Source organism: Plectropomus leopardus, chromosome 3 (assembly GCF_008729295.1).
Source record: "Plectropomus leopardus isolate mb chromosome 3, YSFRI_Pleo_2.0, whole genome shotgun sequence".
In the NCBI taxonomy this organism is placed as follows: domain Eukaryota; kingdom Metazoa; phylum Chordata; class Actinopteri; order Perciformes; family Serranidae; genus Plectropomus; species Plectropomus leopardus.
Genome location: NC_056465.1, coordinates 36,672,814 through 36,735,663, shown reverse-complemented (window position 1 = coordinate 36,735,663; position 62,850 = coordinate 36,672,814). Strand labels below are relative to the sequence as shown.

Below are 62,850 nucleotides of genomic sequence, written 5' to 3'. Positions count from 1 at the left end.
GTATGTCTTTTTGGTGCTATTTTGGAAAACATACTATACTATGACTTTTTTTATGACAATTTTGACCGTAAGATATACTACGATTTTTATATGCCTGTCCCACACCTATTGTGCTACCGTTAAGGGAGGCAATAAGACAACATTATAATTTGGCATACATTGCCATTTATTGCTTTTTAGACATATTAAACAGATTACAACGACACTCAAACAACATCAGAACCTGGGAGGAGTCAGTGAGGTGGACCGAATTACTACAGCTGAACAGCTGGATATACAAAACAAAAACCTAAGGAAACTATGTATGGCGCAATTTAACATTTATCAAAAACCACCAAAAAGGCAGACTTATAGCAAAGAAAACGTTAACAATCACAAGAGGAAAGGTGAGGGGGAGCTCAAGCCACAAATAACAGCAGCAACTAGTCTACAACAGACTGGCTCCACGTTGATGGATTGGCATTTCTCAATCAGCGTCTTTTGATTGGTGGTTGAAATGTAAGCCAACAAAACAGGAGGGAACACCCAGGGTGTGACCACGTGTAGGTGGTCTGGAGGTGGTGCACACGGACTTTCCTATCAGGAGATGAGATGACCTGCATGATTGAGAGGGAGAAAAGACTTCACATAAGTAACATAGTGACACAAGCACAGCAGACAACTGAATCAGAAGAGAGAATCAGAATCAGAATGCTCTTTACTGTCATTATACAGTGTATAAGGAGATTGGAGAGCTTCTCCATTCCTTCAGTGCAAAGTACAAAAGCTTTTTACAGAATTAAGTACGAAATAGGTAAAAAAAATAGCAATAGGAATAAGAATAAAAAAGATAGAAATAAAAATAAAAATAGACTTATATACAGCTATGTACATGGGTGTGGAGGTATAAGTTAAATAATAAATATGAGTAGAGCGACTCGGTATATTGCATGACATATTGCACAGTATGTGAAGTATATTGCACAGATAGAAATATATTGCACAGGAAATATATTGCACATGGGTAGATAATTAGGGTGTGCACCAGGTGGATTGAGGTAGGGATGTGATGTACAATGTCTATTGTCTGTTGTGATGTCCGGGGTGGTTATTTGTGAGAGTTCACGGTGGTGATGGCTCTCGGAAAGAAACTGTTTCTCAGTCTGACAACCATATCTATAATACTCTGAGTGACATGCCACGGTGTGACTTTTACATTCCACTTTGGACAACGTGCTGTAGTGTGACTTTTGGTGGAATTTTGGATGATATGCTATTGTATGACATTTGGTGCCCAAAATGGCACAAAATCATCACGATAAAGTATGGCATCAAAATTAGCCCAAAATGGCGTCAAAAGCATCATAGTATAGTATGGCGTCCAAAACGTTGCAGTATACTTTGTAGTCAAAAATGACCCAAAAACACTGTAGTTTTAAATGGTGTCAAAAATGAACCATTTTCATGCCATACTATACCTTTTTGGCATTTTCGGAGACATTCTATAATATAACGTTTTGGGGTCATTATTGACAACATACTACACTATGTCGTTTTGGGTAATTTTTTACAACATATTATACCATAACATTTTTGTGCCATTTTTGACGACATACTATAGTAATAGATTTTGGTGCCATTTTTGCTCATATTTGAAGACATATTACACTATGACGTTTTTGGGTCATTTTTGACAATATACTTTACTATGACGTTTTCAGGTCATCTTTGATATCATACTATACTATACGTTTTTTGGTAATTTTTGACAACATACAACGCTGTAACAATTTTTTGCAATTTTTTTTTAACATTTTTGCACCATACTATACAATGATGTTTTCGGATCATTTTTGATGCCATGCTATATTATGATGTTTTGGTGCCAGGTTGAGTTTCTGCCTCAAAATAATTTGATCTAAAATTACAAGATCTTGTTAATAAATCATTCAGCCATCAGAGCAACTTCCTTATAATAAAGTGAAAACACTTTATGCCTAGTTTTTGTGTTTCAGAGGACCTATGTGCAGTCTTTGAATCTCCACTGTAGCCAAGTGCATGCTCATTGTAGGAACTGTTGGGTTTCTCTGAATCATATTGTAAGGTCCTTTTAGTGACAAGAGGAGTGATTACAATTAGTCAAATAAACCACCTAATAATTAAATCTGGTCATTTTTAGGCAGAAACAACCTTTCAGTAACAAGATAGCAGCTGCAATCACCTTCCAGCAAGTAAGAAATTGCATTTTATGCATTACATTTGTCTTTAAAGTTATTTACTCAGGTAAAAATTACTGGAGTGATTACAATTAGTCAAATACAACCTCTATGAATTAAATCTAGTCATTTTGAGGCAGAAACAACCTTTCAGTAGCAAGATACCAGCTGTAATCACTATCTAGCAAGTTGAAAATGTCATTGCATTGGTCTTTTAAAGGTATTTACACAGGTAAAGGAGGACTGGGTGAGCTATAACCTGTCAAGTATATCACTATGACTGAAATCGAGTCACTTTGAGGCAGTTCAACCTTGTAGTGACAAGTTAGGAGCTGCAATCACTTTTTGGCAGGTTTTTAGGTGTTGTTTTGGCTCTTCGAAGGTAAAAGGAGGTAAAAAGGACTGGAGTGGTTATAATGTAATGCAGGCTCATAAGGATAATAGCAGATAATACCTTTATTTTTACGTTACCCGTCCGTAAAGTATGATAGACTACTTTCCAAATCTAAACAAGATTTTAGACAAATTAAACAAACAACGGGAGCAATAATGTTGTCTATAATCGCGTAAATGTCATGGCTGGTCAAACTATAAATCACAAAGACATACCTGTGCTCTCACCATGGACATAAAAGAGTGAGTGTGTGTGTGTGTGTGTGTGTGTGTGTGTGTGTGTTTACATGCTACGACTGTTGGATCCGTGAGAGCGGCTTTAACGGCAGACCGGAACACCGGAACTGCTCTGAAACAGGTAGATACCTTGGGCAGGTTTGTTAAAACTCCCGTTTTTCTCCCTCTTCTTGTTTCCCTGTGAGCCGCGCTCGTAGCTTCGCTTCGCGGTTTATCTCCAATATTTTCTCTGTAGTTTCGTGTTTACATGAATTGATTCTTAGCGCGCTGGAATCACTTCCGCATAAGCGCTGCGCAGTACGGTGCTGCGCATCATGGAATAGTCCATGTACTGCCGACTGAAGGGGTGGGGTGGGCAGACAGACTCCGACAAGACATGAGTCAGTGATGAATTAGGCTTTCCGATGCTATTTTTGCGAAGGGATTTTTTTTTTAAAAACTTAATAAATGGACAAAAATAAATAAATAAATAAAGGGAGGGCATTTTATGGGGCCCCAAAGGGCATTTCATGGGGCTGGGGGCTCCAGGCGAATGCCAGTTTCGCCCTATGGTAAAGTCCGCATATGTTTGACGCCATGCTATACTATGACGTTTTTGGGTCATTTTTGATAACATACTTTACTGTGACGTTTTTGGGTCAGTTTTGATAACATAATGTACTATGACGTTTTTGTGGCATTTTTGGTCATTTTTGACGACGTACTATACTTTGATGTTTTCAGGTCATTTTTGACAACATGCTATCCTATGACATTTTTGTGCTACTTTTTGACATTTTTTAAGACAAAGTAAACTATGATGGACATTTTTAGCAGTAAACTATATTTTGACATTTTTGTGCAATTTTGGGTCATTTTTATCGAAATACCATACTATGATGTTTTGCAACATTTTGAGGCATTTTTGACGACTTACAACTCTATGATGTTTTGTGTCATTTTTGATTACATACTATACTGTGACATTTTTTTGTCCAATTTGGGTCATTTTTGACAACATACTATACTATGACGTTTTTGTGCCATTTTTGCAGAATTTTGAATTTCATTTTGCAGAAACGAGATAACTAGGTTTGAAACACATAATTAAAATGAGTTTAAGTTGAGGTGAATGGGAAGAAACAACATCCAAGGCAGACAGCAGGAATTCAAAAGTCTGAACTACTGTCGGAGAATGAGCACTAGATAACTGTCCTCTGCATAAAAATTGAAAGCAGCATGTGATCAGTTTTCACAATCAGTACGTTTAGATGAAAAAGTGGAATTATTGTGTTAGTCTGACTTTTAAAATACATTTAAACATGTTAGTCTGATTGGAATAGTACTAAACTGGAATACTTGAAGTTGGACTAACACATCAAAATAAAGCGGTTGAGAATGAAGCTACTCTTTCATATACATGCCTCAACTGGACTTGAACTTACCTAAGCGTTCTGCACATGCTCCTGGTCACCGTGCTGGGCTTTTACCCGTAAGTTGAACTGCATAACTTCGGAGGAGAAAGCCTGGAAAAAACAAAAGAAGAAGAAGAATGTCAGAAAACAAAACAAGATCAAGGTAAAAAGTAAAGGGCAGAGCTCATACATATGTACAAAGCCGAAACGTTATCCATGTTTTTACCGTTCAACATGCAATACATGTGATGTAAAAGGTCAACCAGAAGAACGTCTAGTGGCAACTAGCTGGACGGGGGCACATCTTCACCTTCAACAACGTAGAAGAAGGTAGATACGTTAGTCCTTGATCCTGCTACATCTCTGGAGTTGAAGGATGAGTTGATTAAAATCATCAGCTGCTACGAAAATTTCATCCGGTTGCTCGAACATGTTGCTGCTGGTGGCATCATTCAGTTCCTGCAGTGCATTTTTTGAATTCACATCAGAGTCTCATCAGGTTCGCCCGTCCAGTGCAAGAGCTTGATCTGGGATGTTAGAGGTTAACCATGTCTCCGTGACGATGTGCACAGGGCAGTCGTTGCTGAGTGAACCTCGATCGCATCTCATCCACTTCATTCTCCTGCGAATGGACATTTGCCAGAAGAAGGCTTAAAAGAGCAATAGCTCTCGGTCCAAGTCGAGTCCGAGTCACTCTGACGTCAGCTCTCCTCTCTTCTCTCCTCCCTCTCTTTGTCCAGCGCTTTAGGTTTTGTTTCTCCCCTCTGGTCTGACTGGCCACTCCGCACACACTGCCGGTGGGGATCCTCTCGTGGTCTGCTGTATTCAGTCCAAACTCCACATAACTTTTCTCAATGTTGATAAATGCTTCTCTATTTTAGAAAAGTCGTGCTTCAGCAGAAGGGGCCATGGAGTTAAAAAACAGAAAAATATGGCAAAACAGTAGCAAGGATTTGAGAAGCTTCTGGCTGTTGCATCTACATGGGCTGCCATCTACTATGTCTCCTAGTCGGACATACTTCTATCAATAAATCGATTCTCCCCCGGTGCTTTTATACTGGGACAAAGACAGTAGTCCAATTTAATGGCATAATCGAGTAATAACTGTAGCTCTGCTTAACCGTGCAACGACACATACTGAGTGATTATTTACATATATATAAAGCAACAGTAGACCTTGTATGGAGCCCTGGGGGACACCCTTTGCTACGTGAATAAAGAGGAAGACTCAGTAAACTGGACAAAAGTATTACGTGAAATACAAATGTAAATATGCTGGAGTTAGCAGGACTGCTAATTAACATCCATAGCCCCTTGGCAGGTAATCGACAATAGAAGTAAAGAAAGAAAAGGGAAAGAAAAAGAAAGAAAACGATACAACAATTCATATAGAGGACAAAATGCAGTAACAATTGCAGTGTAAACTATATGGCATAAATTACATGGTACAAAGTGTCTTATCTATTTGCAAAGTGCAAAATTCAATACAGGTGTTGGTTGCGCTGCAGCCTGGAGTGGATCTAGACTTTGGAGACTCAACCAAACATCAGGTGATTCATGTACGCCCAACACATGCATACAAGAAAAGTAGCGTCACATTCATTCAGCAACAAACAACAATCAGTCAATAACATGTGAGCAGCAAAGCAGACAGGTACAGTGCATTCATACATGCATATATATATAAACATGCACCGTACAGCAGCAGTGAGGCAGTATAAAGACATAAAACAACAGAGAGCAACGACAGAAAGGTTCAGCACACACACATACGCCCTCAAAGATTCTCAGAAATGGCTTCAATCTCGTGCATGAGGGTCTGTCTCTGTTCTTGCTATTATTTGAACATTGAAGTTTTTGCCTTTTTACTTGCAAATCATCCATTAGTGTCAGTAGTTTTAATCATGCAACTTTGTCTCTTCATGTAGAGGGAAAGCCATTGTTTTCTTGCCTTACATCTATTTGTGTGTGTGTGTGTGTGTGTGTGTGTGTGTGTGTGTGTTTGTGTGTATGTGTGTGTGCACGTGCGCATTTGTGAGACCAGCTCAAACGTCTTGGAAAAAAATCCCCAAACACACAAGATGTTTTTCTTCCACTCATTGATTTTTCTTAGAAGCATTAATCTTGCCTCACTTATCCCCCCCATCAGAAATCACACAGAAAATAGAATCCTCTCTCGCTGACTAATTGCACTTTCTGACACATCGTCTGATTTTCCTACAAATCCAATGGAGCGTTCAGTTCTGATGTGACACAAAAAATAATAGTCCAAAGCCCCCAGAGGATGTTTTCCCTGCATCTGAAGAGAGAGGTGGAAGGGTGAATGTAAACTGTTATCTGCCTTTCATCACAAGCAACCTAAGCGGCTATAAATGAGGCAGGGCAGTAGAGCTTTGCGATGGTAAATAGGGTGTCTGATTGAAAGATTGGCCCACCTGGCCGTGACTGTCAGGAGGCCTCATCCAAACGCAGGCAACCACAAAGCTCCGCCGGTGTCCTCCAGCACCCACTTCCCACTCTGTGTCACCCAAATAGCCTGGGACGGGACCCGTGTCTGAGGAGATTGCTTTCGCAGCGCTGTGACTGGACCCTGATAGAGGAACACTTATCTCTGGGTAATTACCCTCTGTGCACAATGAATAAAATGAGAGACAGCTCCATAATCTAAGGTCTGGCAAGCTCGGAGATTACACAGCCACTCATATTATTCGCCAAGACTAATATGCAAAGATGATAAACAAGTGAGGTTATCTTTGGCTCGTCTTGATATGGAGTGGGAGCTGTTCGGATTTATTTTACACTGAAATATATTTCATTTTAATTAGTCGGACACATATTTTGAAAACTGTATTACTGGATCTTTAGTGTTCCCTTGGAAACATAAAATGATGTGTATACCACAGGAAACTGAACTTGCAGGCTTAGTCTAAGTCAGTGACAGCCAATTTACAGCCAAATCTTGCCGCTGATAGGGTGCTCATTGGCTTCCAACTATTTTGTAATTCACAATAAAATTAAATTGATTCACACTGGGAATTCTTTTGATACTTTTAGTATACATGAGGTGCCAGAATGCATAAAACAGCATCAAAATAGAGCTTGTCTAACAAGAAAACATTCCAGTGGAGGATCCCCCGCACCCAAGACAGAGGTTTAAGCTAAGCCCCTAATGTCCTAAAATCCTAATTCCTATTCCCATTTCTTAAAATCCTTAAAACTTCAATGTCCTAAAATGTCCTAAAATCTGGGAAATGTCCTTAAATCTCAGAAATGTCCTAAAATCCAAGAAACGTGCTAAAATCCAAGAAACGTGCTAAAATCCAAGAAACGTTGTATAATCCAACAAATGTCCTAAAATCCTTTGTCCTAAAATCCTAGAGATGTCCTTAAATCCTAGAAACATCCTAAAATCTGAGAAATGTCCTAAAATATGAGCAATGTCCTAAAATCTTAGAAATGTCCCAAAATCTGAGAAACATCCTAAATTCATAGAAACGTCCCACAATCTGAGAAATGTCCTAAAATGTCCCAGAAACATCCTAGGAATGGCCTATAATGCTAGACCTATCCTAAAATTGGATAATTTCGCTAAAATCGGAGAAATGTCTGAAAATCAGAGAAAGTCTAAAATCCTAGAAACGTCCTAAAATCTGAGAAAGGTTCTAAAATCTTGGAAACATGTATGCTGTGACTTGTTCTGGGCCTATCATGCTGCAAAAGTGGCCCCCAAGAAAAGCAAGTTGAGTATTGCTGGCCAAAGTCCACAAAACCAAAAAGCATATTTGATTTCACTTTATAGGAAGGTGAGCGTGTTTTCACAAAGTCACTTCATGCTTATGGATATTTTGAGATCTCTGCAGTCTCTTGTCTTTGCGGAGGGTATAAGACTCCGCCGCTCTATTGTTGAGCTTTGTAATTGGCTGTGTGTTCATGACAAAAGAGGCTCATGGAGGGACCCTGATGAGAAACTGCCCCAATCCAGCCCCTCTGTTTCTGGATGGGCTTAATTAGAATTGCTGCAAAGACCCTAAGGACCGGAGAGAGGGCCTATTTCATTTTCCTGTTGTCTTTTGTCATCCTCACGTCGTCTTCCCTAATTATTTCAGAGCCAAGGAAATCTGCTCGAAGGATTGGGTAAGTGTGTGAAGAGGTCAATCTGTTAGATTACCCAGAAATGTATCATTATAACTGGGAGAGAAAGAAAGTTTTAGGAGAAAAGACATGAATTTAAATATGGTGCTGCTAAGAAATAATTATCTGGCAAGCATAATCATACAACATGTGTATGCATGGCTTTATCCAATGCCATTCATAGGCAAATATATTTATTTTCGGTTAAAGAAATGGTTAAACATTTTGGGTAATCATCTTTTTTTGCTTAATTGTCGAGTGTTAGAGGAGAAGATTGATGTCATTCTCAAACTCCAATAAGTAAATGTTGGCATTGTACGGTCCTGCAAACCACAGATATGTCACATTTGAAATTTTTATGTAGCAGATGTGTCAAAACTTTACATTTCTGCACATTTCAAGATCACCGTGGTAAAAGTGTTTACATTTAGGTTCACAATCACTTTATGGTTCATGAAATATCATGTCTTGGCTTAAAATAGCCTGTTTTGATCACACAATCACAGCTGGAAATCCAACTGATGTCTCGCAAAGAAACAACTGTTTTGGTGGCTCAGTTGGAGCTTGAAATGAAACTGATGGCTTAACAAACACTCCCTTTTGGTGGCACATTGCCACTGGAAATGCCACCGGTGTCTCACTAAAAAACAGCTGGTTTTCTTAACATAATCGCCACTGGAAATTCTGTCAATGATTTGCTAAAAAACAGGTGGATTTGGTGGCACAATAGGCACTGGAAATGCTGTAGATGTCTCACTAAGAAAGACTAAAACAGTTTTGTTGCCACAATCGTTGCTGAAAAATGCCACCAATGTGTCACTAAAAACAGTCTGTTTTGGTGGAAATGCCACCAATATCTTGTCAGACAGCGTATGTGGCACACCAGCGGATGATTTTGGTGGCACCACTGTGCTGGAAATGCTGCCAATGTCTCACTAAAGCACAGCTAGTTTTGGAGGCACATTGCCTCTGAAAATGCCACCAATGTGTCACTAAAACACAGCCGGTTTTGGTGGCACACCGTGTGGAAATGCTGCTGATGTGTCGCTAAATTAACAGCCAGTTGGTGGCACAGTAGCAGTCCTGTTAAAAAGGCACAGTCAGTGTCACCAAAAACCAGCCCATTGGTGTCACATCACCATTGGAAATGGCACTGATGTGTCCAGTTTTAGTGGCACAGTTGCCACTAGAAATGCCAAAGATGTCTTGCAAGAAAACAGCCAGATTTGGTGGCACAATCGCAGGTCAAATTCTGTTAACTGTTAAAAAAAGAGATTTTTGTGGCATTGTACCCTTGAAAACACAGCAAGATGCTAAAAAACACAGACGTCTGGTGCCTGAAATGTAACAGAAATACAGCGATGAGTCATTCAAAAACAAATGGTTTTGTTGTTTGTTGTTTCAGAAATATACAATGCCAACACTTTCTTCCGGCGACTGGGCTGGAAAACAGAAGCAGCTATCCTGGCTCTTTCCAAAGTTAAAAGATCTATCAACTTGCACTTCTAAAGCTCATAATTCAAATGTTATATCTCAAAAAATAACTACTTTTGATTAGAGGTGATTTAGATGTTTCATAGCCATCAATGTACCCATTATTAGCCGTACTTACTAAGACATTCCCAAACCCTTAAGACCCACTTTAGTATAACACATGCTCGTATCGCTCTGCACATAACATGCACTTTAATCAAGCTTTAAAAAATATTATACATTAATATTATTTTCTACTTTCATTGAGTTATTTTTTTAACCAACATCAGTCCTAATCAGAAATATCAAATATGCATTAATTTTCAGAATTTTAACCATTTAAATGACAGATTTTTGTTAATTAAAATTAATAAATAAATGAATGAATAAAAAAAAAACACAAAAAATGAATAATTTTCAATATACTACATGCTGAGTAGATTCTTTTTTCATTATCACAGCTTGGGATATGTCAATGATTAGCAGCAACATTGATTTTTATACATTAATATTTTTTTGTGTGGTGTCAAACACACTCATATCGCTCTGCACATAAAATGCACTTTTCATATCAGGCTATAGAAAATTTTACATATTTTCTACTTTCACTCAGTAATATTTTAAACCAAAATTAGTCCTAATCATGAATATCAAATATGCATTAATTTTCAGAATTTTAACCCTTTAAATACCAGGTTTCTGTATGGTGCCACTATGATTCTAGATTTTAAAAAATGAATTATTTTCAATATATTACATGGAAAGTAGATTTTTTTAATAACAGCCTGAAAGATGTCAATGATTTGCAGCAAAATTGATTGTGACAGTGCAGCTAGTGGAAATAGCATGTGCATGTGCACGTATGCATTTTTTGCACTTAACAGTATGAATTTAACAGTTTTGTTTCCATCGTGTATTTGAGACTTATTTGAGAAGCTGAGCTGAAATTCTGCCAAAATTATCAAAAAATGAAGAATGAAAAGTACGTAAAATGCGTCAAAAGCTATAGAAGTTAATCAGATTGAGTCAGTCATCACTTCAATGATTACTATGACCTTAAGAAGGACTTAACACATAAACTAATGGATTTAACATTAATGCCACAACACGATCATTTTATTAAAATTATTGTAGAATTCTACACAGAGCTCACTGAGGTGAAACCGTATAGTGGAAGACAGAGCAGCAGGCACTAATCTAGTCACATACATGCTACATCTGCACACATGAGGTGAAAAAATGCATGCTGGTATAAATTGCCCCTGACTGTGCCATTTGGATCACAGAGTTTCACATTTAATGAAAGGTGTGAAAGAGGCCGCAGTGCTATTACTGTACACATTATGACTCATTCAGAGAAACCGCTAGTTGGAGCAGTTAATCACTTGACATAAATAGCCTTAAGAGTAACAATTTACCTGTCAAGTTTTACATGTAAAGTCAATCACTGCTGCACATACTGCCTGCACTGTAGCAGAAAGCTATTTAGCGGGGATGCTGCGCTGTATGAGGGTGATAGGAGTAATCAAGGAGGGGAGGGGGCTTCTCCATAGGAAGTTCCTGCAAACAGAGTGCACCCACTTTTTAAACCCCATTTGTCTTGTTAATGCTCCCCTCTGATTACCTGATTGCACTGGATGACTGTGGAGAAATCTGATTGCGTAAAATTATATAGAGCAAACTTTTGATTGGGGAGGGATCTGGCGAGCTTGCTGCCACCATTGACAGGCTTTGTGAAATTTGGCCTCGCTGATTTGAAATCAGCTAAGTGTCACGTCCCATAATTGTAATCAGAACTTAATTTTTTATCCTTGTTCTCTTTCACGGCACAACTTTTCTCACGCAAACTTTTGAAGCTTGAACAATAGTGCAGCTAGGAGCTACATACAATAACCAAAAATACACTCAGCCGTTTTTCAAAGTGACTTTGCTTCTACACGGGTCAAAGACAGTGGATACTCACTAAGTTCAGTGTGTGCATAGCTCTGTCTTAGCACATCATGAATTAATTAGCTTCTTCTCTGATGTTCAAATATAAAGCTTTAACCATACATACTGTAGATTAGCAATGCTGAATTTACAGTCCGCTGGCCAGATCTGGCCCCCTGATAGGGTGCCGGGTGGCCCCCCAACCATTTTCTAATTCACAATAAAATCAAAGTGATTCACACTGAGAATGGTTTTGTACCTTTAGTACACATAAGCTGCCAGAGTGCATAAAACAGCATTAAAAAAGAGCTTGCTTATTGAAAAAACAGGACAGTGGAGGATCCCCCACACCCCTGACAGAGGTCGTAGCTAAGACCCTAATGTCCCAAGAGCCTATGTCCAGACATACTAAACACCTCCTAAAATCCTCAAAATATCCTCAGATCCTAGAAAAATCCTAAAACCCTAAAAATGTTCTAATTTCCTAGAAACATCCTAAAAATGTCCTAAAATCCTTGAACCGTCCTGAAATCCTAAAAATGTTTTTAAGTCCTAGATATGTCCTAAAACCCTGTAAACATTCAAAGATCCCTGAAATGTCTTAAAATCATAGAAATGTCCTAAAATCCTAGAAACAGTCTAAAACCCTAAAAATGTTCTAAAGTCGTAGAAGCATCCCAGAATCTTCCAAATATCCTAAAATCCTGGAAATGTCCTAAAGTCCTAAAGATATCATAAAATCCTGGAAACAGCCTAAAAATCTCCAAAATGTTCTAAAATCCTCCAAAACTTGCATAGGGCTGCTTTGACTGGCCCCTGGCCTCCTGTCATTTTGCCAAAGTGTCCCCAAAGCAAAGCAATCTGATTATCTCTGCTCTACAGACGATCCATTCTCACTTCATTTTGCACCTAATGCATTTATGAAACCCTGAACCTCTTTTATCATCGGTATCAAAGCTGTTTAAATGTCAGGAAAATCTTTATTCATAGCTGGCAGTTAAATCATATCTTTGAATACAATTTTGTAAATAAATGTATTCAAAACTGTAAGTATGAAGCTGAAAATTATGTCTTTGGAGGATTAATTAATGTTATCAGCCCTCAATCCTCAACAAATTTTAGTCATGACATGTTGCAAGTTCATCGGTTTACTCACAAACCAAGTAAAAAAATGTACTGAGTGTGAGTGGTTGGCAAACTTGATATTTTCCTTTATTAGATTATAAATTGAAGGTAAATTAAAGGTAGATTTTTTTTTTTTCAGATGTAACGCTGGTGACATTTCAATGATTGGAGCACAATCATAAACGTTCGGAAATCCATACTTCACAACACTGCATACTCCTCATTAATTAACTTCCTATTGATCGCTGACCTCGCCACTTCAACTTATTTCCACTTCACACTTCAGCTTATGATTCAGTCAATTCGTGTTCCAGTAACATACAGCGCACAGGGAAGTGGTGAGGGCAAGTGGAAGTGAATTTAATGTCATTACGTGCAGAATAATATAAGTTTAGCCAGTTCTATCTCTAATTCTTGCTTTCATTAAAACAGTTGTTGATAAAGGGGTTTTCAGAAAATTAAAGTGGTTTTAGACTTAAGATCAAGGACTGACCCAGCAGCAGGCTCAAGAGGCTGGAGGACACTGTCTGTGTTTTTCACTCACGATCAACGCTCAGTTTTCAAGCTAAAATTATTCCACTCTATTAAAGCAGTAATACAGAGATTTGCAGGTGGTGCCACAGGGATACGGTATAAAGAAACATCATTCAAAGGTTCAGCCTTAGTCTCAATTTTTGTCTTTTTTAGGGAGGATCTTTAGGGAGAGAGATCAGGTCAGCGGTACGTGCCACATAAATCCATCTACATACATCTAAAAACTGGAACCTATAGACATAATTTGAGATGCAAAATGTTGGAGATATCGGCCACAGAGATGAACGACATGACACTCAGCCTGTGAGGCGAAATTCACTTTTGCTCAAAAGGTAGAAAACCTGTAACTACTATAATGCACTGCTCACTCCGAAACAAAATGTCCCAAAATCCCAGAAACACCTTGAAATCCTGAAAATGTCCTAAAGTCCTGCAAATGTCCCCAAATCATAGGAACATCCAAAAATCCTACAAATGTCCTGAAATCCGAGAAATGTGCTGAAATCTAAGAAACGTCCTAAAATCATAAATATTTCCTAAAATCCTAAAAATGTCCAAAAATCCAAAAAACATCCTAAAATCATAAACATGTCCTAAAATCCTAAAAATGTTCTAAAATCCTAAAAATATTCTAAAATCCTAGAAATGTCCTAAAAATCCCCAAAATTTCCTAAAATCTTAAAAATGTCCAAAAATCCAAAAAAACACTCTAAATCATAAACATGTCCTAAAATCCTAAAAATGTCCTAAAACCCTAAAAATGTTCTAAAATCCTAAAAATGTCATAAGATCCTAGAAATGTGTAAAATCTGATTTTGGTCCAAGTTTGAGAGACAGAAACAGAGACAGGCATGTCTCTTGATCTGCGGAGAAGTCACAGTTGGTGGACAATTTGAACATGCAGAAATACGGCCTGTAGTTTGAACAACAGCCTGAGAGGCAGCGAAACTTCACCAGACAATAAATTTTACGTCATCAGGCGTAGTTTCGCTGTGGTGAGGAGGGATATCTTTGCACTGGTTAGACCGGTTAGTTTACCGCAGTTCATTCAACATACTACCCACATTGTTTTGATACAAAGCTGGTTGAAAATCAGCAAAGTTTCCATGTAAGTAATTATAAAAGAAAAAACAATAAAACAATAGTGTGAATTTTCTACCAAATCCTTAAATGAGTGCAGGTTGTGGATGTTTTGCAGAAATTCCTGAGATGCTGAAAAGGTGATAAAGCTGCTCGCTGTGAAACTACACTGCGGATACTGTGGCAGCATGTGCAATTTCCTGTATTTAGGCTGGAGTTAGCTCGGGCTTACTCTAAATCGCCTCCGAGCCTTTAATCTGAATTTGTTCACACCTTAAAGTCAAACATCTTAGATTGCAGCGTAGTGGGAGGCAAACTGCAGACTGTTTTCCCCAGCGTGCCTTTTCAGGTATTGATAATATGTTAGTTATAGATAATATAGTGGCAGTCACACTGCAAGGAGGAAATTATAAACTCACCAGCTCCCCGACATTTTGGACCATCTCCATGCTGCATTCTTTTTGGCTCCTGAGCCTCCAGCCACCTGCACAACTTGTAATAAAACTGTCACAAATGAATGAAAGTCGGGAGGAGGAGGAGGAGGAGGAGGGGGGGGGGGGGGGGGGCGAGGGGGTTAACACAGATGTCCAAATAAAGTGTGAATGATTCATTTTGCCAAGATTAGCAGCATTCTCCGGCAGAAACTTTCCCATGGCAAAGGAGCTCGGCTGCTTTCATTACTGCCCCGCGGATTGTCATCATAAATTGATTTTCTCTCTGAAAGACAAATTAAATCGCATATGAAATACAACAGAAAGAACAAGAAAGTGTCTGTTTCTCCATTTTCTTCCACAGCTCCCATCCCCTCCCTTCTCTCTTTGTTGTCCCCCTTTTTTTGTCAATTTCCCATGTCTCTCACATCTAAGTGATCCAGAGTGTTCAAACTTAAATTAAGATCTCTGGCAAGATAAACAGTTAAAACCAGTTCCCATAGTTACGGCTCACACAGCGTGGTGATTGCATTATAATCCGACAGCAATCAACTCTAAATGAAACAGGGATGATAAGGGTGCTATTTTCTGTGTGTGTGAGCGCGCGTGTGTGTGCGTGCTTGAATGTAGCTTATTTCTTTCCTTTGTTCGACTTAGATTTTTATTACCTTCCAATCAGGTCAGCTCTGAAGCAGAGGCTTTTTGGACAAACATGGCCATGATGTGGGCAGAATGAGATTAAGACACTAAAGCGCGGCCTCAGTGTGAAGGGCCTTCTGCTGCTGCTGCCGGGAAGATTCAGTGTCCCTGGATATCGCACAAAACGCTTCAATTGACACAAAGTATGAAAGTGAGTTTGCCCTTCAGCTTTCAGCGGTGACTCATCCAACAACCCATTTACTTAAAATAGTAAAAATATAACCATATTATGTCCATCTGGACCTGCTAACATAACTGTTTCACAAAAACACAATGAATAAAAGTCAAAAAAATACATGGCCAGTGTGATGCGCCCCTATTGAATCTCACCAGAGGGTTAACGAAAAACATATTTGACCATTCATAAAAAATATTTTATCGATAATTCTGTGGGGTTGGTCCTTGGTAGCAGATGTGCACAACCTTTAATTTAAAAGGGTCCAACTGTTTATGAGAATATTAAGGTCATGTTCAGGCAGTTCTCTTTCTGAAGTCATTAAATAACACCACTTTTGCAACGCTTTTGGCATGACATCCTCCGACAAAAGTCACCTTTTGCTTCCGAATGATACGCGGACAGTTGTCTTCAGTTAAAAACATGGGTGGAGGGAAACTGTTGAGCGCGCATAATACACCACTGGACAGCGCCAGATTGAAATACTGCCAGTAACAACTCAATATAAGGAGCACAAAGGTTCCTATAAGGTAAGCAACAGGGGCAGTGGATGGATCAAACAAACCCTGGACTTTCAGCTCTCAGCTCTGAATGTGTGTGTTTTTGTTGTTGTTGTTGTTGTTGTTGCTGTTGTAGCCTCTTTTGCCAAATCCCTTACAGTATGCTTTTTTTGAGGCCCCACATTTGGTTGCCATGTGCTTGTGTTGTATAAACATAACAACATGCTGCATAATCTCACTATGTGTTGACATTATAGCAGCGGCATCCCGGAACGACAACAGCAGACACAGAAGAATACCTCGAGTGTAATATATAGATGTAGAAGTCCACTGCAAAGCGGCAATATGTGATGACTTGCGATTAGAACGTGTCATCTCGTCACCAGAAGATAATGTTCCACATTTCCATGAAAAAGCCCACAGTAAACAAATGGATATTCCTCTTCATATTCCCCCTTTAAACCAAAACATGATCTTTTTTTCGAACCCTAACCAAGTAGTTTTGTTACCTAAACCTAACCACAACTGATCAATTGTTTCCCTGGGAAATGTCTTATTAATTAAATCTAAAGGATTTGAAACAATTAGGATATGAAACCATCTTGACTGGTCTTGAAATAAAATCCTCAGTCCTCTTTCTTTTAAATCAAGACAAGACAGAGTTAAATGCAGTTGAGTCAGAGACAAGACCAAGACCTTCAAAAAGTGACTTTTAGTTTGCTTCAAAATAGCCCAGTCGCCAGATGAAAAGGTTGGTGTTGTACGTTTCTGCAAACCATGAAATGCAACCTTATCCAACGAACACAGCTTAGACCAGTTGAATATCAGGTAGATTACTTTGTAACATCAACACTGTATTGTTACTGTATATTTTTCAATCAATGCACCAAAATAGATGCCACTTACTCAGTAATCCACCTTATTCAATTGTTTCAAGGTATCCGAAGTTCTGCAACTAATGCAGCCCCTTATATATTTTTCTAACATGCGGCAGTTTTCAGTCTGAATGTCCAGTAATAAGGCCCCGTTATCCTGAAACTGCAAATGCAAGCGAAATTTAAAGCCAAATTAGGTACCAATGTTTTAGTCTCAGCACGCCATCTCCTTACAAACAGACGAGCATGAAGCCATGAAAATACCAAGTAAGAGCACAAAAATAGCCAACTGTCTGACTGTTGCATTGAAAACTTGTACTTGCTACTGCTGGTTTTGTGCCAGTCCATAAATACCATCAAATCCTTCAAGATTTGAAAGAATTATTAAGTTAATTGACCAAAGTAAGGGTTTGGTTAAGTTTATGGCAAAGAAGGTGAAAAGTGCACAAGAACAGAGAGTGTGGGTTTAGGGAAAGACTGTGTTTCGGGTTAAAAGAAGTACTTGGTCACAGCCATAACTTGCAGAGTCCCCGAAATATGTTTATCAGTTAAGCATAGGTTGTTGTTTATGCATTTGAACAAACATGTTGTTGTTATTTCCTAAAAATATTTGAGGGCCCATAATCTCATTGTTCCCAAACAACGACTTCTTGAGGGAGAAAATAGGAGCTTTGCTCTGCTGATATTGTTCATGCATTGAGTACATACAGAAGCAATTTACTGCAAATTAATAGTTTTAAAATTATAGTGTGGTAAGAGTTTGACTCATACTTGTTTGTAGTTTGTAATCTTTGCAAATCCTGAAGCTCAACCAACTCCATCGACTGCCGCTGTCCACCGTCTCTTTCTCACGGCCTCGACACTAAACAGAGAGGCTTTCCAGTTCATTCTTCCACGTCAGAGACTCGGTGTCTCTGTGGGAAGAATGCTGCTCATCTGAGATGTCTGCAGGTTGTCAGAGCCGGAGAGAGAGGAGCGAGGGTAAGGCGAACCCCGAGGCAGCCCCAAGACAAACAAGAGAGGCATCTGTGAGTGGAAGCCATCATCAGTCATCCTAAAGAAATTATCCCCTCCGCTGTGTGCCACTGATCAACAAGGAGCTGCGTGCTCCTCGCAAAAAGACAAAACCCTCTTTCATTATTGGCTTGTTATAATCAACATTAAAGGGGGCAGATATCACGGCCTCTTACCACCTATTTCATTTGAAGTTTTGGGCGAATCAATAAAGATGGAGCAGGAAGATTTAGCGTGATGCCTTATTGAAAGAAAAATTAGCAAATTTGGAGAAGAAGAAGTCAAAGGAATACAATTTTGAGCAACTAAATCATTGTAGATTTCTGCAAATTACACTACATTTGTAATATATTATACAGCAGATTAGCCCGTTGTCATTCCCAGGGCATCAAATACCCCCATTTTGTCACGTGCCTCAGCATGTGATATCTACACAGAGGACTAACTCCAGCTTCTTAATGAGACAAAAGAGTCCATTAACTAACGTCATTGTAAATCTATGGCAATAGATGACGCTGAGAACTGCAACTGAGCTACCATTGTATAAAGAGAAAGAAATTTTGTGTAGGGCGGAAGATGTTCAAGCAAAACCGGACTTTCAGCCAGGAGGCCAAAAACGTACAACCACAAGTCAACGTTGTTTTACTGTAACATAAGAAATGTATATACAATAACTGCACACTGACATCGATACTTAATTTAAACCAAATCATGGTCTCTCTTTTTTCTTTTTTTTAAACCTAACCAAGAAGTTTTCTTGATTCAACCGAACCGCAACCAATTTACAGCATTAATTACGTTACAATTTGTTTCAACTGTATGGCCTTTGCATCGCTATGAGATGTAGCACAATACCTTCTGGAAATGTAATGATATCTCGGTAAAAAACAGACACTCTTTGTGGCACTGTGTTTGGGGGAAACACAGCAACAGATGCTAAAAAATATTCATGTTTGTAGATAAAAAACAGCTGATTTGGTTGTTTGTTTGTATGTAACACTGGTCTGCAGCTCGGTAGGTGTTACGCCTTCCACCATCCCCTCTTCCTCCAGATGACAGTCAGCTCATATACGCGTCACTTTAGAAACATCGTCATGGTACATAGAAAACGCTCAATTGCAACGTATGAGTGGTTGCAGAAATGTACAATGCCAACATTTTCTTTGGGTGACTTAGGGTGACAAATGAATAACCGTCGTCATCGTACTTGTGAACGTTCTCAAAGTCATTTTCTGATGGTCATGGTCTTGGTCTTGCCTCGGACTCAGCTCTGTCTTGTCTTGATCTCACGCACTGTTGATGCATGCTGTGTGAAACGGGCCTTACACCACGGCACACTGAAGACCCTTGTGTTTTCATGGAAATGTGGATATTTCAGATCATTTTGAGGAGTGCCCATATTTTACTGTAAGCATGTGGTATAATGGAGGACTTACACTGGTCTGGTCTTGATCTTGGTTTAGGTGATCTTGACAACAACACTGGGAATAACATCATCTCCCACGCTGTGTTGTGTTGTTGAACAGCGACTGTATGCACAGTAGGCAGCAGCGAGCACGTCGCTGTAAATAAAAAAGGGAAAGAGCAGTCATTCAGTAAAGTGGGGTTAGAGCCAAATGAAATATGCTCCCAATTATGGCAATGGGTGTAAGGAGCTAATAAAGTGAATGTCCCTACAAGACACTGAACCCTAATGGATCCCAACTAATTTGCTTTGACTGATGAATTTCCCTCTCCAGTTGTGTGGGGTTGAATAATTATGAAATTTATCACAAGACATTGGGACTCATTAAGGATTCACGACATTTCATTAAAGCAATGTTGTTAGAGGCAGCGCATGGTGTTGTGTTTGTGTTTGTACGTGTGCGCATGCAGAGAGTCTGAGATAGTGTGTAGAAGTAATTATCCGACGATTAAAGCACTTAAAGGAAGGGCTGTTTTTGCCTCTCTGTCATTTAGTTTCTGAATTCCATCATTCCACATCTCTCTCTCTGTTTTTTTTTTCCATCGCCGAGATGTTTTCTGGCTCTGCTGTGCACATTCATTACTGTCAAGGGCTTCTGGTGTGTTTGAAAATGTGCACCCTGATCCATCAAAAATCTACAAAATCCATTACATTTATATGAAAATGTCACGACAGACTAGATGGGTTCATTATATAGCTTCACAGGAAAAGTTTGCTCCCGCAGCCCAAATCCTGCACAGACAGGAGCTTAAAGTACAGTTAATTTGGGGGAACAAATGTCCCTTCTTGTTTAGAATGGTATCAAATGAGAAAAGCTTTGTGCATTTTAAGATAGAGCCTAAAGCTGTCAAAATGACAAACCACCTAAAAATGTCATCAAATATGGAAGAAACAAACAGTTATTGATCCCATATGAGAGTTACAATGAATCGTAGCTCTGCTCAGTGGAAACTTCTTTCCCCCGTTATTTGCTTTTTGACCCAAATCTTGTAATTTGTTTCACCAAAGATACTCACGTCTTTCTTGTCAGAGTGAAGCCTTTCAGTTGGTTCCGATAAACTCGTACAAAAATCAGCCCCAAAAGCAGCGTGTCGTCCAACATTGCAGAGACTCACTATGTAAAGACATAAAGAAAGAGGAACAGTTCAACATTTTGGAACAAATATTTATTACCTCCACAAAGGAGGATATTTGTTCAGTTTGTTTGTTTGTCAGCAAAATTACGACAAAAGTATGGTCCCATTTTTCATGAAATTTGGTGCACAGCCCATTCTCATTCTCAATTCGTCACTAGGTCAATAACTTTGGCGTCAGAAACCAAAGCCAAAAGCTATTTATCACAGTGGTGGGATACAGGGTCAGATGGTGTTAGATTAAACACTGCTGGTAATAATGTAATATAAGAAGCTTCATAGTCCATTTAGGGTGGGAGGGGAGGTGGATCGGTCTAACAAACCTCAGACTTTCACCAGGGAGTCCGCTGTTTGCTTCCTGTTTGAATGTTAAAACTGTAAATTTTCTGTGAAAACGGAAGATTATTTTGAAACGAAAAAAATGCATGTAACAGGCATAAACTGAGACACCGTCCCAGAACGTCCCAAAAGTCTGTAAATTTGGAAAGGATCCAAACCTTGGGGTGGATATAGATAGATAGATAGATAGATAGATATACTTTATTAATCTCAAAACTGAGAAATTGGGGTGTAGCAGCACCATGCAGTAACAACAAGAGAATAAAGAGCAAACATTATTAATAGAATATAAAGGAATACGCTTAAGAAAACTAAAAAACTAAGAGACTGTACATATATACATATATACATGTGTAAAGTGCGGAACAGTATCTGAATAAATAAAAATAACGTCAGCAGTGTAGAGTGACATGGAGCTAAGACCAGAGTTTAAAGAGCAGACAGAGGTGAGTTATTGTACAGGTGGATGGCTTGTGGCAGGAAAGGAATAAATGTCACAGCTTATACAGATGCATTAAAAAAATTAGAATATAGTAATAAAGTTTAATATTTTCCATCAGATATTAAAGAAAGTGAAATTTTAATATATTCTATACCCATTACATAAACTAAAATGCTGAAGCATTTTTGTATTTTAATTTTGATAATTATGGCCTGCAGCTAGAAAAAAGAAAAATATTAGAAACATCTGACCCACAAATGCAGACGAGCTGAGGGCCGCTATAAAGCATCGCCTCCCTGTCACACCATATTGATGCAGCAATTCTCAGAAAAGGAGCCCCAAACCAAGCATTGCGTATATAAAAAAACATACTTTTCAGAAGGTGGACATTTCTGTATCATAAATCACTTTTTGAATGATCTAAGGAAATATTCTAATAATTTGAGATACTGGATTTTCATGAGCCACAATCATCAAATAAAATTAAAAAAGGCTTAAAATGTTTCAGTTTTTCAGTTTTCAATTAAACTTCAATTTTCACAGGAAATTTACAATTTTTGCTTGTTAGCTGCATAGTTTTTGTTTTTCAAAATAAATTTACAACTTCTATAAAACACCTTATATTTATTTCCTTGTGCAACAAAAGCATTTGGTAAGGAAACAAAAGCAGGTGTTTAGCTTCACTGTGGAGGCATGAGAGACAAAGTTTTCCTCATAAATTCAACATAACATGGTATGAATAATTTATGGTCATTATTTTGGGTGAAGTATTTCTTTAAGGCCAACAAGTATACTCACTTACTTTCTCTCTCTCTGTGTGTGTGTGTGTGTGTGTGTGTGTTACTCATTCTGATTCAAACTTTATCTCCTGATCTTCAGATGACTGTATCGGTCCTGACACAGTGTGTCAGAGTTTGTTGCGGCCCGCAGCTTTGTGTAATCATCAGCGCAGACTTTAAAGAAAACCGCTGCCATACGGGGGGGGTATTAAAGCTGTTGATTTCCATTTACTCAAGCTCACTTGTTTTGTGTTTAATTACAAACGATAAATGAACAAGATCGATAGCAACAAATAAATGAAGTGAGACATATTTTTTAGAGGGGAATATTGAGCAAAAACACTTCTGGCTGCTTCACTGTTTCGTGACCCAAGTCGATCTGGAGCCACATGGGAAAGTGGACGGAGTTCAGAGAACATACCACAAGAGAAAGCAACGCAGCCATGGACTCAGACTGCAGGGTCTGATTGCACTAATTTAGTCATTCTGAATGTGCTTGTTTTCATGCCATTTCAACGACACGTCACACTGGAGTCTATTGATTTGCCCACAAATGCAACAGAAATTCTCTTTTTTTCGTTTGTTTGTTTTCAGACTTACAGACTTTCATATGAAAACTGTCACAGTTTTAAGGAGGTGAATGATGCCTCTGTCCAACATTGCAGAATGATTTTAAGAAATGTGCTTTCTTGCCAAATTACAAAGAGTTAGATGACAAGATCGATGTCTCTAAGAGACATTGATCTTGTCATCGATGGGAAGACCTACACTACCAACAGCAGATTTGATTTGATTTGATTTGATTTGATTTGATTTGATTTGATTTGATTTGATACGATACGATACGGGGCGGCACGGTGGCTTTGTGGTTAGCACTGTTGCCTCACAGCAAGAGGGTCCCTGGTTCGGATGGAAGTCTTGAATGGAAGTCGGAGACATAAAGCTACAGACTGATGCCCAGCACTTATCGATGCGGGCAGGCGTCACACGCTACAAGAAAACAAAGCTGAGTTGCCTCGACTTTTTTTAGCAATCCAATGATGCAGTGAAGTGTCAACCAATCATACGTTTTATTTCAGCCTGAACTCATTCTGAAACCGTAAAATTGCACCACTTTGAAAATACTTTTGGCATAAGTGTGCAACACCAAATGGTCTCTTTTGCGTAAACATGAAACACCGTTGGATTGCGTCAGGTGAGGAAGAGGCCGGGCAGAAGCAGTCGCAGTGTTATTATCCAAACGCTCATCCACACTCGTCACATGGTGCCGCTCTGTCAGTGACCTTTGGCGTCTACTTATGAAGTTTTAGGTATCCTTCCGTGTTGGTTGTTTACGCTCTGGATGTTGTTGGCATGATGTCAACAAATGCTCATGGTGGGATGATGCTGCGCTGTCCTTACGTTTACACAACAGCACATGGCAACCAAAGTGACTGTCGTGACGGTTCGGATTAGGCAACAAAGTCACGGATGGTTTGATTTAGGCAAAAGAGGCACATGTCAAGGGGTTTGAAAAAAAAAACCCACATCAACATGGAAGGTGAATTTCGCATTCCTGCACGAAATCATTTGGTACTTTGTGTTCCTTATATCACGCCGTTACCTGCAGCATCATTACCTGGTGCTGTACTTCAGCGTCATGGTAATTGCATGTAGAAGCGCCCGGTGCCTTCAGTATATAACAACAATGCCACTGGTTTCATCCAGCTGCATTCCAGTTGGACATGTGAGTTGGCTTTTGGCGTCACGCTCGTATAACGAAAGCACTGACAGAGCAAACAAATTTTACAAGTTCAGGCTGAGAACAGGCTGGATTATACTTTGGCTGGATGGTACCTGCCACGGCAGCATGTTACGTGCACAGACGGCGTTAATTGAGAACCTAACGATTGAATCTGTCATGTGCGCGTGATACGCAGCATGACGGCATCAGGTGAAAACGTAACAACAAAATATAAGGAGCGCAAAGGTGAAGGAGACGTGAATGAGTCAAACGAACCCGAACTTTGAATTGGGATGTTTTTTTCTACACTTTACCATATGCCTCCTAATCCTAACCATCCGCGGCAGCATGTGTTTTTGTTGACGTCCTGGCGTTGGTTGCCATGCGCATTTGTTGGCTAAATATCACCACGTGCAGCATCATCCCACCATGTGCTTGTGTTGACATCACGGTAGCAGCATCCCAGAACGGGAACAGCAGACACAGACGGATACCGAGAGCGTAATATGTCGACATGGAAGTCCACTGCAATGCAGCAACATGTGACGCCTTGAGATGAGAACGTGTTGGGAATAACGGCACAACATTCCCACCTGGAACAGGAAGTGTAAAATGTGCTTTTGTTTCCTCTCTGTTTACTCTTTATGCTAAGCTAACCAGCAGCTACGTTTAGCTTCATATTTGCAGATATAAAAGTGGCATTGCTCTTCTCATCCAGCTCTAGGCAACAAAAAAATAAATGTATTCTCCAAAATGCCGAACTATTCCTAATGTGTTTCCAGGTAAGTAGCCAGCGACTCATTTAGAAGATTTCATTTAGAGATCTTTCTGCCGAGTCCGCCATCCTCCCCCGTTCAGTCATGGAGTGGGCCCTCGCTATCTGCAGATAATCTGAACCCTTATCTTCCCTCATCAGTTGGCTCAGCTAACTGAATATCATTCTCTCTAAAAGACAGCACACACACACACACACACACACACACACACAGTAAAGCGAGCGTGATGCTGTTTCACAAACATTTTGCTGTGAACACTAAATGCAATATGAGGAAAAGATTCGGTGACCTGCGTGTTGTTTGATTTAACCAGACTCAACTTACATTGCTTCGGGGCCACTTTTGCAAAATGACAGTCATCCAGGGGCCAGAAACAGTAGATGTTTCTAGGATTTTTCGACATTTGTAGAATTTTAGGACATTTCTCAGACTTTATGACGTTTCTAGGATTTAAGAGGATTTCTAGGATTTTATGACAGTTGTCGGATTTTGGGATATTTCTTGGATTTTTACAACCTTTCCTGCTTTTAGGACCTTTCTAGAATTTCAGTATATTTTTAGGAGTCTAGGTAGATTCTCAGATTTTAGCACATTTGTAGGATTTTAGTACATTTCTCGCATTTGGACATTTCTAGGATTTTAGGACATTTCTGGGATGTTAGGATGTTTCTCCTGTTTTTTGGGATGTTCCTAGGATTTCAGGGCAGCAGGAGCTTAGCTGGGACTCTGGCACTTTTTTGATAAAGAAGCTATTTTGAAGCTGTTTTATGCATTCTGGCACCTATGTATACTAAAAGTACAAAAACAATCCCCAGTGTGAATCACTTTATTGTTATTTTGAATTAGAAAATAGTTAGGGGGCCACCCGGCACTCTATTGGGGGTCAGATTTGGCCTGCGGGCCATAAATTGAGTATCACTGGGTTAGCAGATTGCTTTCGGTGTGTAAACCTGCAGATTGAAAGCGGCCTCAGTGTCATGTTAATAGAATAAAGCACAGAGTGAATCCCAATCTGAAGTTAAGCACCATGTTGAATGTGGCTCTCTTGCTTTTTCCCACAGGGCGAGCAGCTTCATTATGAAGCACCGTGGTCTCCTTTTCATCTCGGTGAGATCACCCCTGTGGGGAGTATCAACACGGCGAGCCGCGTCTCTCTTGTCCCTGTTTAAACATTGAAATAGTGTTGCGCCACATTGTTGTGTGCTGCTGTTTTTTTTTAATGCAGCTGCTTGGAAACTGCCACAGGACTGAAGGATCTCAGCGGAGAGAGGAGATGATCAATTTCAGAGGGAACACCCCCCTTTTTCCTCCTCATCTCCAAAGCCTCTCCCCCACACAGCTCCCTGACCCCTCCACCTCCACCTCCTCCTCCTCCTTACTTCAACTAACCATAATTATTTTGCAAAAGAGCTCCAGAAAAAGAACACGCAGAGTAATTTCTCTTGCCCAGTTATGAAAAGCTCATTAAAACAGGCCTGGAACAAACAAAGCTTTTCCTGTGAGGCCCCTTTTCAAATTCATTTCATAATTTCCCTCTGTTTTAATCATTTATATCAATTAATCATTCCTTGGTGGAAAAGATATTCTTCGCCATCTTCTGTGGTTTTTTTGTTCTAGTGAGTGAGAGGCTTGATGAGGACGTCAAGAGAATGTGGCTCAAATCAAGGTGGAGTCGCATCGGCTTTGCCAAAGGGAAATCAGCTTGATGCAGCACAATCTCCTCGGAGCTGCAGGAATAATTAAACAATTAAAGTCAAGAAAAAGATAATCTTTATACATCTGATGTCTTTCTAATGAAGCCGGGGGCATCTTATAATGAAGCTGTTTTGTCATGTAAAACCGGTCAACCCAGTGAATCTCAAACAACTTTTCTCAGAGGCAACTTTGCTCCAATAGCAACACTTTTTTCAGAAGACGTCACTTGTTTCGCATCAAACAGGTTTCGTACAGTCATGAAAAACTTGGAAAAATCATGGAATTTGCAGCTAGCAATTTCCAGGCCTTAAAAAGTTTTGGAAAAATACTCAGACCCTGAAAGTTTTGTAAAAGTCAAATCAGTGTCACAAACTTGTGTAATAACACATAATGTGACCAAGGACTGTTGGAAATTTGAAAATCACACAATAATGTCTGTTTTTATAAGGTACAGTGCAGTGTCATTTGGGGCATTTTTGACCAAAAAAGATGCCTCTCAATCTTGTGAAATTGGGAAAGATCCTTTCTTCAAAAATTGGGTTGAATCAAAACAACCAATTTTTTTTCCATAAAAAATTGCCAAATTTTGTTAAAGAAAAGTTCTTTTCTTCTTAAAAAGGTCTTTAGAAGTTCTTTAAAATTAGTATTCAAAATAAATACAAAATAAAGCTATGCCCCTCTCCTGAGCCAAAAATAATTGTAATAATAAGTTCCTCCCACATGCTTAAAAATATATTTGAGATGCCTTCACATTATGCACCTCCCTCTCCCCTCACATAAATAAGAAACAGTTCCTAAATTATATTCAAATATTCAGGTCTAATCCTGTTCCAATTTATTTATTTATTTTCAAATTATATATATTTTAAAAATTTATTGTATAAAGGGATGAAAGAGGAGTATCAATGGTCATTTCAAGGAATGTATGGTCTTGAAAAGTCAGAAAAGTCATGGAAATGTAAAAATATGTCTGAACCCTAACCACGGTGTTTATTAGCTGCAGCACTTTTCTGTCGCTGTGTACAGAGAAGAAATTTGAACATGGTGCTGGGCAACATGTCAGCAGCGCCTCATTTTAATTAAAAGGTGCTGCCTTTGCTTCCAGTTTTATCTCGTCTTTGAAGTGACGCTGGAAATCTGAAAGAATTAAAGGATCTCAGCCAAATCGAGGTCTTGCAGATTAGCCTTAATAGGTGTTGAAACCAATGACCTGCGGCTTAATGAGGTTGTAAACGACAGCGGCAGGCCCTGCGATTATTTCCAGTGACAGACGATGGCGCCACTCTGCAGCTATTAGGGCCGTGATATTTCCCAGAGGTTGGAGTCACCCTCCGTAAACTAAGTAGTTATTGAATGTCAACTAATTACACTCGGACGTGAGATGAATTCAGTTTAGGAAAAAAAACGCTCCTGCAGTCAAGAAATGACATTTATGCATTTTATAAGGATAATATTCAGCTGTTACAGCCAATCACAGCTTTATTTATACTTTAGGATTAAATATGATAATAAATGACGCGATTTACTGTTTTTGAGGACGCGCGGGACTGTTTGCTGCAGCCTCTCCTCTCCCTGTCAATGTTTTCAACTGTGCACATTTGACACTTTTCTCTCTCACCTCTCCGAGTCCATCTCCACCATTCACCTCCATCCTCCATCTGCGTGTCCATCTCACCTCCCCTCTGATTGGTCCGATTTGTTATTCCCTGTAAATGGACTGTGCGCTCATTGGCTGCGCCGGCGCCGTCGTCACGCGGCTAAAAGGGGTTTTTACTGGAGGTTTCTTCCTGTCAGCGACACATGTAGAACAAGCAGCTAACGGGACCCGGAGAGCAGACCGGAGGACACTCAATTACAGCCTCCGTGCCAGCCAGCCTTTTCTTTTTTTTCTGTGTGCCAAAACGCGCACTTCTCCGCTCCGTTTGAGGACATTTACGGCGTGCGTAAACGCGCAATTACGCCTTGCGATGGACTCCTTTTGTTCCGGCGAGAAAAAGACCAGTAAAGCAGTAAAACGGGAACCATCCGGTGGAAATACTATCTGATAACTCCATTTGCAGCTTGTTGCCAGAGCTCGAGCCCCCCCTCCCCTCTCTCTCCACCTTCAGCAAAGGGTTTTTCTGCGGAGCTGGAGGCCGACCGCGCGCGACATCCAGCTTTTTTTTTTTTTTTTTTTTTTTAACCTGTACTTTTTGGGACTGTTGTCGCGTACCTGTTTACCTGCCAGACGTTTAACTTTACAGCCATTACGCTCAAAAGAGACAAACGAGGTGGGTTGATGTCACGCGTAAAATAATCATTTTAAAAATGCTTGATTCTTTCTAATTATAGCAGTATCTTTCTGCTGGTGATATTTGATTTCCTGTGCGACATTATCCCCTATATACCCCCGTAATGACACCGCTGTGATGCCTTTATTTTCCATTAAAACGCAGGAGCTTTTAGCACATGGCTGCCTCATATGTTTTTCCTCTCTCTCTCTCTTTCTCTCTCTCTCTTTCTATTTCCATGACTTGCGCCCAAATTGCCTGCCCGTGTAATTACTTGAGTTAGCCCATTTAAGTTAAAAGCCACCCCCCTCCTCCTCCTCCTCTTTCTCCTCCATCTCTCAGCGGAAAAAAAACTCTCTGAATGAAACTTGACGATGGTCCGTCTTGTTTATCCAGGGAGTCACTTTCAGGTCGCCTTTTTGATTCATCTCCTTTTAGATTTAATCAGCACTAAGGTACGCTGTGGTTTGTCCCTAAGAGCCATCGCTAATGGGCTTACTGAATGCTTTTCTCTCTCTCTGTGTGTGTGTGTGTGTGTGTGTGTGTGTGTGTGTGTGTGTGTGTGTGTGCGCGCGCGCGCACACACACACCCTCCTCTTCCCTCCCCAACTCTAATTAGCCTACCTGCCTTTCAACAAAGATTTGGCTTTATCCAGGCACGCAGTCTGCCTGACCAAATTGGAGAGGATTACATTTTTCGAAGAGCCACGTTCATTTTTGTGCGTAAATCTGCATTAGATTCACAACACTTAGCACCATTGCACCAGGATGTGGTTTAATCAGTGTGTATAGGTGTTGTTATTAATTCTGCTGATGTTAAGTATGAAATGCAAGGACAGATCATCTTCAGGGTCAAAGGCCCAGCCAGCATCAAGTGTTGGTAAACACAAGACATGTCAGTTTTCGGTTACATACAGGACTCTTTTGCCATAACAACAACCACCACCACCTCCCCTCTGTTGGAGCTGCACTGAGTGTGTGGCCACACTTGTGTGCTATTTTGAATTTATCAGGAGAGATTGACAAAAGCTCGTTCTGCAAAATTGCTGTTCGTTTTTTAAGAGAGATCAACAAAAAGCTTGTGCTTTTTGCAGTTTTGAATTCCTTACGAGAGCTCAGCCAAAGCTCATGCAACAAAATTGTTAGGTTTTTTAGGAGAGGTCAACAAAAACTCATGCTGCATAATTGTGGATAGTTTCTTAGGAAGGCTCATCAAAAGCTCTGGCAGCAAAATTGTTGTTGCATTTTTTAAGGAGAGCTCAACAAAAGCTCGTGCTGCAAAATCGTGTGCAAAGTATTGTGCTGTTTTGAATTTTCTTAGACGAGCTCAACAAAAGCTCGTGCTGCAAAAGTAGTTTCTTAGGAGGGCTCAAACAAAGCTTGTGATTCAAAACTGTGAATTTCTGAGGAGAACTCAACAAAAAGCCTGTGTTCCAAAAAAATGGTTGTTTATTCTGTAGGAGAACTCAACAAAAGCTTGCGCTGGAAAAAAATTGTGCAAAGTGTGCTATTGTTGATTTTATTAGGAGAGCTCACCCAAAAGCTGGTGCTGCATTAGTGCTCCTTTGGCTCGCAGGGTTAACAGTTAACAGACGTTCATCGTGAGAGGTCCGACAAAGCAACAGCACGAGGATCAAGGGCAGATTAGTTCACTAAATGACTCGGAGCTCTTGTTCTTGCAGCAAAACAGGACTCGTTTTGGTGCAGTTTGCAGCCTGCAGCTGCCAAAAGACAATGCATGATTTACAAAGATGTGCAAGGGGCTGCAACTTTCAATTTCATAACTGATCGATGCACTTGTGGCATGGCGTATAAATGACCCTGCACCACTCTGTGACCCCTCAGGTCCTGACTTAACTGTCTTGACCTTTTATTTTGATAAAACCAAAGACATTTGTACTTGAAACTGATGCATAAAAAATCACCAGAATGCAGGAAATTAAGTGTTTGATGCTTAAACATCTTCTGACAGAGGACTTTTACATCAGACGTAAGTTAACTTTTGGTCAGAATGAAATTCGAGTTCATGAAATGTCTAACATTTGAAGTGTGGACTTTGACATTATGACGATTTTCGGACATTGGGTTTTGTTCTCCGTACATTACGACTGAATGTTGTTATTCTACGTCAAGATAATGTTGGTATTAGACATTTGGAAGATGTTGGATTTTGGTTTCTTAACAATACCAACAAAATATCAATCTGTTGTCAGTACTCTACCTCAAATTAGTTGGCATTAGATGTTGTCCTGACATTGAATTTTGGTCACTAGACGTCACAACTTAATTTAATCAAAAACTGGTGGCCAGCTGGGACGTGTCCCCCTCAGTGTTGAAATGAAACATACACCCCTGTCTATTTACATCACCTATGTGCAATAACTTTGTGTAGGTCACTGCAATAATTTTGTTTTAGACTTCAGTGCTATTATTTTAAGTAGGGCATCTGTGCATGTATCTGCATGTTAACTGTAGTTTAATTGCAGTGTATTCAGATCCTTTACTTAAGTAAAAGTACCAATGCAGAGAAATCTTTAAAAACAAACAGAATACCCCCAAAACTCTAAATTATACCAAAAAAATGAAACAAAAGCAAAACCTAAAAAGCATTTTTTTTAAAAAAAACAACCCTCAAAATAATAAGAGGAATAGAAAAACACACCTAAAAACCTCAAAATTAGAGAAAAAAAAAAAATTATGGGGGAAAAATATCTCAAAATTATTTAAAAATAAACAAAACCTCCAAAAAATAGTCAAAAACCGAGAAAAAAAACAAAACATAGAAAACTTAAAAGTACTGAAAAATGAAAAAAAAAAAAGTTTATTAAAACCTTTGGCAACTAATTTTCTGTCAGTTGTTGCAGCTGCACCTGTATGAACTGTAATTCAATTTATTACAAAACATCAGATTTTAATAAACTTGTGTTTTTATGCAAAAATCTTAATTTGTAAAGTAACTAAAGAGTCCAGATGTATGTAGTGAAGTAAAAAGTACATTATTTTACTCTGAAATGTAGTAAGGTCAAAGTATAAGCTGGCATGGAAAGCACCTGAAATTTGTACTGAAGTACAGTATTTGAGTAAATGTACTTTGTTACCTTCCACCACTGTCTGATTGTACGTGTGTGGTCGTGTCGCCTGTGTACTCGTGAATGTCCAAGACAGATTTCTGCTGAGGGAGACAATGAAGGCTAATCTTATTTTGTTTTACATGTCTTGTGTGTTTTTAGGGACAATGGTGAACCCCGGAGGCAGCAGCCAGCCACCGCCGGTGGGCACAGGCTCTCTGTCCTGGAAGCGGTGCGCAGGGTGCGGGGGCAAAATCGCAGACCGTTTCCTCCTCTACACCATGGACAGCTACTGGCACAGCCGGTGCCTCAAGTGCTCCTGCTGCCAGGCCCAGCTGGGCGAAATCGGCACGTCGTGCTACACAAAAAGCGGCATGATCCTCTGCAGAAACGACTACATCAGGTGAGGAGAAGAATGCACTGTTTAGATTGGCAGTCATTTTCAGGAGATTAGCGCAGATTATGTGAAGCCGTTCTAATGTTACAGCATGAATTTCTTTTTAGGAGAACTTGTTTCTTAGAAGGCAGATACTTTTGAAAGTCCTGGATTGTATTAAGAAGCAATATTAAATCAACTCATAAGCGGACAAAAATGGGTTCTAGTCATGCAACCAGCAGCAACGTTTGGGTGCATTTCTGCAGAACATGTGTCTCAAATTGTCTTAACATCATCAGTGTTTGTTAAAATATCGTGGTTGAAGTCTTTGCCCTGGAAGAGGTCAAACACGCTGGCATGTCGACAAAGCAAAAGAGTTGTTCTGCATGCCATCTGCACGTCTGTCCTGTCTGCTGCTCACGGTCAACCCAAGGACACAAAATTGGTCCTGTAGGATTTATGTTTGCTCTGCGAGACATATGTTGTTGTTTTTTTATGGAACAGAAAAGCACCATTTAATTAGCAAAGAGAGCCTTTTTAAATATTCTAGTAGGTGTGCCAGACACCCAACCACAGCTTATTGATGACACTCTCATTCTGGTAATGTAGAGCGGGCTGATGTGACGGCACAAGGTTTACTGAGAGTTCAAATACTTCCTTGAATCACCCTGGGGCGCCATGATGGTATTGATTTCTATTAATTAACTGCTTTGACGATTATTCTCTAACGCTTGTTTTCTGAGTGGAATTTGCACAAGTTAAATTACATGTAAATTCTGAGTTTGGGTTGCAACCTCTTGACAGACTTATTATTATCTGTTATAATGACCCTCAAAAATGGTTGCACAAATGTTTTATGACGATAATTGAAACTTGAATTTTAAAAAAATTATGGAAGCATGTGTAAAAAGTCTTTTTGGAAAATGACTAAAATGAGGGTTCATACACATTTTTACCCAAAAAATTTCGAGGACTTTGAGGCAAATTTCAAGGACCATAGATTCTCTGAAACAATCATCAGCATTACTGATTAGTTCTTATTCATTGCTATAAAATAGCTTTTAAAACTACATATTATTTAAAAAAAATGAATTCAGAACAGGATTAGAACCTCATATTCAAATATAACTCAGGGACTGTTTGTTATTTATGAGAGAGGAGGGGGTAATGCAGAAAGGGGGAGGCGTGTCTAATGATTTTTTAAGCACTGGGGAGGGACATATGTTTTTTATTTGTCATTTAGGAAGGGGCATACAACTTTTTTTTCTTTAATTGTTTTGGGCAGTTTTTTTAAAGAAAGTATTTTGGCTATTTGTGATTTTTAAAGAAATATTTTGTCATTTTTGTTTGTAGTCTTTCAATAAATGTTATGATTTTTAAAGAAAGTATTTTGAGGTTATATTCTTAATTTTTGGGTGATTTTTTTAAAGAAAACATTTTGGCGTGTTTTTTATTTTTTTCTTTATTTTTTGGGTGAGTTTTAAAGAAAACATTTTGGCATGTTTTTTTTTCTTTAATGTTTTTGGGTGAGTTTTAAAGAAAACATGTTGGCATTTTTTACTTTTATTTGTTTGTTTTATTTATTTATCACAGCCAAAAACTGCAAAAACAGAAATCATCGTTGGATGTGAAAATTTCTAAAGGTCCTTGCACATGTGTTATGTGATCTAATACAGGTTTGTGAAACAAATTAATCGTTCTTCCAAAGCTTTCAAGGTATATTGAGTATTCCATGACTTTTCCAGGTTTGTTGTGACTGTGTGAACCCTGTAAAATAAAGCTGAGATTCTCCCTCCAGTTGCATTTTCTCAGTACCATAGATGAGCAGATATTCACAGTATGATACCGTCAGTTTTCATACCATCTTGAAACCGGTTTACTGCTGCAACACTTGTTTGGGATCATTTCTTTTTGCATTAATAATCAAAAAAGATGCACTGCAGTCAACATGCATGCTGCTATTAAATCTGCACGGATAATTCAAAATCTAAAGTGTGCCTCTCACACCCACCTCATAAAAAGGATGAGGAAGTCAATGGGGTACTTCATTCATAATGGGACTATAACGTAATTAAAATTGGAAGGGGGGGGGGATGTGGGTACACCTTTCCACTTGTAATGTGAGCATGCTTGGTGGAAGAGCTAAAACGCATATTATGGAACCGCACGCATATTATGGAACCAGGAGATCTCTGTGGAGATAAAGATAGGAGAGCGGGGAGGGAGAGAAAAAAAAACATCTGACAGTGAGTCTACACAATTAAATGCTTTAATTATAGTCCCCCTCCATTTCCTTTAGTCCTGATGGGTTTTTATCTAATGAGATCTGGTCCCTGGCTTGTATCCGCTCCCAATGACGTGTCCGAAATGAATGAGAGCCACACTGCAAACAAAACATTTAATTAACCAAATTGGCTTTTGAGAGAGAGCAAGAGAGAAAGACAGATAGAGAAGAGGGATTATTGCGAAGGCCATTTGCTGCTGTTTTTTTTCCCCCTCCTCATCTTAAAGGGGCAGACTCATTTTTGTAACATACATTTTAACAGGGTTCATACGGTCACGAAAAACACGGAAAAGTCATGGAATTAGCAAGTAGCAATATTCAGGCCTGGAAATGTTTTGGGAAACTAAATATACCGTGAAAGTTTTGGAAAAGAAAAAAAGTTAGAAATTATCCCTGGAGTTTTCAGTTTTCTGACTGTCCTTGAACAAATTTTTCTATTTTTACAGTTTGTGGTGGTGATAAATGGTTTTTAAAAGAAAACATCTGATTTTTTAAAAGAAACATGCCTTCAGGTTTGAGGGGAAAAAAATCACCAAAATGTTTTCTTTAAAAATTGCCAAACATTGTTAAAAAAAACCCCAAAAATTCTTTTTCTTTAAAAATTATTATCAAAAATGACAACACAACACTAGAAAAAAAACAAAAAAAATGTTTTCTTTGAAAATCACCCAATTTTTTTTGATAGAAAAACACAATGCCAACATGTTTTCTTTCAATACCACCAAAAATGTTTTTTTTAAAAAAAAAAAAAAAAAAATATATATATATATATAATATATATATAATATATATATATATATATACACACATATGTATATATATGCCATATATTTAGGTATGCCCCTCCCCTAAAGCCAAAATAAAAAACAGAAATCCCTCCCCAGGGCTTAAAAAATTATTGGACATCCATCAGCTTTAGTCACCACCCCCTCCCTTCTCATAAATAACAAACAGTCCCTAAATAATATTTAAACATTCAGTTCTAATCCTGTTCTGAACTCATTTTTGAATATACATGTTTTAAAAAGCTGTTAATGAAAAATAACCGACAAGGAGTATCAGTGGTCGTTTCAGACAACGTATGGACTTGAAAATTTGCCTCAAAGTCGTGGAAAAGTCTTTGAAAGTTAGTGGTAAAAAATGTGTATGTTTTAAGCTTCAGACTCAGATAAGAAAATCTGATTGATCGGGAGTCGAAACGCATCACATCACAGCTATAATGGGATGTATGCCTGGCCTGGGATGATACCCATCTCCCATCAATCACAATATTCACACACATCACATGACAATGTTTTTCATGCAGCACCGCGCCACTGCCAGAAAAAAAAAAGCTCCAACTCGAAGCCAAAGTTGCGTTTGCTGTGGGGATCATGTTGTTTTAAGCTGGAGGTGATATTATTTCTGCGGGCTGCTAGTAGAGGGAGAATTAATTTACTTGTGTGGCTGCTGGATTCAGGGAGAATGCTGTCCCCTTAATTGAATAAGCCTAGGTAATTAAATGGCACTTTTCCAATAGAACGTGTGAGGTAAATCTAATAGTTGGTTATTTAATATCACTTTGAAGTCTGCCCACTCAAGCACTATGACAGCACAAGAGAATGTGAACTATTAGGCCGCGAAAAAAAAAAAACGGGATCTCAGAAATTAATTAAATCGCATGCAATTTAGGGGAAACGTTTATCTTGATTTGTCATAACAGAATTAATTCAAGGCCTTCAATTCACTTGGGGCCAGATCTGTTACTCTGAATTAACCAAGTGTAATTTGGCTGATCCCCCACCACCACCGCCACCGCCACCCTCCACCCACCCCCACACACACACACATCTCCCCACCCCCTGTTCCCAAAACACATGCACAACACAGATCCACGCGCGCCCTCCCTCATCCAGGCAATCTCCCCACCCCGCCCGCCCCGGCCCCGGCCCCTCCACCCTCCTCTCTAATGCAGCTCTTGCCATTATGCAAAGCCCCGCTTCAGTATCAATATGGCCTAGTGCTTTTAAGGTGCTTTGGCTGCTGATGTAGAGAGGCATTTTTAATGGACTGTGTTGCAGAAATCATTGTTGTGGGGTAATTTTACCCTACTCAAAGGCCTTGGTGAATGAGGTCTGCATTTACCAGACAGCCGAGCAGCAAGCCATGCTATATTTCACCTGGCAGTCAGTGCTGAAATGAAATCCAATAGTCTTTGCCTATATAGACAACAGACAGCTCTCAATGTGTTTTTTGTTGTTGTTGTTGTTGTTGTTTGTTGTTTAATTTAATGAAACACGCTGGTCGTAGTGAAGTCACATCCACAGAGGGGAAAACAGATAAATCAAGATGAAGCCGGAGACAAAGTTTAGGCTCATTTATACTCCCGATTTTACGTTCGATTCAAACACAGTAAACGTCACTGTCCTCATACGTCCATGCATCCTTTATGTTGCCATAGAAACAGCCAATAGGTGGCCCTAGAGAGCAGAGTTAAAAGTTTTATACAATGCACAAACAAGGCGACGCTGGCGGAGGTCGTAATAATGGACCTCTATACAGAGGCAGCATTGGAGATTGTGGTGTCATTTTTGGTCCTTTTTTTTTTTGCAGAAAACATCTGCATTTCAAATAAAACATTTTTTCAGGTTTGGAAATTAAAATATGTATATGCCAAAATGTTTTTTTTTAATAGAAAAAAAATGATTTGGATTTGGAAAAATAAATTATAAAACAATTCCTTTAAAACTCATCCAAAATTTGTATAGAAAAAAAGCCAAAATGTTCATCCATTCATTTTCCATAATCGCGTTGTCCTTTCAAGGGTCGCGGAGGGGCTGGAGTCAATCCCAGCTGTCAGCCAAAATGTTTTCTTTGAAAAATTGTGGAAAGTTGAAGTGTTTTTTCCCCCAAAAGAGATCATCAAACAAAAAAGAAAAGGAAAAAGGAAAATTGTCAAAACGTTTTCTTTAAATATTGCCTGTCCATACTTCCATACAGCCTTTATGTTGCCATAGCAACAGCCAGTTGATGGCGGAGTCAAAAGTTTTGCACAACTGAAGCTTGAAGGTTTTGAAAGTCCATTAAACATAATAGTGGATACAAAAATTCAAAATCTGACTTATTTCTTCACCAGATTTGACAAAATAACAAATATATATATTGATCCAAAAGATTTTTAAATGTAGAAACATAAACTAAATATTTCATAACACTGCATACGTTATTTGAACTATGTAGGCTACATTATTTAGTCTCTGAGATATTCTCCTTTATGTTGCCATGGAAACAGCCAATAGAGGTCACTAGAGGGCAGAGTCAAAAGTTTCATACAACAACAAACAAACAAACAATATGGACTTTTAAATGGAGGCAGCGTTGTAGACGGCGGACATCTGCGCAGCCCTTAAATACAACCCAACACGTATATGGAGAATCTTATTAACTAGTTTCACTCTAGTTTACTTTAGTTTAGTTTATTTGATATGGACATTATAGCCAGACCGATTCTGGATTTTCAGGGCCGATTCGGCAGTATGAGACTGTTTATTTACGTGTTTCACTACAGTTATGAACGCTTGTTTCATATCGTGTGAGAGTCTCGCGTTTTCTCGCGAGAGCACGGTGTTCCTCCGCCTTGCTCAGAGGAGAGAGAAGAACTTAAACAACCACATTCACTATCCCAACTACAAGTTATTTATTAATGAAGCATAATCTTCCCAAAAGATGTGAGGAAGACAAAAATAAACAGTAAGTGGAAAACAGTTCATGCACGTTACTCAGACCCATGGAGAATATTCTCATAAAGGGACAGAGACATGAGTAAGCAACAAGACCTGAAAGATTAAAGGGAGGGTTTGTCATTATATACTGTCTTTTGTAAAATAAATAAATGAATAGTAATAATAGGCTAATGCATTTCACAGCTCTATCTATTCATATTTTCAAGGCTACATACGTAGGCTACACATTGAATTCGTTTTATTAACTTTTAAGAAGCTTATTTAAAGTGCGCTCTGAGCTGCTGTGTCTTCAGGAAAATCGGGACTCAAAATCGGGATTCAATAATAAATGACTCGGATCAGGATCAGGGCAGAAAAACGTTAATGGAACATCCCTAACAACAACAACAACACCAGATGCAATTCCATACACAAAAGGCCTCCAAAAACACATGCACAAAGATACATCCCCAAATAAACGGGTAAAATACACACCCCAATCCAGAAATACATCCACACAAAGTATTTCTACTGTGGCATTAAGTGTGAGAATGATGCTGTTTCTCTGTTATCTTTGATCTAAACCCTATTTTATAAAAATAAAACTGGGGTGCATTTCTAATTCAGTTGGTGAACAGTTTTCATAGTTTTGCTCCTTTAACAGAGACAAGTGATTTTTTTAGGGGGAAAAAAGCTGAAACCAGATGTGTCACTGCAATTAAAGAGTCCCTTGGCCTTAATTACGCTGACCTGGGGTGTCTGCTTCACCTCAGCGCTGCAGGTGACTGGTGCAGGAGGCCATTAAAGCGCGAGTTCAAACCCATACAGCAACTTAATTTAGCACCCAAAGGCCCCGGCTCCTTAAATCAAACACTCGTATCAAGAGCTATAAAATAATTAACCTGGTATGAGCTCCGCACGTACAAAAGGCTGCAGTGAAAACGTCCTGCCGTCTTTGTTTTGACACCTCTCGGATTCGACACATATTTTCAATTTGAGCAAAGTTTGAGAACGAGGCGGCTTTGATTCGCAGGAGAGGAGCGTAGGTTTTTTTTTGCTTTTCCACAGATTGCACGAGAGTCTTAAAGCGAGGGCCTATATGTTCATTTCCACTATCATGTTTGTCCCAGTGAAAGCGGAGAATTGGCAGCGTCGTGACGACAGTCTCCAGTTAATTAGTTTCTGAAATTGAGTTTTGATGGAGCCTTTCCAAATGATGCTAAGACAAAATTTGCTTCTGCCTGGGCTGTCTTATTGAAAGCCATTTCTGTGTCCCCTTTGCAAAGAGCTCCGGCTTGTTTGTTCGTCAATATATCTAACAACTGCTTGGGTTATGGTCGGCGTGCTAGAAGCGTTTATTCCCCTGCGCTCCGTCTCAGCGTGAATTTGTTAAATACTTTCCGTAAAATTGTCCTCAAGAACGCAGAGAGAAAAAAAACTCCTTAATTTCTTTGAAGCCAAACAACTTTATCTGATGCAAACACACACCAGCGTTAACCACCCCCCTCCTATCCCTTTCTTTTTCCATCCCTCTCTCCCCTTCTCTGCGGAGCATGTCAGATGCCGTGGTCTTATTTGATTGCTTAGGAAAAGTGCAGTGATAGAGCAAACACCCGGTGAGATATGATGACAAATGGGTCCAGATCCCAGTAAATTACTTTCTGCTCAAATCGAAATTTCATTCAGTTTGCTGCTCACCGAGATGAAGTAATCTAAATTGTGGACTCAGAAGGAAGATAGAAGGGAAGCTGGAGCAAGCATTTCATTATCAAGAGGCAGAGGGAGAGAGGGGGAGAGAGAGAGAAGGTTAGGGACGAAAGAGATGAGCAGAAGCAAATCTAAAGTGTTGACACCATGATTGAAAAGGTTAACCCATGCACATTATATATCAACCCGAGTAGCTACTGGTTTCTAATGGAAACGCGGCACTGACGGAGCATTCACAGGACTCCTAATGGCAAAAGCACTACGTCTCCGCCTGGATGTACAATCAAATCCTCTTAGGTCCTGATTGCTTATGTTCCAGGTTATTATTAGGCCGCAAAAAAATGCCCGCGCCCAAAAGTAATATGCAGTTTCAGGGACGGAGGATTCATTCCTCCGTCGATATTGTGATGATTCTCTATTTCTTCATTCTGTTTTCCCTTGCAGTTAGAAATGGAGCCGGGGAATAGTGAGCTTAGCTCAACAGACACAAGTGTTGGACGCCGCAGTCCATTACACGAGGATAAATCTACCGCCGTGCAGACAGTGGCTCCACACTAACACCTGCGCTTCTTTTCTTTTTAGATTATTTGGAAACAGTGGCGCCTGCAGCGCTTGTGGTCAGTCCATCCCGGCCAGCGAGCTGGTGATGAGGGCGCAGGGCAACGTGTACCACCTCAAGGTGAGTTTGCTCCACGAAGCTTTGAACCGCACGACGTCACAATGCACGATTTTTAAGATTAGAGCTTCGTTATTCATTTGTTTTTCTTTACAAAGGTGCACACAAGACTAAATTAAGTTTATAAAATAATAATTGCAAATAATTGTTTTTGAATTTGAAAATAATTGCAAAATAAATCTGCTACATATAAAGAGCTTCATCATTTGAAGCCATTATTAATTAAAAAATACAGTTAAATCACAGTGATTAAAATAAGGGCAAAATCCTTACAGCGGAAAAAAAGTTAAACGCTATGAAACAGTTTAACGGTTTAACTCTAAAATTCAGTACTTTATAGAAATGAGTCTTTTACACGTTTTCAGTAATTAATTTCGTATGTTTAGGAGGTGTTTTTAAAGAAATCTCTGAATTTCTTTTACATAGACTTACATTTTTAGTCCTTTTTGTCTGTGGAGGCCATTTCTGCCAGTGTGTTGAAAAAAAGAAAAAGTTTTCTCAAAAGAAACTTCCTTGTATTAATTACTTAGCATCTCAAAATAATCAAAAATAATTCAAATAATGCATTAGTATTTCAAAATAATGAGAAGCCTTCTTAAAATAGCATTTCAAAACAATCCCAAAAAAAAATACTTCAGAATAATGAGTCTGTTTCTAAAAAATAATGAGAAGCCTTATTAAATGTTTCAAAACAATCCCAAAAAATATTTCAAAACAATGAGTTTATACTTCAAAATAATAAGTCTGCTTCTAAAAAATAATGAGAAATTCTCAAAATAATGTGTTAGTATTTCAAAAATAATAAGACACTTTATCAAAGTAATGAAAAACTTTTTTTCAAAATACTGACTTATATCTCAAAAATAATGAAATTCTTTATCAAAATAATGGGTTGGTATCTCATAATATTTAGTTAGTAACTCAAAAATAATATGAAGCAAAAGGTTTCTTATTAAAATGACTTGTGATCTTTTAGTTTTCGAGTCATTGGTGAAAAAATTGTTCCCGTTGGAATTTAAAGATAGTTGCACGATAAAGCTGCTGATCTGTCAAGAGCGAGATGGTTTTACACATTTTTTTTTTTTGTTAAAAGAAACGAAGCCCCGGTGTTTAAAATGAGATTTTTTTGTTTCTTGGTTTTTGTTTGTTTCCCTTTTGTACTTTACTGTCTTATTTTTATTTATTTTTTTAATTATTCTAAGTTATTATAAGTCCTGGGCAAGAGCAGCGTCTGTGCTAGTTATGTAAATACACTAATTATATTAGTTAACTTAAAAATTTAGTTATTAGACCAGTTAAAGCATATACAAAAAATAATCGCCACCTGTTTTGATTTGTTTGATTCGTTTGATTTATTCATCATTTAAGTCATTTTTAAGCAAAAATGCTAAACTTTGCTTCTCAATTGCGAGAGATTCTGCTTTTGTTTTTCTTATATGATAATAAATTAAATATCTCTGGTTTTTGTCTGTTGGTCAGAAAATATTTGATGGCGCAAACATTGCTTAAGGAAATTGTGATGGCAGTGTTTCATTATTTTCTGTCAGTTTATGACTGAACAATAATCAGTTAGTCAAAAACTAACTAACTAACCCCCCGCAGTGTTTCACATGTTCCACCTGCCGGAACCGGCTCGTCCCCGGAGACCGGTTCCACTACATCAACGGCAGCCTGTTCTGCGAACACGACAGACCCACAGCACTCATCAACGGCCATTTGAGTTCACTGCAGACAAACCCACTACTGCCCGACCAGAAGGTAAGACCCCGACCCCGCCGCTCTCTGTGCTCTCAGATTAACCCTTTAAACTGCAGGAAACAATGGTCCACCAGGGCCTTCACTGTCTTGAAATGCTTCCTATCCCCAAAATCTCTACAACCTGAGCTAAAAGGTTATGTTAATTAATAAACAATACTAATTGACAATGGTATTGAAAAAGTGGTATTACAAAAACAATACAAAAAATCTTTTTTCATCTGATTTTACAAAATTAAAAATAGAAAAAATACTGATCCAAAAGATTTTTAAATGCAGTAAAATATTTCTTAACTTTCAGTAAGTTATTTGAACTATGTGCATGATTTAGTTTTTGAAATATGCTCTTTTTTATGAGCAGAGTGCAAATAAAAGGCGTTGCTCAGGTGACACTGTGCATTTTTGCCCCGTCGGTAACACAGTGCAATGATGTCATTACGATCGTACAACATGATGAAATTTAGGACAGGAGCTTTAACTTTCTGCAGCAAAAAGATTAAATAATCTAGCCATTAAGGTCCTCATATTACGGTCATGAAAAACCTGGAAAAGTCATGGAATTTACAAACAGCAATTTCTGGCCCTGGAAAAGTCTTGAAAAACTAAAACTACCCTGAAAGTTTTGGAAAAGTCATGGAATTTTTTTCCCCCAAACCTTACTAATAACACATGATATTTGAAACTGTTTACATTTTCTGGCTGTGATAAAAGGTGTCATTGGTGGTACAAGTCGTCTTTAAAAGTCACAAAAAAAGAAAGAAAAAGTTGCCAAATATTTTTAAAGAAACAGAAATTTCCCAAAAATAATTAAGAAAAAAATAATTGCAAAATAAAAACAATTGTCAAAAAATTATTTGTCAAAAATAATAATATATCACCAAAACATCAAAGTTTTTCTTTAAAAAATGCTAAAAATCTAGGGAGAAAAAAAAGCCCATTTCTTCCCCCCAAAAAAAAGCCAAAAATTAAAAAAAAGAGGGCCCAGTTCTTGAAAAATGACTTAACGTGCCTCTTTTTTTGCACCTGCCCCTCCCCTTTAATAATTAACAGTCCCGACATTTACATTTAAATATTCAGTTCTAATCCTGGTCTAAATCGTCATTGTATAGTTACTATATAGTTATATAGTCACTGCAAACAGTGATTTTTTTACAGCCGTCTGCTGGAATTCTGTTTTGAAAGGGTTAAAGTTTGAAAATGGGCTGACGACTTCAAAGTAAAGGACAAGTCAGTAAAAGCTCGTCATCAGTCAGCCGGAGTCGTTAGCAGGAAAAGAAAAACATCTGTAATTTTCGCCGCAACATTTTTCACTCTGTTTACGTTGACGTCGTCGATTCACTGCGAGGCATGCAGCAGACACTAAATCTCACAGAGCAGAGATGAATTTTATTTTTAGACAGCCCATGGATTTTTCCATCATTCTTGTTGGAGGACACAGAAAATCTGTATTAACCGTCGGCACAAAACATGTGAAAATGATTTTTTTATGCCGCCGTCCCGCACTTTGCTCTGTTTGTTACCAGCTGATTCATATTCAAAGTTATTTTTCTGTCCCAACCGCCCTTAAAAAATGACGCCGTTAATACCGAATGTTTAAAACAGCATTTGACTACTGCATCAACAAGACCGGGATCACCTGGGCTAAGTTATCACTCCCAAGGCCAAAAATATGTATCTAAAAGCCCCGAGGCTGCAGGCAGACGGCGAGCTGCAGCCGCCACTACATCATGGAGGCTGTCATCATGGCTTTCCCCTGATTTGATCTTGATGCCTCCAGTGAAAGCAAAACAGAAGGCCTAATCATATACGAAGGATAACTTCATTCTTCAGGATAGCTTCATTCTGCCCGCAGGAGATATAATCATTTTTGCCTCACAACAAGGAGCTTTATTGATACCTTGTCTGCACACACAGAGATACGGGGGGTGTTTGGAGTGTGTCAGACTCTGACTGAAAGAGGAATTATATTGTTGGGAGCATGCATTTCACCTTGAGTGGTTTTGTGAGTAGAGGAGAGGTAGAACTCCATTAAGCCCCCCCTCCTCCTCCTCTTCCTCTCCCTCGCTCCGCTCCCCTCCCTTTCGCGCCACGTCACGGGCCTTTTAAGGGCTTGTCACTTCTACAAATCAGCTCTTAGGGCTCTTAGAGCTCCTCACATTTAAATTGAAAGCCGTTGCATTATCTAGCTTAATTTTAAATGTCTGTTTAAGTCCTTACCCCCCCCTCCCCGTGATGTCTCTTGCAGCATGGCTGGTGTAGTAAATATGAGGCCTCATTGTTTATTTATGCGCTAACATCAATTGCAGTGAAAACTGCTGAATTATTGATGCTAAAATGCAATCTGAATATTGGCCCTGGTGCTTTAATTATAGCAGAGAGAGAATTATTAAATAAACAGAGACGCATCGCTCAGTGGGAGCAGTCTCAGGATGCTTTTGTTATCTCCGCCAGTGAAACACGGAGAATCAGCCCGCTGCTGCCGGAGCGCTTTATCAACACTTCTTCTGCTAAAACAGTCAAATAACGCAGACTTACAGCAGGATAACAAGCGCTCTGAGTCCAAACACCTCATGTAGTCTCCACACGGCTTTAATACACACGGTTCGAGCACATTTTAACGATACACTTCCATGACTTTTCCATCACTTTGAGGCTTATTTTAAAGACAATACATTCTCTGAAACAACCATCAGTACTCCTTATTGCTTCTTTTCATTACTATATAATTTTTAAAAAATATATTATTTAAAAATAATGAATACAGAAAAAGATTTCGATTTATTGTTTCAGTAGAACTGAGGGACTGTTAGTGATTGGTGGGGGGAAGGGGGTGGTGCAAAAGGGGGAGGCATGTCAAACATTTTTTTAGGCAGTTTGGAGGGAGCTGTGCTTTTTATTCTGGCTTTGGGGAGAAGCATACAACTTTTGAATGGCTGTTTTTTTATATTTATTTTACCACCGATTTTTAAATAAAACCTGATTATTATTAATAACAATAATATTTTGTGATTTTTTTTGAGAAAGACATTTTAGCATATATATTTTTTTTCTTTAAAAAAAATTTAAAAAAGGAAATACTTCACCTATTTATTATTTTCTTGGCTATTGTTAAAGAAAACATTTAGACAATTTATTTTCTTTTTTTTAAAAAAATTTTGACCATTTTTAAAGAAAACATCTTGGCAATTGTAAGAAAGAGAAAAAAGTGATTTTGAAGAAAACCATTTAGGCACTTTTTATTTTTATTATTCTTTGGAGATTTCTGGAGAAAATCTGTTGGTTTGGTTAGGGTTAGGGTTAGGGTTAGGTGAGGGTTGGTGATTTTTTTTTTTTTTTTTTTTTTTTTAAAAAGCAAATATACATGATTATAATATACGTGATTTTTGAAGAAAAATTTTTTAAAAATCACCAAAAATGGTATGATTTATCTCAGCTAGAACCTGTAAAAACAGAAATTGTCATTGAATTTTCAAATTTCCGACAGTCCTTGGATACATCATGTGGTTCATGAAAAAGATCTCCAGGACTTTTCCAAAACTTTCAGGGTATATTTAGTTCACCAAAAACATTTACAGCCCTGGAAATTGCTGTTTGCAGATTAAACGACTTTTCCATGTGTTTTTCATGACCTTATGAACCCTGAATATAGAAACACGAGCTGCGAGTTTAGCAGAGAGGAAAAATGGAGCAGTCACCGCTCACACAGAAACACGGGGTTATCTGCTGACCGTTTGTTTTGATTATGTGCGATTTTGCCGTGACATAATTGGTGTGGTCCGCGTTCACGGCGCGGGACATTTGATGCTCATTTATTAAGCTTTTCTTCCCGAGCTTCTTCCTAATCTCTTTGTTCTGAGCAGACAAATTACCTCTCTCATACGGAGCTGCTTTGACCCAGGGGAGCGAGACCCTCCCAGCGTCAGTCACTTTAATTAGCCCCCAAGTAGGAGTTTGCAATTACTAATAGACTGAAGCCCTCCTAGTGATTTGAGGGATGAAGGGAAAAGTAAATCACCCCTAAGAATCATGAAGAAGAAAAAGCACAAAAAAACATTTTTCTGTTTCACAGGACTGAGCACCTCCTGCAGTTATGTCGGAGCGCGGTTATAATTATACCAAAGAGAATCGCTTCATGGATGCACTTTTAAGTTAATGCAAAGTAAATGGGACACCAGATGGGTTTCAAAGCCTGGCTGATCAATAAATTAAACACTGCTGGAAAGTTGGTCTATCAGGGTGAAACATTTATGGCATTTTGTGAACTCGCACTCTCAATGAGGACGTTTACATGCACAAAACAGTCCGGTTTTTGCCCTTTTTTTGCATAAAAGACAATATTCCTAGGAAGCTGCTAACATAAGAAAAACAATAATCTACCAGTTATTCTGTTCAAATGCAGCCGTGCATACTCTGATAAACGTACCCTAATATGTTGTTTATCAGTGGACAGCTGGAGCCGCTCGTGATTTTGCTTCTTTGCATCAAAATAAGACTTTTTCAGAGTTTCCTGCTTGTTTTCATGTGGGAGCTCAGCCTCCTTCTTTCATTCCTTCAGCCAACTTCTTAAAATGATCGATTGTGATATCAACAAATATCCCAAAACATGTTAATTCGAACTTAAACAATGCGATGAAAAGTACAGATATAACGATCCATCGCAAGTTAAAAATCAATACAAAATATGTGATTCAAATTGGTGAAATGAAAAATGAACCGCGATACTTTTTTTTAATAGCAAATGGCGTAATCTGCTTTTGATTTCGCTTGCTTGACGTGCCACGCCACTACGTGTTCAACATCCTACGTCAGGTCCGAGACTAGAGACAGCTCGCCAACGTAAATAAGATGAAGCAAAGGCTCAGCGACAGGCGATGTTAAGATATAAGATGCTCCCTCCAGTTTCAAATCAGAAGTGTGGCGGATTTGAGCTTCCTTAAGTCAGAAAGTAATAAAGGTGAGAAGACACCAGAAAAAACAAAAACAGTCTGCAAATATTGACAGAATGTACACAAATAGTACAACTAACATGATGCAGCATGAGAGCCGGCATCATGGTGAGGAGCTCCGATCAGCCCCGCCTACACACGTTCCCCCAAATGACGACCTCACGGCCAGAAAACCCAAAAAGTTACAGGCCAAACAACACTGACAAGCTGCAACCCCGCTCACCCAAACATGTACAAGAGACAAAGAGAGAGCCCGACTTATCACCACGAGAGAGAAATGACCAGCTTAGTTGTTCAAACTCGCCCTCTCTGCTTCCCCTCTAAAGCAAACCTGTCCTCAGCAGCGTCCTCTGTCCCGGTGAGGGTTTTTAACAGCAGGGGACAGTGTGAAAGTCCAGAAATGCATTCAATGCATAGTTTGTGTTTTGCATTTATACCTCAGAAATAACAAGGAATTCTTTAATTTGACATAGAAAAGAAGAGAAAATGCAGTATTTTGTAGAATTTTTGTTTAAAAATAATTAATGGAATATTTCTCAGTCATAATTTTTCTGTAATCTCATTTTGTATTTAAAAAACATAAAGGATAAAATTGTATTGTAAACTGTATCATAAATGGTATCAAATCGCGAGTTGAGTGAATCGTTACATCCCTAATGAAAAATTTTCAAAACTTTTTAAGTCTCGAGTTGCTGATGACACAAAAAAACCCAAACATTCATGTTCATTTGCACAAACATGAATAAGACCACACATAAATATATTCCAAACATATACATGCGCTTTTTAAAGTCAAACTTTAAAAAGTATTATACATTGACATTATTTTCTATTTTCATTGAGTAAAGTTTTTAAACCAACATCAGTTCTAATCATAAATATCAAATATTTTCTGAATTTTATGCCTTTAGTTGCCAAGTTTTTGTCATGATGCCACAAAAAAATGAATTATTTTCAGTATACTATATGCAGAGTAGAGACAGGTGGAAAATATTAAAAATGATTTTTATGCTTTGAAAAGTTGCACTTTGAATGGGTTTCAATGGTGCATTTTTAACATTTAAAAGTCTGAATGTAAAAATCTAGTTTTCACAGTGTATTTTAAACTTATTGCATGAGCTGAGCTGGAAATTCAAAGATTAAACAAAAATACACAATCTTGCCAAAATGTATGCCACTTGCATAAACACAGCCAAAATTATCAAAAAAAATAAAGACCGAAAAATAGGTAAAAATGCGCCAAACAGTTCCTGAGGGTTAAAAAGATGTTTGCCAGATGTTTGTGGGGTTTTAGTGTGCATGTAAATGTACCCAATTATCCCCTAATTTTTTAAAATTGTATTTTTCCCCCTCACTCCTCAGGTGTGTTAGGCGGGAGCCGTGCAGGAAGCAGGATGTGTGCCTTCATTTTAGCCCTTACTCATCGTCACCTGAGACAGCGTGGATCAGCAGCACCCCGGCCTTTTAGCTGTGCTCCCAGGCCCTCCGCCCCAAAGGAACCCTCCACCCGCCCCACCAGTCACCTGACTTTTATTTCTGCAGCCCATACCCAACGCTCAGCCTTCGACCTTGGCTTTTCCCCAAATACGGGAGGATACTTGCACTTAATGCACCTGAAAAGGGACGCTGAGGACTCCGTGACCTTGGAATTAAAAAAAAAAGGCGACTCCGAGGGGACTCTTGAGGAAGAGAAAATTGAAAAACACATACGAGGATGTTGTGAGGGGGAAGAGACTAACGATGTGGAAGAGATGCAGGCTTTTCAACTCTGCATATTTGTTTAAAGACATTTTGGGGGAAAACCTGGGACCTTTTCATTTTTCCTCTCTTCCTTTTCTATCCTCATTTCCCAACAACATGGTGTTTCCACTTTATATATTTTAAGTGTTGTCAAAGGGGAATGTGTTTTTTTTCTTTGGTGGTATATATAGAAAAAGATGGGGTTTAAAATTTTAAAAAAAATCTGTGGCTTTTTGTGGAAAAACAAATCATGAACACTCTTCTTGGTGTATTTGTAAAACTACCATGTATGTACAGTATGCATGTAAATGTCGTTGTCCCGGCGTGGCTACAGTACATCCGACCCTCCGCACCCCCCCCCCCCCCAAGTGCAACCCAGACCTGAACCCATCGCAAACAGAAGAAACCTGCTCATAGTCAGTAATGTAGAGATCATCACCAACATATAAATGCTGAATGAAAGAGAAATTTATTTGTGATATTTTCCGAGACATTTGCTCCAGTATGGTGTATTTAATTAATAAAAATATGGAAGATTTAAAGGCCTCCTTAAATTCATTGTAAAGCTTCAGAATCTGCACGCTTTTTTTTTTTACTCTTCAATTCAACTGGAAAAAATGCATTTTAAAAGACCCAAGTCGTCACTATTAAGCCTCTGTAACCTTAGCAAATTGGTGTGATTTATTTTGGAAACATGGGGAGAACCCAATGAAAACTTGACAAAATATTAGTAAAAAAAAGTTAGAAGAAAATTACGTGAAAATAAGCAAAAAACAAGGAAAAAATGACTTCAAAAAGGTGCTGAATTATAAAAATATATATGTATTTATTTAAAATATTTTATTATATTTTTCTGCAACATTACTTTATAGATGAAATTATTAAAATTATTTTTCCTGGACATTTTGCACAATTTGTAAGGAAATTTTCTAATAATCCTCCCCTCTTTTTTAAAAACAAATTTGTCGGTAATCTTGTAAATTTTTTATAAATCCTTCAAAAATGATATTTCACCCCAGAAATGGAATCAGTACAAAGCCCCTACAGGGACATTGGGGGGAAAAAAGAAATGGGTGGTGAAAAAAATGATGAAAAAACATTAGATGACGAAAACTTGGCAGCGAAAAAAATTGATAATGAAAAAATCATTAATGGCAGAGAAAAATAGATGATGATAAAACTACTGATGGTGGGGAAAAATAGATGGAGAAAAACTGTATGGTTAAAAAAAATAGTGCTCAGGAGAACGCAAAAAGGTTTTAGGAAGTTTTTTTTTTCCATCTATTTTTTTCTCCTCCATGTCCCTCTAGGAGCTCTATATATTATTGTGTTGATAAGTTAAAAATTTTTATTTTTTAAAAAAAATTTTTGTAGCACTTGATTTGTGGCAATTCTCAAGAATGGACGAGTGCTGAAACTCTCCATCACTCGCTTGAATTCTGATAATGTTATCTTTTTTTTTTTTTTACTAATTAAACATTTCAGCTGCATCTTCACGAGTTACATAATTACAAGTTCATCAAGTGCCCAAGAATTTATCCTGATATCGATGCACGCCTCCTCGAGAGCACCATTTCATCCCCTCTATTGAACATCTGGCAGCGCTGTCATTCACTTTCCAGCCCGGCAATCATCGAGGCGCATGATGAGCGTCTAACTGAAAATGGATAAACATGTATCCTCTCTTTCTGTTCAAATGACCGTTTGCTATTCATCACTCTAATACCTGACAGAAATAGAGGAAAATGTCCCTTTGAAGATTCAATTACTGCAGAGAGGGAGAGAGGTGTCTCTCTCTGGCAGGCACAAATTGAATGGGCTATTTGCAGAACAAATTGGTGTTTGAAGTCCTTGCAAGACCTAATAGGTCTGAAGGAGGAACCCGGTAATGGCTGATGCGCTTATCTGCGGAGTCTGGGCCCCTCATGAGATCGCCGCCGCCGCCGCCGCCACTGTGGCTGAAACAATGCTGCTGTACAGAAGATGCAGAAATCAGCTCCAATAGAAGACGGAAACGGACCAAAGAGTAAATAGACATTAGTGTTTTCACATTTAAATGTGCCGAAAATACTGCAACGCTAGAAGAAAGTGATCTGTGCTGAACGCCAGTTCTTCTTAAATCATCTCGTTTGGATATGAGTCACATTTTTACAGTTTGTCTGTTTTGTTGGACGCTGAAGCGGAGTTGTGCATTACTTTAGATCTGTCTACAACTCTTTAAAATCTATTAGCAGAGGAAGAAATCCACAAAAAAGGCCTTAGTTTAGCTCGAACAAAGACTTATATATGTCTTTTTTTTAAATGGATGGTTGTAGAGAAAATATTTTGCTGCAAAATGAGTTTATGTGGTTGATGTTTGGATTGTAGGGTTCTCATGTATTTCTGGAAATAATGACCAGAATATCACCAAATTTGGACGGGATGTATTTGTATATTTTGTCAACATAACAGCAAATAGTTAACGAATCAGCTCAGGATAATTACAGTAAACTGACAATAAGAAGTCATAAAGATTGAATCAAACGTGAAATTTGATGGATTTATTGAGTATATGCAACATGTTGCTGCAAGCTTTGATTTAAGAAAAAAAAATGCATTTGATATTGTTGTAAAATAAGCACAGTTTTTCTGGTTTTATCAAATAATGATTAATCAATTATTCCATCGTTAATTTTAAAAAGTCTTGCTTGCTTTGCAACCCAAGTGTCAACATCTACATCCTAAGCAGAATCAATACAAGGAAATGTGCAGCAAATGAAGAAAATGCTGCAGGAAACCAAAACGATGCAAAAGCATAAACTCACAAACCCCGAAACAAATGCAGCGGAAAAACACTGCAAATCCAGCCAAACATCAGGGTCCTTGTATAGCTGCTCACTGTCATTACAGGGACACTCGAATACAGCAGAGCCGTCTTTGATATTATTAGCAACACCTGTGATTTTTCTGCTCTGACTCGTGAAAATAATCAGACACCATCAAGAGTCCAAAACATTTCTGCACCATAGCTTCAGTGATGATGCCCGTTCCAAGACACGCATTAAAAATCCAACATAAATACAAATCCAACAGCAGCAACACATTTTTCTGCTCAGACTAGTCAAAATGTACGGAGGCCGACAAGGGCAAACATGCTACGACAACCAAACACATTTCCACTGAGAGAAACGTGCTGCAGTTTCCGAAACGATGCACCTCCAAAATACAGATGAAAATCAGAAACAAATACGACAGAAACATGCTGCGAATAAAAAAACTCACTGCAGAAAACCAAAACAAGCATTTCAACAGCAAACAGGCTGCAAAAACAAAATTATGCAATAAAACCCCAAAAAACAAATGCAAGAGAAAACGCTACAAATCCAGCCAACAACAGAGACACTCGAATACAACAGAGCCGTCCTAAATATTATTAACAACGCCTGTGATTTTTCTGCTCTGACTCATGAAAATGTTCAAACACCATCAAAAGCCCAAATTATTTCCGTTAGGAGAAATGTGTCACAGCTTCAGAGACGATGACACATCCAAAACGCCAAAACACAATTTTGTTTTATCCACATTTCTAAAATATCACTTAAATTTGGTACAAATCTGTAATGGAAACCTGCCTACTGATGTCAGGTAACATTTCAGTTTTGACTATTCATAAATTGGTTTTAAATTTTCTTCCAAATGGCATTAAAAAGGTATTTAATCCCATTTGTCTTAAACTGAAGGAATCCTGAAGAAATTAATTTGACATATATATAAGTATAATCATTTTAAATATAGGTCTCTACTCTATTCATTTCTAATTATTTATGTAATGTTTCTTGCCAAGTTGCTGATTGTCTTTTTTCCCGTTTTCGGAAAAAATTCAAACCAAGCCAAAAGTGACCAGACAGACGGCAAACCGGCGTAAGGCACCTCATTGTGGTCGAAAGTTCAAACACTCAGAGAACATGTTGCAGTTGACTCAGAGCTTTCCAAGTTGCTCGAGGTAAATTCATGGATTAATTTTTCGAGATCCTGTTTGGACAAGAGTCTCCTCACTCTCGCAATATTAAAAGAATAATGCTGGAACTGGTTTAATATGACTAATTTTTAGATCCGAGTCCAAGACAACATCTGGCCTGACTCACAGTCTTTACACATGAAGATGAGAAGTGATAAAAAAAAAAAAGCTAAACGGGGGCGCAGTGATAAAGAAACAACTGCCTTCATTTAGCAAATTTAATATAAAAAAGCTGCAGTTTTTGAAATAAATAAGACAAAACTGCGTCAAAGAGAACTTCACATCTTCTCTTGGAGCTGAATATCATTGCAAATGTACAAAAGCAATATGGTCAGATTTACGAAAAAAACAATCTCGAGGGATAATTCTGCTTTTTTTTTCTCGTGACATTTAAATGGAGCTTTGGCTGGAGCTTCTATGAACCACTTAGAACAGGAATTTTGGGGGAATATCTATGTAAACATCATCAAAATGTATTAATGCTTAGACGACTGCGAAATGCATCAAACACATCATCCTCATTTAGCTTAACTGCTCATTTGATTTAAGGTCTTTTTGGATGATATGAGTTATGAAACAGTTGTCGTTTATCGGTTTTATGCTCGAGATGCGAGGGACTGTCCTCTCCGCTGTAACCTGCTTATTAACCCTTTGAAACCTCAAAATATTGGCTTGATTTCTTTCAAAAACATGGAAAGAAGGCATTGAGCAACTTAACAATAAATGACCCAAATGTTAACAAGCTACCAGTGAAAAGTTACAAAAACAAAGATGTGAAAATTAAAACCAAAAAAAGAGAAAAGTGAAAAAAGGAAATAAAATTTAAAAATATTTTTAAAAAAAAAGAAAATAATTAATAATAATAACAGTATATATTTTTTTAAATATAATTTAGCTTAACCACTTATTTGATTTAAGGTCTTCTGGGATGATATGAGTTATGAAACAGTTGTCGTTCATTGGTTTTATACTCAGGAGGCGAGACACTGTGCTCTCCGCTGTAACCTGCTTATTAACCCTTTGAAACCTTAGAATATTGGCTTGATTTCTTTGGAAAGAAAATGACCCAAATTTTAAGTTACAAAAGCAAAAAAGTGAAAATTAGCAACAAAAAAAATAAAAGTACAAATAATAAAAAACAGAAATAATAATAATAATAATAATAATAATAATAATAATAATAATAATAATGTTTCTATTTTTCTATAACTTAATTTAAATAAATAATTATAATAATTATAAATATAATTTTCTGGAAATTTGCCTCTTGGTTTTATGATAATTTTCTAATAAATCTTTGTCTCTCTCTTTCTTTTTAAACCAATTTCAAGTCATTTGTTTGTCAACTTTTAATAATTCCTTGAAGTTTGCTGGACATTTTAAGCCAAGGTGCTCATTGCCTCTTTTGACAGAAATCAAACCAATGTTACAAAGGTTTAAATTCTTGTGAAAGGTGCCTGAACACTGAGAAAACTGATGCTCGTCCCGGTTTCAAAGGGTTAAACAACGCTCAGGCCAAAGAAGCCTTTTGAGTATCGGATTTTTTTTTTTTTTTTAAAGAATTATCCTTTAAGTTGATTTTGGGTTTGATTTTGCTTTTAAGTGTAATCCACATCATAACAACACTATCTCGTGCTACGCTAACGTTGGCCTTTTACATTATGAAATCCGCTTGCTTCCATTAAGCCGTTTACTCACACACACACACAAATAAGCTGCACACACGTGACGCACACACACATTTTATACGTCTCCCTTTTTTTTGACTTATTGAACAAGTCAAATAGGTCAGCTGCAGACTTGCAGAAATGATTAAAACACATATAATCCATATGTGAAGAGTTACTTTGATGTGAGGGCTAATGGATCTCACCCACAACAATGGAGCTCACTTAACGGCACGTCGGCCTGAGGGAAATCACTGCAGCTCCTTCCTGCTCACCGGGGAGCCTGCCGATCCACAACTGGATTACTTATGATTAGTCACCTTGTATTTATTTGTAATTAGTTTATGTCTTCGCTCTGCCGCGTGGTTTTGATTTATCTCAGTGTGATCGGGAGGATTTTTTATGGAGGAATTTTGTTCAGAAACCGTTTTTTTCTCTCTTTAGGGTATCAGAAACAAACATAACACCTTCCAGATGCTTTATGATCATAACTTCCACACATTTTATAGACGTAATTATGGTACGAAGTCACAGGTTTATGATCTGGGAGAAAGGCTGTTTTTGTCTAAAACTGTGTTCATTAGTTCATTAACTACAGACGACATAAAGGAAGCTGATTAAAGCCAGCGTGGAAGTGCCTTAAAGAGCCCCTTACATGTTTATGGGATTTTAGGACATTTCCAGGATTTTAGGATGGTATGACTTTAGGACATTTTTAGGATTTTAGGGTGGTATGATTATAGGACATTTCTAGGATTTCCGGGCATGTCTAGGATTTCGGGGCATCTTTAGGATTTTAGGACGTTTCTTGGATTTCAGGAAATTTCTTGGATTTTTGGATGTTCCTAGAATTTTAGGACATTTGTGGGACTTCAGCATGTTCTTCAGGCTATCAGCACATTTCTTGGCTTTTAGGACATTTCTTGGATTTTAGGACTTTTCTTGGATTTTAAGACATTTCTTGGATTTTAGGACATTTCTTGGATTTTAAGACATTTCTTGGATTTTAGGACTTTTTTTAGGATGTCAGGACATCTGTAGGACTTTTGGATGTTCCTATGATTTTAGGACATTAAGGGCTTAGTTAGGACCTCTGTGGGGGGTGTGGGGATCCTCCACTGGCTCATCTTTTGATCAACAAGCTCTATTTTGATGCTGTTTTATGCTCTCTCTATGTATAATCATCTTATTTTTATAGTGAATTAGAAAATGGTTGGGGGTCCACACAGCACCTTGTCAGGGCCAAGATTTATCCTGCAGGCCGTAAGTTGAATACCACTGTGCTAACACTTGTATACTGGCTAAAGCAGAGAGCTAACTGAGCCATATACTGACAAAGTATAAAACATTATTTTTTCATTTCATGTTTCCTTGGATGTATCTAAAACAGAAACTTGTTTATTGGCCATTTCCTGAATTTCTTAAATAGAACTTCTTCCATACCATCAGTCAACTTTCATTTCTTTATTTGTTCCATCATTGGCTCATCCATCCATCTGTTTTCTTGGCCAGTCTTGATTAGATTTTGCCAAAACCTGTGAAAATTATGCATCTCACCATCGCGTTCCAGCATCTCTGTAATTACACTGATTAGGTCCAAGGGGTTTAGTCTGTTCCTTTGTTCACTTGTATCTCATAAACCATTTATCAGATTTTGACAAAACCTGGGCAAGGCATGTGTCTCAGCACCACACTCCAGTTTTTTCTGATTATAATGAATGTAGGTCAAAGCATTAGGATACAAGGGTGTTTAACCGTTTGAAACCTGGATGGACATTTTTCTTGTGCTGCATTAAGATGCCTTTCACAGGCTGTTTAGCCCTTTAAAACCTGAAAAAAATAGTTATATTTCTTTCTTGAACATGGGGAAAAGGCAATGAGCTATATGGCAAGAAATGCACCACAAATTGCAATAAAAAAAGATTTAAAAATGAAGAAAAATACCTAGAAATTATGTTAAAGAGGGATATAAAAAAAAACAACTACAAAAAATGTCAGAGAAAATATTCATTATCATAATGTTATGGGTAAAAAAACAAATACTGTTTTTTTTTTTTTTTGGTAAAAAAAAAAAGCAATAAGCAACTAAACAAAAAAATGTCCCGCAAATTGAGAGACTAAGGAAATTTCGTTTTTGTTTTTTTTTAAATGCTAGGCAAAACTCTCCACAAAACTATATTTATAATTATCATAAATATGTATTTAAAATTTTAAAATTATGTCACTGAATTATTATTATTATTTTAAAACACTATTTTTCGGGTAACTTCCTTGTTTCTTTTTGTTTATTACTTTTTACTAATTTTTTGGATCTTTTTTTTTACTAATTTCTTGCTAATTTTTGGGTCATTTCCTCTTAAGTTGCTCATTACCTTCGTCACATATTTTTGGAAGGACTCAAGTTAATGTTTTCAGGTTTCAAAGGGTTAATAAACATATCAGATGTATGAATAAATGGCGTATTTTCCAGAGAAGTTGACCTCAGGCAGGTCTAGACTCTGGTCAAGTGTCGGTGTGTGAGCACGGCGTTCAGCGAGACGCGATCTGAGCTTTCAGTGAAACCTGAAGCTCCTTTAAACGCCATAATGGTGTGAAATGTGGTTCATATTTGTCTTGTTTCAGCCACCGTGGAATTCAGCAAACAACTTAAAATAGTGCCTGGCCCGGGGTGCTCAGTTACTCAGCCCGGTGTTCAGTAACACAGAGGAGGACATGCAAATATTGGTGAGGCAATTATTGGCAGTCGTGTTTGTCCCAAAGTAGCAGGTAACTCTATCCTCTCCATTATGGATGCTGTGAACTGTGGTGCAAGGAGCGGTGTGAAGCTCTGCTTTTTACTGTTAAAAGGCTCACCTCCTGACGAACGGAGGCTCACTTTACGCTCAGATGTCCTTCGCAGTGGAAATGCACTCATAATGCAACGAGAGAAACGAAGCACCTCCTGCCCTCAGGACTCATCTGCTCAAAGACACATTCACTCACAGTTACTGTGCAGAAGGTCTCCTGTTTTTCTTAAAGCAAATATAAATACTGAATGACTTTAAGATATTTGGTCAGTCTTTGTAGTTGATTGGTTTATGTGTGTACATGCATGTGCATGTATATACACATACTAGGTATGTATGCATGTGTGTACATGTATTTATGTATTTTGATCTATTTTTTGGGCTATATTTCTAATTACCCTCCTCTTGTTTTTTAAATCAGCTGGGAAAATATATTTTCAATGATTTTAAGTCTTGACTATTAAGTTTTTGAAACTGAAGCAAATTTCTTTTTTCTTTTTTTTTTGTTTGTTTTGGGTTTTTTTTATGTTTTTTTTTTCTCCAAAAACATGAGAAGAGGAACCTTATGAGAAATGGCCCACAGATTTTGGGGAAAAAAATGCAAAAAAAAAAAAAAAAAAGATAAAACCGGGGCCCATGGGGGCCCATAGAGTGGGCCCTCAAACAATATGTTAGCACCTGTGTTAATTCAGATTGTTGCCTTAGTAACACACTTGTGTTGAGTGAAGAATTAACAATTTCTTTTTTAATAAGAAAAAAAATCGTCCTAGCATTCTATAACAAAATATCCTATAAAATAGATTCCTTTATATACATAAACTAGAAAGAAACTTAAATAAACCATTCAATGAAATTATTTCTTTTCTTTGGTATTTTTGTCATGTAGCCTACATTCATGCAGTGATGATTTTTGGGTACTGTGTGTGTTGATGTTATTCAGTGTCAACTCTACTGGATCATGTGCTGAGACCATAAGATCATAACTAGTTTATGCACTTAACTAGTAACAAGCACATACAAGGGCCAATAACTACATGCACTGTGGCCCTTTGGAACAACCTTACGCCGCTTGTCACTTAACTAACGTAAAGTTACGGACGTAAGGTTCAGGTGAAAGTTACTGTGGGTAGTTTTAGGAAAAGAAAGAGACCTGGAGAGGATGAACCCTAAAATCACTCAAAATTATCACAATTACAAACATGCATCTCCAGGAAAAAGTCCCGCTCCTTCTTAGTACCCGTCAGCGCATTGGCTACGTGGGATATGTACTAATTTGGGCGCTTTACTGTTTGTAGAAAACGTCTTTTCACACATTTTTAATGAGTACTTTCTAATATTTACAAAGTCTCTAAAGAAAAATCTCAATTTTGTTTCACCCAGACCTTAAACAAAACTTTCGTCAGGAGCGACTGTTACAAGATAAAGACATTTAATTGATTTTTAATCAAATAACTGCGTCATTTAAAAAAAACTCTTAAAAAAATAAATAAATATGCTAAAGGGAAAAGGAGCCGCTGACATTTCTGTTTATTTCACCAGAGAATATTACAAACACGACGTCTGGGCTCAGGCGGCTTTTATGGGACGATATTGAAAAAAAGGAGCATAAATACAATAGGAATGAGATACTCCACACTTTAACACACACACACACACACACAAACACACACACAAACACACACACACACACCCACACACACACACACACACACACAGCCACCCTTTAACTGGTTTGACTCTTGAAAAGCATTCCTTCTTCCATTTTCCCCCGTTCTCCTCAAGAATGTCGTAACAATAATAATGCATTAAGTGGGCTGAGTACTCTAAACACTCAGCTTCCTCTCGCAGTAAGTGCAGAACCAGTTTGTCTGCTGTTGAAAGCATCTTACCCAGAATCCTACAGAGAGCCGAGAGTTCGCCTCCACTCCCCCCACCCCGCTCTCTCTGTCTCACACTCACACAAACACACACAATGCACTCCCACACACTGTCTGTCATGAGCCGAAAACACCCTCACGCTGGAGGTCTCGCACTGTCGACCTCGGCGTGTGATGTCATCGCGTTGTGCGCAGGCGTCCTGTGAAGCCTTGCAGAAAAAAAGTCCCATCTGAGTTTGAGCGCACGCCGTGCTGGAGTCTGCTGGAGCCACCAGCGTGCTGCAGCGCTGAGCAGGGGGTTAAATCCCCCATAAGAACACCAAAAGGTCACCAAATGCTGTTGTTTATCAGCCATCCTAAAATGAAGCGCTGAGCGGGAACCCTGCGGATTGATTTTAGCCCCTCTGTGCTGCAGCATCGCAAACACGGCGTGATGGTGCTCTCGGCACTTTCACCCAAATACCGAGTGAAAAATACAAAAGTAGGCATGCAGATTTTAAGGGATTATTAAATGTCTTTGAAGTATTTTTTGTGAGTAGTAAAAGAATTACACAATATTTTTCCAGTTATACAGTGTTTTTTTTTCATTCTGACCTCAAACAAAATCCTTTGCTGTCAAAATATGTTTTTTATACTTATGCAAACAAGGTCTATTGGCCCTAAATTCCAAAACAAAGGGAAATGTGTGGTGATGGGCTGGACTGAAGTAAGACTCAAGGTGTAACACAGAACTGATTGACAATTTATACAATATGCTTTAAAAAACAGTCAAACCAGACGACGAAAGGTGTATGGCAACCGTGAGGGCAGACCCAGATTTGGTAAGTCCAAGGAAAGTATGTTTTGGAGACATAAATTTGGTCTTTTAAAAAATATGGGCAATTTTTGAAGAAAACATCTTGGCTTCTGTATTTTCCCCTTAATTTTTTGGGTGGCAATTTTTGAAGACAACATTTTGGCATTTTTTTTCCTTTAAACTTTTTGGGCAATTTTTTAAGAAAATATTTTTAATTTATTTTTTATGGATTTTTTTCTTTTAATTAAAATGTTTTAATGATCTTTGAAGAAAACATTTTAGCAATTTTTAAAGAAAACATTTTAGCATTTTTTGGCTGTTTATGAAGAAAACATTTTTGGCTTTTTTCTTTCAATTTTTTTGTAATGTTTGTTTTGGTTTTTTTGCAATTTTTGAGAAAAACCATTTGGCTTTTTTTCATAATTCTTAAAGAAAACATTTTAGCATTTTTTTTATTGTTTAAAATTTTATATTAAAAGATGCCTACCCAATTTATGGGCATGCTTTCTTTCAGCATCACCTAGATTACACCATTTATCGCAGCCAGAAACTGTAAAAGCAGAAATTATTGTTGGATTTTCACATTTGTGACGGTCTGTGGACACATTATACAGGTTTGGGAAACTTCCATGACTTTTCCAAAGTTTTTCCAGGCCTGGAAATTGCTCTTTGCAAAGTCCAAAACTTTTCTAGGTTTTTCATGACTGTGCAAATCCTGTATCTATCCATATAAAAAAATTTTTTTAATGGCAGCTAATGTCCCAGTTTCAAATATTTATTCAGATGAATGAGCGATTTTCAGTTAAATTAGTAAAATCTGTACAGCAACCAGAAAAAACAGTGTTTATTAGCTTATGACTCCTGCAAGTTTTTGTTAATAATAACTGCAAAGAGATAGAAAAAATCTGCACCAAGTCTCTTCTAAAGAAAAGAAAAAGTCGAGCTCAACACGAGTAGAAACGACGAATTTCTCAGAGTCTTCAAAGTCGGAGCCATTAAAGAGCACTAAATCAAGTTGCCAGTTGTCTCAGCAAAGGATTGTGTGATATGGCATTATCTTTGCAATTACAAGGAAGGGAGAAGGATCTGCGTAAGATCTCTGTGTCTATGCCCTTTAAACACACACACACACACACACACACACACACACACACACACACACAGGGAGACAAGCCCTCCAGGGACAGAAAATGTACCTGAGGGATCTCCTCTGCCTTTGATTTCACAGCTCTGCACTGCCTCCATCCTAAATTAACTTAAATACCAGAGTAATGTAAAAAACAGAGAGTGGGGGTGGCGGCTCGTGTTCGAGGGTGGAGGCATTTTGTGTTGAGTTATGTCCGTTAATAACTGCCAGTTTTGCCCAGAGTGTCATTTTTTTTTCTTGCTGCAGATGTCATGTTATATTAAAGGAGGTAAATCATGAATGTAAAGAACAACAAGTTCAAATACCCGAAGATAAAAATGCAAAAAAAACAACCTGAAAATGAATTTCTATTCGTCCTCCGGTCAATGACCTATACGTGTAATTATGGGACCAGTTCAAGCAGCTTCAAATATACCCTGAAGAATGTCCTGAACCATCACTGCACCGCCTCCGAACTCAAGTTTGTTTTTTTTTTTGTTTTTTTTTTACAGCTCCCTGTTTCTTCATATGTCACAAAGATTCAGAATCTGTGACCTGAAACAGCCCGAGGAGAGCGACTTCACAGGCAGTTTCCTCGGGGACTAATGTGTTTTCAGAGCGGCGACCATCTTTTTCGCTGTTTAATGAGCTCAGTCATAAATAAATGCATGGCCTTAATTAGCCTGCGTGTGGCGGGGGCACTGGAATTAGCGTGGAGCTGTGGAGATGGAGGCTCCATGCCCGAGTTCTTCTGGAGATGGTGATCCGGGCGTGGGGAGGTGGCCTTTGAGCAGATGCTCTCGCTCTCTGCTGGTTGAGGCCTCCATGACTTCCCGCTTTCATCTCAATCTATTAAGCCGCTTCTCACCGAGCTCTTCTTGGCCGGTGGAGGAGCTTTAATCGGACAGAGGGCCAAACTAATCTGTTTTTCTAACATGACTGGATCAGAAATTTTATCATTATTAGTCTTTGTTAAGCGAAAACTATGCACAATGATTTGAATGATAATAATCAATCTTTCAGGAATGTAAACTGACAAAACTTATACAAACATCACTCTCTTTTTGCTACAAGTGTATTCTGTTTTATTTGAAGTGGTTGAATTCTTCATGTGCTATTTTATCATGCCATCAAAATCTCCCAAACAATCAGGGTTCATACCTTATTACCAATACATTTCCATGACATTTCCATGACATTTCCAGGACTTTTCCAGGACTTTTCCAGGACTTTTCCAGGACTTTGAGGTCAATGTTAAAGAAAGTACATTTAGCACTGAATATTTAAATAAAACTCAGGAACTGTTTATTTATGAGACGAGAGGGGAATGTGCAAAATATAGAGGCATGTCAAATATTTTTTAAGCGCTGGGGAGGGACTTTTGTTTTTGTTTTGTTTTTTGGCTGAGGGGAGGGGCACACAACTTTAAATGGATAGATTTTGTATTTCAACATTTAGGCTTTTCTTTTTCTTTTAAAAAAATTGGCAATTTCTATTATTTTGATGATTTTTAAGGAAAACATCTTTTTTCTTAAATTTTT

The 62,850-nt window shown here is 38.3% G+C and overlaps 1 protein-coding gene across 1 annotated transcript; it reads left to right on the top strand.

Moving 5' to 3' along the window:
- Positions 1 to 28,350: 28,350 nt before the first annotated feature.
- lmo4b (LIM domain only 4b) lies at positions 28,351 to 49,421 on the top strand. The gene is made up of 5 exons (XM_042483762.1): positions 28,351 to 28,807; positions 32,038 to 32,278; positions 40,526 to 40,622; positions 42,222 to 42,377; positions 48,683 to 49,421. The coding sequence occupies exons 2-5, from the start codon at positions 32,043 to 32,045 to the stop codon at positions 48,689 to 48,691; spliced, it is 498 nt and encodes a 165-aa protein (XP_042339696.1). The 5' UTR covers positions 28,351 to 28,807; positions 32,038 to 32,042; the 3' UTR covers positions 48,692 to 49,421.
- The last annotated feature ends 13,429 nt before the right edge of the window (positions 49,422 to 62,850 follow it).

Coding starts and splice junctions, on each gene's coding strand:
- lmo4b (XM_042483762.1), top strand. CDS start 32,043: ATGGTGAACCCCGGAGGCAGCAGCCAGCCACCGCCGGTGGGCACAGGC. Junction 32,279..40,525: donor TGCAGAAACGACTACATCAG/GTGAGGAGAAGA, acceptor TTTTCTTTTTAG/ATTATTTGGAAACAGTGGCG. Junction 40,623..42,221: donor GCAACGTGTACCACCTCAAG/GTGAGTTTGCTC, acceptor AACCCCCCGCAG/TGTTTCACATGTTCCACCTG.